Source organism: Oratosquilla oratoria, chromosome 16, assembly GCF_046742065.1.
Source record: "Oratosquilla oratoria isolate Oo_2021 chromosome 16, ASM4674206v1, whole genome shotgun sequence".
In the NCBI taxonomy this organism is placed as follows: Eukaryota; Metazoa; Arthropoda; class Malacostraca; order Stomatopoda; family Squillidae; genus Oratosquilla; species Oratosquilla oratoria.
Window position 1 is genome coordinate 30,519,375 of NC_134792.1, and position 72,089 is coordinate 30,591,463.

General features: G+C 39.7%; 2 protein-coding genes across 10 annotated transcripts in view; both read right to left on the reverse strand.

The window, feature by feature from the left end:
* Positions 1 to 6,559: 6,559 nt before the first annotated feature.
* Positions 6,560 to 38,421, reverse strand: LOC143033867 (UDP-glucosyltransferase 2-like). The gene is made up of 8 exons (XM_076199433.1): positions 38,353 to 38,421; positions 24,011 to 24,239; positions 18,402 to 18,656; positions 17,838 to 18,071; positions 13,249 to 13,413; positions 11,836 to 12,058; positions 11,353 to 11,572; positions 6,560 to 6,867 (listed from the first exon to the last, which is right to left on the reverse strand). Exons 2-8 carry the CDS (start codon positions 24,233 to 24,235, stop codon positions 6,591 to 6,593), a joined length of 1,599 nt encoding a protein of 532 aa, XP_076055548.1. The 5' UTR covers positions 24,236 to 24,239; positions 38,353 to 38,421; the 3' UTR covers positions 6,560 to 6,590.
* An 8,305-nt stretch (positions 38,422 to 46,726) lies between these two features.
* LOC143033868 (DDB1- and CUL4-associated factor 6-like) overlaps positions 46,727 to 72,089 on the reverse strand; it is a 60,977-nt gene continuing 35,614 nt past the window's right edge. For 4 of the 9 annotated variants that reach the window (XM_076199444.1, XM_076199440.1, XM_076199437.1 and 1 more), the window contains exons 13-15: positions 68,982 to 69,087; positions 50,056 to 50,125; positions 46,727 to 48,610 (exon numbers count right to left, since the gene is read on the reverse strand). In XM_076199444.1, coding sequence (XP_076055559.1) covers positions 50,073 to 50,125; positions 68,982 to 69,087 — 159 coding nt within the window. In that variant the 3' untranslated portion in view covers positions 46,727 to 48,610; positions 50,056 to 50,072. Of the gene's footprint in view, positions 48,611 to 48,683; positions 49,076 to 50,028; positions 50,126 to 68,981; positions 69,088 to 72,089 lie in introns of those variants that run through there. The other 5 variants (XM_076199436.1, XM_076199435.1, XM_076199441.1 and 2 more) reach the window with 5 other exon arrangements.

Consider the following 72,089-nt stretch of genomic DNA (forward strand, 5'->3'; position numbering starts at 1 on the left):
CGTGGGCGTTGAAATCCAGATTTCGAAAATACAAATATAATTCTGCTACTGTATGCACGCTTACTAACTGGAATCCCGTGGTCACCCGACGACTGTACTGACTAGGAATAGGCTGGCATCAGTTGGTAATCCTGTTTTTTTTCTTCTTTGCCTTCTTCTTCGGTTGGTACCCCTGTTTTTGTGATTATTTTTTTCCTCTTCCTTTCTTCAGCTGGCATCTGTTTTTATGATATTCTTCTTCTTCTTCTTCTTCTTCTTCGTCCCTCAACAAACTCTTCTTCTTCTTCTTCAGTTGGCATCCCTGTTTTTTGTGATTTTTTTTCTTCTTCTTCTTTCTCCGACAAACCCCTGCCTTGCCTGTGGAAGGAGAATGACATGCGGTTCCCCCACTGTCGCGACGTTGCGGCGTTTGTTCCCGTCCGGCGCGAAGCAGCACCATAACCTCCAATCAGGTTGGGGCAAATGGCCCCGGAATCAAATTTCCCGCCAATTCTCCTGCAACATCAAAGAAAACGGGGCAGGGGGTCCAAACGAGACCCGCGTTGCCCATACGCGGACCCCGCCACACGCGACCAGCCCTCCCAGGGGACATTTGGACCCTCCCTAACCAGGTTGCCTAGCTTCCTTGTCTAACTTTTAATCTTAGGGAAGAAAATTAAGTCCGAGTTAGAGTTAAGGCGTGAGTGGTGGAGGCATTGCGACGAGACCTAATCCAAGGATAATCAGATTTCCTCCGGTTCTTCTCTGCCTCCGAAAACCCACCCACCCCCACCCACCCCCTCCCTCCTCCCTCTAATCTTGCGACACGCTCCGTAGAGGGAGTGGGAGTCGGGGAAGGAGGGAGACAGGAGAAGGGGGGGGGAGAAAGGGGAGATGAGGGAGGGAGGGAAGGGGGAGCTGGGGAAGGAGGGAGGCAGGAGAAGGGGGGAGAAAAGGGAGATGAGGGAGGGAGGGAAGGGGGAGTGGGAAGGGAGGGAGAGGGAGGGAATAGAGAGTGTGGTGAGAGAGGGAGGTGGGGAGGGGGAGGGAGGAAGAGGGAGTATGTGTGGTGAGGGAGAGAGGGAGAGGGGAGGAGGGAGGGAGAGGAAGGTGTCATAAGGAGAGAGGAAGATATAGGGAAGGAGTGACAATGTGTGGTCAGGAAGGGAAGGGGAAAGGGAGAAGGGAGGAAAAGGGGAGAAGGTATGGTGAGGGAGGGAAGGAGAGAGAGGGTATGGTGGGAGAGGGAAGGAGGGAGAGGGTATGGTGGGAGAGGGAAGGAGGGAGAGGGTATGGTGGGGGAGGGAGGGAAGGTGTTGGTGGATGGAGAAATGGTGGAGGGAGAGGGTTGAAGGGACAAAACATAACTGTAGAAAGAGTATTGAGGGAGGGAGGGAGGAAAGGGGAGAGAAAGGGAAGAAGGGAGGGAGGTATGGTGGGGAGGGTTAGAGAGGAAAGGAGGGAAGAGGTAAAGCATCACTGTGGGAGGAGGGAAAGAGGAGGGAGGGATGGGGGATAGAAGGAATGAAGGAAGAAGGTTCAAGGAGTGAAAAAAGAACTATTGGAAGAGAAGGGAATGAGGGAGGGAAGGAGGGAGGGAGGGAAAGAAGGAGGGAAGGAGGGAGGGAAGGAAGGAGGGAGGGAAGGAAGGAGGGAAGGAAGGAGGGAAGGAAGGAGGGAAAGAAGTAGGGAAGGAAGGAGGGAGGGAAGGAAGTAGGGAAGGAGGGAGGGAAAGAGGGAGGGAAGAAAGTAAGGAAGGAAGGAGGGAAGGAAGGAGGGAAGGCAGTAGGGAAGGAGGGAGGGAAGGAAGGAGGGAAGGAGGGAGGGAAGGGTGGAGGGAAGGAAGTAGGGAGGGAAGGAGGGAAGTAAGGAGGGAGGGAGGGAGGGAGGGATGGCGATGAAATGTGGAGGGAGAAGATGGGAGGGAGGAATGGAGGGAGGATGATGAGATGTGGAGGGAGAAGATGGGAGGGAGGGGAGAGAGGAATGGGGGGAGAGATGGTGAGCGATGAGGTGTGGAGAGAGATGTGAGGGAGGGACGGGAGGAAGGGATGGAGGGCGATGAAGTATGGAGGAAGAAGGTGGGAGGAACGGACAGGGGGAGGAATGGAGGGCGATGAGGTGTGGAGGGAGAATATAGGAGGTGGTGGAGTAGGACAGGTGGAGTAGGTCAGGTGGTGGAGGGCAGGTGGTGGAAGACAGGTGGTTGGAAAGAGGCAGAAAGTAGGTGTGGCTGTGATGACGTGGAGCAGGTGGAGAGAACAGGAGGGAAGGAAGGACCGGAAGAAAAGACAATCGAAGTAAGGAGATACGGAAGGACAAAAGGAAGGAGGGGATGGAAGGAAGGACAGAAGAAGGAGGGGATGGGAGGGAAGGACATAAGGAAAGGTGTGGCAGGAAAAGGAAGAAAAGGGGAAGGAAGGAAGGAAGGAAGGAAGGGAGGAGGGGAAAATGATGGGAGGGGAGGACAGAAAGAAAGAGAGGGAGGAAAGGGAAAGGGAACATGAGGAAGAGAAGAAGGCAAAAGGGACGAAGGGAAAAAAAAAGGTAAAGGAAGGGAAGACATACATACTTATACCAAAGGCTTTTTTCCCCCTACACGGGGGGTAGCCAAAAAGAAAAAGGCATAGAAACCTCTCCCACCCATTCCATTTCCTATATATTCCACTCCCCTCCACCCTCCTTCCTCCCTCCCATCTTGGCACCTCCTGGATGACGGGTCATCCCTGCATCCTGTCCACTGCCCTGGGTCAGAAGCAGTGTCGCAAGGAAGGGAAGACGGAGATGGAAATTGAAGAGGAGACGATGGAAAGGGAGAGAGAGAAAGAAAAGAAAGGCAACAAGATCTTCAACTGACAGAGTTTTTCGATTTGACCGACACTCCCTCTCTCATCTATTTACTCTTTCCCTCCCTCCCTTCACTCCTCTGCTCCCAATTTCCCTCCCTTCCTATCTTCCTTCCTCCATCCTTCTCTATCTCCTTCCTTCCCTCCCTTCCTCCTCTCCTTCCCAGCTTTCCTCCCGAAATGATTATGGTCTTGAGGTACTTCTGCAACACACTGTGGGTACTCATACGTCACATCACGTCCGTACTTAGTGACACTTTTCCTTTTAATCTGCCTCCATTACTCATTCATTCACTTACTCATTTATTTCCTTACTTTCATATACATATCTATTTATCAGTAACGTGCACAGACACTGCAAGGGGCAGGTGCTTTGGGCAGGAAATTGGAGCACTTCACTCTTTTGTATTATTCATATTTGGCAACTATCCAGTAGGGTGCAACACCATTTTCCACATTATAATTTCTGAATGGTAAGAAAATGGAAAAAGCCTGTGAGAAATCATTTTTCATTCATTTTTATATATTTTTGTGAAGGGCACTTTTGGGGTACAGGGCAAAGGGGCAGGTGCTCGGGCAACCCCAGCCCCACCCCCCCCCCCCCTCTGCACGGGCTTGGTATTTACCGACTTGTGTAAGAAATGTCAATAATGAACACGTCTTCCAGCATTAGCTCTAATCCTCCCAAACAAGTGGGTGAATGTTTTGGATAGAACATCCATCTTTATATGGGGAAAAGGGCCTTTTGGTATTTGTATGTCAGAAATTAAATTGAATCTGAACCACTAACGTTTTTTATGGAACGACATTAATTAGTTTGTAGAAAACGAAATATGAGCAGGGACAGACCTTACCAATACGACTGTGTACTTTTTTTTCTTCTATTTTCATTTCTGCAGCGAGGGATTTTTTCAAATTGCTGTTAAGAATATTTCATAAATAAAAAAGTGGTAATTCTTGCGATAATACGATTAATATGTTATTTTTTTTCTCCATAAATAGAATTATTTCTTAATTTCTGATCTACTGTATACCCCGACTTGGAACCATTGTCCAAACTGTCTTTTAGACCACTTTGCCCAAAGTCATAACATTCAATTATAGAATATGACTGAAAGAATTTAAACTTCTAAATACACTTTTGTAATAATTACAAGATTAATATTAATAGGAGGGGGAACATTAATGCTTTAGGATACAAGATAAAAAAAGGAAATGTCAACATGACTAACAAAACCAATTATCGTAGTTATCTGTATTTCATGTCAAAATATTATTTATAAAAAATACCAAAAGACTTTTACCCCATAAATATAAGATTACCAGGTGAAAGGTCACCCACGACGAAAAAGTAATGTTCGCATAACCAAACATTAGAAATGAAGGACATTATAAGTACACTAATTTGTACGAAGTGGTCAGATATACAAATAGCTCTGCTTCTCTGCACCACATCAAGACAGAAAAAATAACTATAAACATTCAAATATCATTCCCTCATGCCCCATAAAGAAATATATTTAAGATTAAAAAATGTTGTGAAAGTTCTTGTCAAGATGTTTATGCCACAAACTTGGCACATTTCATTGTTCCACTGCTGTACAGGTAGTTCTTAATTTATTTGGGTTTATCTCAACTGATAAAATATTAGATTTTATTTGAACCATGCAATTTGTTTAAACTAACAAAGTTGGTTCAAGATTTTTATTTACATATTTTTTACATCTTCCTGTCCCCCCCCCCTTTTATTAACGAGCGATTTTTGTTATTTAAACTACGCATCTCAGTCCCTATATATCACATAAATTAAGAAATACCTATACCAGTTACAAGTGTTATCCACCTTTTACTTCAGGTATGTATTTTTCACTTCTAATGAAACCGACAACAAGCAAATACATGTATTTCATAAGTTACAACGCAAACAAAACCAAGTTGTATCCTCACCTTGATTGCCAAACTCTTTGGCCCAGTCAGAGTAAACAAAGTCTTTCTTTCCGCCATCTTCAGACTTAACTTCATAAATTAATTGCCAAACCACACTGCACCGTGGCCACTTCAGGAATACGGCCCAATGTATGAGATGTGAATTATGCAATTACACGTTCACAGCACTGGTTCAGTGCAGTTCGTTTACTTCGTCTGCCACGTTCCGACGTTCAAACGTTGACCTTAGCCTGGGTACTCTCACATAATTTAATTGTATGGCATTATTGTATACCTAGGGATATTTATTTATATATGTATATTCTTTATTCGTCTTTTTATTTATTTATTTGTTTATTCATTTATTTTTGTCTCGCCCCAAGAAAGGAGGACAAATGCACGTCCGGCGTGAGGTTGCGCCGGATGGAGGACAAAGTGCTCAAAAGAACTGTTCGGCCTAAAGGAGGACGTCTGGCCACCCTATCTAAGCCAACCAAGCCATGCACCTATCCCACTCCCATCTGTTTCCCTTTCATCTTAGGTTCTTGGGGATGAAGTGTCATCCCTGTCTTCCGACCACTGCAGGGATGACCCTTCATTACCGAGTATGAGTATTGTTAGTAATAAAATACATGTATATATATATATTCTGGTATGAACACGATTCTCCAATATCCCTTTTTTTTTTTTTTTTTTTTTAGACAATTCCTTCCAAAAATTTAATTTGTAAGTGAATTCCTTTTCTTTGTGTTAAATTATTCCTACAGAGAAGAACCCATCAATGATTATTGTCAAACAGGCCATTTGTACAGATGATACAATAAGTCTATCTGTAATTATACATTGCACTATTTAATCTTGTACACTCCCTAATTCCATACATCTCCCTGGGAACGGCTGTATATTCTTTGGATTTTACGTCAGGATAGTTCTTGATTGGATTAAATCCCAAAGGCTACAAATGCTCATACTGAATTCACTAGAAAAGACTTCCTTTGTACACCTAGCATATACTGGCACTACATGAGCCTTGACTGAGAGCATAAGTGCTCATCCTCCTTGATTTACATTTACTATTGAGAACTTGTCTCCTCTTTACTTGGGTCAGGTTTATTACACATACTAGAATGAATGGAAGAGTTGTTGGATTCAGACCACTGTGCAGACCCCATTACAGATGGGCAGACAATATCAGGAAAGATGATCGAGAACTAGGACCATATATCATTGATTGAGAAGATACTGTACAAGACCAGAGACTGGAGAGGTTTGGTTATGGCACCAATGGGACAGCAGACCCAAGAACAACTGGAGTATCTTTTCATACATATTATGTTTCTATCAATTCATCTTTTAGTGCACAGGGCTTGAATACCTTCTTCGATGTTGTAGCCTCATTCAATTCTGTGCAAATTCATTTCAACTTTGTATTCATGCATACTCATTGCTTTTCTGCACTCAAGCATTTCCCATATGTTTTAGTACAACTACCTGCAAGTGCTCATCCTGAATGATCACTTACTTTGTACAATATTTTAATATGTAAGTTTCTATTTATATGTTTATTATTTGTTTTCTTTTGTCTATGATTTAGTATATTTTTATTTAGAAAAAAAAAAGATATTCTTTCATTTGCATGTGTGGTTATCCTTTGTCATTGGTAAGTTCATTGGAAGTATATCTTGATGTCAAATACAAGAACTCGGACAACTCAAGAGTAAAGTTCCAACACATGAAGCCATGAAAACATGCACTTGCACAATTGTCTCCATTTTATTCTTCATTTTGGTTTATTCTATCTCCTCTCCTTTTTTTTATATTTCATTTCATATTTTATCTTTACTCAGTCTTTGCTTTTTTCTTGCTGGAGAGCCAAACAGCAATCTTTCCCTTGAGTTTGTACATCAGCCATACCACAAGAAATAGAATCACTTCAAGTACAAAAAGGACATCAAGAAGGAGGTACTCTGTCCATGAGAGATCGGCCCCTGGAGAGGCCAAAGCAGGCGCACCCTGGTGCCGAATGACATACTCTGTCCACCAGAGAGCACGCTCCAGAGGCATCTCTGGCTGGTCCTGCAAGCAGGAGGAAACCTCTGCTGTCTTTTCCTTGTACCTGCAAAGGATGAGAGAGAACCAACCTAAGGTCAGCATATATGTGTGATGACATTTCTTACATAATTCTAGTCATGAAATGCATGTATACATGCACACACACACACACTTGATGGCACAGTTTGTAGAGTTCCCGGCTGCCACTACGGAGGTCCAGGTTCAAATCCCGCCCATGGCTGAAATAATTTCAGTATCGCTGTGCTGTGAGTCATTACTCCAACTCTCATGGACAGGGAGTTGAGTGTGTGTATTTACCTAGTTGTATTTTACGGGAAGGGGAGCTATGCTCGTGGTGTCCCGTTTTCATATCTCATTTTATCTAAACTATTTTTAAATTCATGTATTGTTTTTGCACACACCACTTTCTCATCTAACTTGTTCCAACTGTCTATTACTCTGTGAGGAAAGCTGTTCTTTATCACATCTCTTCTATAGCTGTCTTTTTTTATTTTCTTTCCATGTCCTCTTGTATTTCTGTCATCCCATTTTATCAGATTCTCTCTATCAGTAATTTCTATGCCTTTCATGATTCTGTAAATAGCTATCAAATCTCCTCTCTCTCTTCTTTGCTCTAGTGTCTGTAGTTCAAGTTTTGCTAGTGTCTCTTCATATGATAGTTTTGAGAGTGTTGGTGCCAATTTTGTAATTGCTCTTTGTATTCTTTCAAGTTTTTTTATGCATTTTTTTGCACTTGGCGACCATATCGTTGCTGCATATTCCATCTTGGTCTTATCAGGGTGATTAGAACTTTCTTCACCATTTCTTCATCCAGGTATGTAAATGCCACTTTGATTGTTCTTATTAAATTATAGGTTTCTCCAAAAATCTTATTTATATGTTTTTCAGGTGACATATTATTCATAACAATGACTCCCAGGTCCTTTTCATTTTCTACTTTTTTTATTCCTTCTCCCAATTTATATGATCCTGTTATTCTGTTTTTACTTTTTCCAAATTCCATTATACTACACTTCTTTGTATTGAACTCCATCTCCCACTTCCTACTCCATTCCTGTACTATATTTAGATCTCTTTGTAGTGATTCACAATCTTCTTCCGTGTTCACTTTTTTCAATAGTTTTGCATCATCTGCAAAAAAGCTCATATAGCTTTCAATTCCTTCATCCATATCATTAATATATATAGCAAACATTATTGGGGCCAGAACTGTTCCTTGTGGAACACCGCTTATTACTTCATCCCATTTTGAGTGTTGATCTCTTATCACTACTCTCATTTTTCTTTCTTGCAAAATGTCTTCCATCCAATTTAGCAGTTTGCCCTGTATTCCTCCTTCAGTTTCTAATTTCTTAAGCAACTTCTTATGTGGTACTTTGTCAAAAGCTTTTTTTAGGTCTAGAAATGCACAATCTGCCCATCCATCTCTTTCTTGTATTATATCTATTAGTCTTGAATAGAAACATATTAAATTGGTGACGCATGATCGTCCTTGTCTGAATCCAAATTGCCTTGGATTGAGCACGTTGTTTTTTTCTAAATATTTTACCCATCTATTTTTGACAATTCTTTCACAAATTTTTGCTATTGTACTTGTTAGAGAGACTGGCCTATAGTTGTTAGGGTCTTCTTTATTTCCTCCTTTATATATAGGTACTATATTTGCTTTTTTCCAATCTTCTGGAACTTTACCTTCTTTCAAGGAACTGTTTATTATGCTATGTATTATGTCTGCTAGTTCATTCCTGCATTCTTTCAAAATCCAGTTTGCTATTTCATCTGGTCCATGTGATTTTCTGACATCAAGATTACTCAAGTGGTTCAATATTTCATTCTTTGTTACTTCTATTTCTTTCATAGGGGGGACTTTCTCTTTCCATTCGATCTCTTCAGGTTGTATGTTCTCCCTTGTAAACACTGATTTAAAATGTTTGTTCATAATTTCTGCCATTTCAATTTCCTCTGTGTATTCAACTCCTCCTTGTCTTAATTTCTCCAAATCTTGTTTGTTTTTCAGTTTGTTGTTTACAAATCTGTAGAATAGTTTTGGTTGATCTTTACATTTTTCTATGACATCTTTTTCATATTTTCTCTTTTCCTCTCTGCATGCTTGTACATATTCATTTCTATAGCAAGTATATATTTTCCATTTTTCTGGTCTTTTGTTTTTCTTCAATTTGGTCCAAGCTTTGTCTCTTTTGTCTTTTATCTCCCTACAACTTTTGTTGTACCAGCATTTTACATATTCTTTTTCTTGTTTTTGTCTTGGGACATACTTTTCTACTCCTTTATAGATTTTTGTCAAAATATTCCATTTCTCTTCTACTGTTGTATCTTCTTTGTGTATTCTTTCCCAGTTTTCATTTTGGAAGAATTCTCTTATTTTATCAAAATTTGTTTTTTCATACATCAATCTTCCTTTTCTATATTGTTCATTTCTTTTCTTGTATTTTTTCTCATTTAGTTCTAGTTCTATCAATATGTGGTCACTTTTGCATATTGGTGCCTGGTATTCTATCTTTTCCACTATTTTAGGTTCTGATGTGATTATTAGGTCTAATCTCAATGGTTCTTCTTCATTTCTATACCTAGTGTTCTCTTGGATCCATTGTGTCATTGTGTGGTCAATAATCATCTCAAGTAGAACACTTCCCCATGAGTCTTCTCCACCCTTTACGGTCATCTCTTCCCAGCATATTTCTTTGCAATTATAGTCGCCCATCATAACTATTCTTCCTCCATCTTCCATTATCTCGTTTAGTGTTACTCTTGTCTCTTCTAACATGCTTTTATGTTCATTCTCTTCCCATGAGGCTGTTTGTGGGGGCACGTAGTTTATTACAAACTTTCTGCTCTTCTTATCTCTATCTTCTACTTCTATCATAATCATCTCTACTCTATTCTTCCCATATGTGACTCTCTTCACGTCAGGAACATAACTCCACCCCCTTGTTTTATCTTTCTGTTTCTAATCCAATAATTATATGCATTGTGTCCTATGCTGTTGGGTGGTAGTGGGCCTTTTAATTTTGTCTCAACAATTCCCATTATGTCCAGATCTTTTTCTTTCAGATATTTGTTCAGTTCATTCAGTCCTGTTATTAATCCATCTATATTTGTGTAGGATACTCTTAACTTTCTGTTATTTCCATTGTATTCTCTGTTTCTTTTGTGTTTCTCTCTTTTATGTTCCATTTCTTCAATTTCATATTCACTACTCTCCAGTAGAATTCTTGTTTTTCTGTCTCTGTTCTGGCCTCGTTTTTTGTCTTAGCTTCATGTCTATTCCTTATTTCCTCCTCTCTTTCCTCTTTATTCATTTCCCTTTTTATCCATACCTTTTTATATTGTTCACTTGTTGCTAGTTTCCCTGTTTTGGATAAGATATTCTCTGCCGTCGTTTGTGACCTGAATTTAATCTTAATTGGTCTGGTCTTGTCTGTACTATATTTCCCAAGCCTGAATTTCTCTTTGATTTGTTTCATTATTTCTGGCTCATCTTCCTGAACTAATTCTAGTAAATTTCTTACTTTTTCATTTTCCTCTTTGGTTCTTGTGGTTCTATCTGGGTTATGTTTCTCTTCCATTCCTAATATAATTATACATTTCTTTCTATCTGCTAAGTCTCTTACTATATTCTCCTTCTGTCTCATCATTTTAATAACTGAGTCTTCAGTTTGTTCATTCATTTGCTGTTTGATTATGTCAGTGAATGCAACTTTGCTATTTTCTTTGATTTTTTTCCAACCCTCCTTGTTCTCCTTATTATTCTCCTTTAAGACTTTATTCTCTTCTTTTACTTCTTTTAACTGTTTTCTTAATTCTTCAATTTCCTTAGTTAAGTTTTTGTTTGCCTTCTCTAGTTCTTCCAATTTTTCAACCCTCTGCACAATGTTGTTAACGTGACCGAACCTAAGTTCCCAGTGCTCCATCATCTTATCGAGTTTCTCTTCTAGTCTTGTTAATCGGGGGGGGTTTGTGTCCCCCCCCCACCCTCTTTAAATCCCTGGGAAATATTCTCATCATTTTCTACTGTATTGCTCTTATCTATACTTCTAATCTTTACATTTTTGTTAGACATTTCGTCATCGCTAAATTGGTCCGGACCTCGTTTGTTTAGATTTCGTCTGCCTGCCTGGGCCAAGTCCTCACCTTCCTCATTTCCTTCCATTTCCCTCAGTAATCCCTCCCCTTCTCCTTTTTCTTTACTTTCCCTACACCACGAGCAATTTCCCCCTCACCCTGTAAATACAATAGGTACTTCCTTTGCTTTGGGATCCACGAAATTTCACTTTTTCTTCAGAACGTCTTCTAAGCCGTCCGTTCGTTGAAGTGTGTGTGTGTGTGTGTCTGTAAGGTCACAGCATTACCCATAGATTGGTCATATATGAGCTCTGAGCTCTCTTCTTTCTGACATTCACCTTGCAGGACCCAAGGGTACTTGGTCGATCAAGGCTGTTTAATCTATAGATCAGTGTGGCAGGGTAAATGAAATAAAATCAATTATGGGAAACAAGTTAAACCCCACCTTGAATTGTTCATTATCTCCGTCACAGCATCAACGACCTGTTTTGCTGTCAGGTCCTTCCAGTTGAGGGCAAGGCCAAAGCCCTTCTCAAGGATGACTTTGGAATTCCGTGGTTGGTCCGAAGTGACAGGAAGGGCAAGGAGGGGGGTGGCATGGTAGAGCCCCTCCATAAGGCTTAGGTACCCTCCGTGGGTGATAAACACTTTCACATTTTCATGAGCTGAGAGAGAAACAAAGAACACTCTTACTTTATATACTATATACAAGAACCACACTGAGATGCCTATGTTAATGACACCTTCCAGCATAAAGACAAATTTCATCATCCCAAGAGCCATTATTGCAACTATTTGTTAGTCCATCATTACTTTGTCATAGTATTTCATTTTGCAACATAAAAGGAATTAGCTTGATTTTGTGTACATAATTTTATCAGAACAGATCTTTGGCCACAGAATTATCCTTGTCAACCATTCCACCTACCCAGAATGTCCTGCTGGGGGAGCCACTTCCCAAGCAAGATGTTGTCCGGAACACCCTCCATCTCCCCATCATGCTTCCAGATGACTCGATAGGGGAGCATGGCAAAGGCAGCAAGAAAGATATCTAGGAACTTCTTTGGCATGAAATGGACCCGAACCAATGACCCAAGACTGAAGTAAATTACCCCTGTATTTCCTGCTCCCTCAATCCATTGCAACAATTCCTGCAATCAAGGGCAAGCCTTGTTATGGACTGAAAAGCCTCATGTTGGCATTTATGTCTTGTTATTATAACTCATTTTCTTTGAGACACTGTGTTCTACATTCCTGCAAATTATACCAAAACAATTTCCAAATACAAAGCAGTATGCCAACAAGAGACCATTTTTTGCTCTAGCAAAAAAAAAGAAATAATAAAAAAAAATTACAAATACACACACACACCAGAATTCACTAGGAGGAAGAAAGGAACTTCGAAAGAACTGTAGTAGAAAAAGGCAAAGATGAACCAAAACTATTTTACTGGTTCATAAATGGTAAATTGAGACACAGGGGAGAAATCACCAAGTTAATAGTAAACAGTGAAGTCTTTGAAGAGGCCTCAGCTCAAGCAGAAATAATGAATGAAGACTTCAACTTTTTGAGGATAAGTAGGGGGAGCAAAAACCAGGTTTAACAGATATAAATGTGATGGAAGTAATCAATGTAATGAATAATAATAAATAAATAATAATAATAATAATAATAATAATAAATAGATAAATAATAAATAAATAATAATATATTAAATAAAATTATAATAATAAATAGTAATAAATGTAATATAGATAGTGAGGGAAGTACTCAATCTCTTGGGATCATTGGGAAGACAATAGAATCACAAAAGCAAAGGACAAAACAGATTTGGTCATTTCAATATATCATCAGAAAATCATATAAATAGAATAACTGTAGAGCTACATAAATTTTTAATGAACACAAGTAACATTTCATTATACCAATGAGGATATAATAAAAAAAAAAAAAAAAACTGATCCACCCCAGATTGCAATATGCAGCAATGGTATGGTAACCACATAAAAAGAAAAATATATATAAGAAAATAGAGAATACAAAGGGCAGTAACTAGAGTGACCCCCCCCAGTCTCCCTAACAAGATGCATGAAGAGGGACTGAAGAAATTGAAACTATCCATATTGGAGGAGTGAAAAGATAGAGGTGATATGATAGTAAAAATTAGAATAGAAATAGGAACAGAAAAAAAAGAGAGTATCTGTTAGGACAGAATGAAGGAGCAATAAGAGGTCAGGGCAAAAAAATGAAAACAAGAGCAACAGGCAGAGCAAAACAAAAGAGAGGGAGAGAGAGAGAGGGGGGGGTGATAAAAATCAGGTTTGTTTTGTTCACTTTGTACCTGTGGCAGTGGCCTCCCTGAGTGGCACTGGAGACATCCAATCTGAATCTGCGAGGGCAGGAGGGGAACTGCCCCCTCCAGGCAGTAGTCTGTGTTCAGCAGGGCAAGACTTACATTCCTCCGCATTTCCTCAATAGCCGGAAGTGAAGGAAATATCTTGGATAGCTAATGTATAAAACAAGGATTATACAATGGTCTCTCAAAAATGAGGAAATCTTCAATATGTGGAACAGTTCCAAAATCTATAAAAACCCAAATACTATCAGTACTTTCTAGTATTTTGATGTAGTAGGTCTCTCTAAAATGAGGAGCTCTCAAACAATCACCACAAAAAACTACAAAATCTATACATACACCAAAGGCTTTTCCCCCTTATAAGGGAGGTAGCCAAAAAAAAAGCATAAAACCCACTCCCACCCATTCCATCCCCACATACTCCATTCCCATCCACCCCCCTCCCTCCCTCTTCTCTTGGCTCCTCTTGGATGATGGATCATCCCTGCATCTCACCCACTGCCCTGGGTCAGAAGCAGTGTTGTAAGACACTGCACATCCACAGCAAGGCCACTTGATTAAATCGGTGACACCCCCCCCCCTCCATCCCCTCATGCAGAAATGGAGAAGACAGGGAGAAATCCCTTTGGGCTGCATCAATTCATTTTTCACAGATACTCCCTCACCCACCCCCCATTCCCCCCCCACTCCCTTTCATGCATCACAGCATCATCCATACACAACCATTCTTCTATCTTCTGTCTTCTCCCTTCCTTCTTTAACAGACATTCCCCTCTTTCCCAATGTCCCTTTTGCCCCATCCATCTATCTCATCCTTGGTCACCCCCTCATGTTCCTTCCTTCCACCTCTGCCTTCCACACCTCTTTTACCAATCTTTCTTCACTAATTCTTTCCATGTGTCCAAATCATCCCAATACTCTTTCATCAGCCCTATCTCCCAATTCCCTTTCCACCCCTTTCTCCTCCTCACCTCCTCATTTCTTACTCTATCCAACCAAGTAACCTCTATCATAATTCTCAGGCACCTCATCTCAAACACATTCAAACTCCTCCTCTCTTATGTTCCATGTTTCTTTCCCATACAGTGCTGTCGGCACAATCACTCCTTCATACAATCTCCTCTTAGCATCCATTCCCAAATGTCTATTTCTCATTACACTTTTTAATCCACCAAGGCATTTACTTGTTTCTTTTAATCTACATTCTACCTCCACCTCCACTCCTCCCTTTAATGCCACATTCATACCCAAGTATCTAAAGTCTCTCTCCCTTAATGCTCACTTCCAGTTGGCTGCCACTTTCTCCCCTTTTACATGTCATCACCTTACTTTTACCCACATTTATCTTCAACTTCCTTCTTTTACATACCTTCCCAAACACTGTCACTTACTTCTTCAATCCCTCCTCTGATCCTGCTACAAGCACAGTGTTATCAGCAAACAACAACTGGGTTATCTCCCACTTTTCTCCATTTTCTTTAACCATCTCCAATCCCTGACCCACTACCCTTGCATTTACCTCTTGCACCACACCATCCATGTATAAATTGAACAACCAAGGTGACATAACACATCCCTGGCAAAGTCCCACCATGAGCATAGCTCCCCTTCCCATAAAATACAACTAGGTAAATACACCATATTGTGATTATTGTTGCATATATATATAAATACAATCAACTCTCAATTAACACAAGTTTAACACATTTTTTATTTAACACAAGTTAATTTTGAAGGAAAAATTTTTAATAACACGACAATTTCGATTTAACACGCTTTGAATTTGGTGGTAAGAGCACTGAGAGAGAGAGGACCTCCGTGCGGTCAGTCTCCCACACTGTTTTGATCTCAGTCTAAAGCTGGCCCACACTGTGATTGGAAGTGTTTGTATACAAGTTTACTCTACTATGGCACCCAAGTGTCCTTCCACCTCACAGTAAAGTGCTCCTAAGAAATCATAAAAGCTTGAAAAATTGTTACAGAGAAATGAATAATCTAGAGATTGTAAACTTTCGTTTTCTGTTCTACACCAAATCAAAAAAGAAAATGGTGTCACCAACCCACAATTATTGGTAAACTAGTTTTTAAATGTATGGACTGTGATTATAAGTCATAAAGGCTTGAATTTTTTTTACAGAGAAATGAATAATTTAGTTAGAGATTGTAAACTCTCCTTTTCTGTTCTACACGAAAACAAAAAAGAAAATAGTGTAACCAACCCACGATTAATGGTAAACTAATTTTTAAGTATATGGACCATGATTATAAGTCATAAAAGCTTGAAAAATTGTTACAGAGAAATTAATAATGTATAGATTGTAAACTCTCGTTTTCTGTTCCACACCAAAACAAAAAAGAAAACGGTGTCATGGCTAACGTAAACTGCTACAAAATCATGCTAGCTCAAAAGAAAAAAGTGACAACGCAGACAAAACTACGTCAGTTCTTCAAAATAAAGCCAGTGAAGGAAGAGGAAGGAGAGCGGGTTGAGGAAGGACAGTGGGGTGAGGAAGGACAGTGGGAGTCTGAGGAAGAGGCAAGTGAGCTGGAGAGTGGCTGGGGACAAGAGCAGCTAGTGATGAGTGCCCGGGAGTTGGAGGAAGAGGCAAGTGAGGCTTGTGACAAGTGCGCACATAGAATAAATAACTGTGTACTACAAAAAAATACAAAGAATGTATGTTTTTGTTGTTTCTGTAACCTACAAATGTTTCAATAATGTGCTATTTAAAGTTCAGAGTAACAAAATCCCAAAATAGACAAGGCTTTCCCAGTGTCCAGGAACCTACCCCCCTATTACCATTATTTCCTATGGGAAAAATATGTTTAACTAATGCAGTTTTGAATAACACAATGTCTCCAGCAACATAACCCTTGCAATAATTGAGAGTTGATTGTATATATATATATATATATATATATATATATATATATATCTATATATATATATATATATATATATCAGGGCTGTAGCCTCTAGGGGAGCAGGGGGGCAAGTGCCCCCTTGGAATTTAATTTTTTTTAACCACATTTTCTTGTAACTACCCTACTAATACCCTCCTCCCACAAACTACAGGTTCCTTCACTGGGTACTGCTAGATTAATGTATTTTGAGGAAAATAATGTACCTCAAGAGGGATTACAAATGTGTAATGTATGAGACATATCACAATATAGTGTAGGATAGGACTTTCCTCTGTTTACTGTCACCACTCACTACTCTTCCTTCTATTTCCTCCCATTCTCCCTGTTCCACACACCATCTTTGCACACCTTAAGACTCCCTCCTTGAAACATTTCCATTCCTCCTCCACTCCTAGTTCTACTCTATCCTTCACTCCCTCCCACTCTTCTCTCAGCTTCTTCTTGTACTCCTCCTATTCTTTCTCATTTAAGCAGCTTACTCCAAACACCTCTTTACCTTCTGTCCTTTTCCTCTTTCTCCATCTATCCTCCACTCTCAAGTTAACTTCCACCAAAAAGTTATCTGATTTTCCCCAACTCTCTCCCCTAAGAACATGTATATCCAAAACTCTTCCTACTCTTCTCTTGGTTACCACTCTATAGTCCATTAGAGTCCTATCTACCACCCTTTCATCCACCACCCTCTCCCATGTGTACTTATGCTTGACTTTCTTCCTAAACACTGTGTCTGCTATCATCAATTCTCTTTCTAGACAATCTCCACCATCAACTCTCCACTATCATTTTTTCCTGGCACTCTACACTTCCCAATCACTTTGTCTATTGGTTCATCTCCTACCCTAGCACTGATATCTCCCAATACCACTACACTGACATTCTTCTTATATCCTCTATGAACTCATTTAAATCTATCCAAAAAGCCTCCCTTTCCTCTACACTCATCTCACTACCAGGCCCATATACACTTACAAAGTCCCACATCTCCTTTCCCAGTTTCACCTTATCCACATTAACCTTGAAGAAACCTCCTTCCACTCCATCACACACTTACCTATCTCTTCACTTACTAGTATAGCCACCCCTTCTCTCCCTTGTCCTCTCTTCACTCCTGACACCCTCCCAACTACACTCCCAAACTCAAACTCACTCCTCCCTTTTAACTGAATGTGAGCACATCCATTTTTCTTCTCAAAAACATACTACCTATCTCTTCCCTTTTACTCTCATCTGTACCACATCCACGCACATGAAAAGACCCAAACCTTAGGGTTCTGGTTGGAAAACTCCTCCCAGACCCTTTTATGCCTTTGTTTATTTTTGGGAATGTCCCCTTTGGGGCTACAGAGAGTAGGATGCCTAGTCCTATCCTCTTCCCATTTTTGTTACTGTTTACAACTTACAAGGGAGGTAGCCAATATTAAAGGCATAAATCAATTCCCACTCATTTCATCCCCATATACTACACTCCCATTCACCACCCTTCCCTCCCTTTTTCTTGGCTCCTCCTGAATAACCACCACATCAGGTATATAGAATAAATTAATAAGAAAAAATTAAAATGTTATATATAGATTACAGATAATCACAAAATCTAATTTTTGCATAGTTCTGAAACATTTTAGATCAGATCTGAGTGTCTGCAACAATAGTACCTCCTCTTGTGCAGCTGGAATAACAGACAGTATGGAGTTCATATAAGGTGAGCTGATGTGGGAGAAGATGTTTTTCATCCTTCCCAGCAGGTTCAATGACAGTTGGAACTGGCTTTTGGGTGGAATGACATATGCTGGATTGAGAACATTGCCCATTAAGGCTGAGAGTCTGTGGTCCAATCCTTGGGGAACCAAGATGATGAGGGGGTTTCCCTCCACAAATGGGAACATCACCTGGAAAGAAATAATTTACTGAGTAATCTATTCTATATACCAAAAGTCTTCTCCACCTCTTATAAGAAAGCCAGCCAAGGCATGCACCTGCCCTTCCCTCTCCTTGTTAACTTTTTCATCTTTACTCCATATGGATGCCCACTAAAAGGATCAGAGGCAATGCACCAAGAGACAGTGCCTTCACAGCAGAACCCAAGAGCCAAAGCTGATTTACCCTTACTGCTTCATTTACAATGAGAAATGCATGACAAATCCATCACCAATATGGTCATAAATCACAACCCAGTTACCAATCAGACATTAAAGAAAAAGTTTCACACATTGACGTACGTCATTAAGGTAGGCACTAAGAATGACGACGTTGAACTCGTGCCTTCTCTCGTAGACCTCGAGAATTTCTGGAATTGTGTATATGTACTTTGTGAAATTCCTCACAACATCCACAGGGTCCTCTATGATGAATGGGGTCCCATTCAGCGTAATAAATGGATTGAAGTTTCTGTCATTTAAGGGTTCGAATTTGTGGTAAATCTCATGCACATTAGCATGGCTGGAGGCTGGAGGATGATTGCTAAGCATCGTCACCTGTGGAGTTGTCTAGGTATTAGTTCAAAATAACTTTCATTATAGCATCCAAATATGGTTGATATCTTACAACAATAATAATATTGTCATATCTTTTTTCTAAATTGACAACCATGACCTCTCCCATGCATGTCAACTAAAAAAATATGTAAATGTTTTTCTAGAATACTTGGTATCAACCTGACATGGCCAGTATTAATGAAATTACAGTTCTTCATAATTTCTAACAAACATACTAAGTATGAATCCCATAACCCAGAAATCCCTAGCTTGTTGCCTGCAAATAACACAGTGATTTTTCAGTAGTTAAAATACCCATATGGGGCATTGGCCTTATGTTATTGTGGCAAAATAGCATGCAGTTGATACTTTAGGGTCTATATGGGGTGCCCCTATAGACCAGAGCCACACATCATTTTGTCTGTGATAGAGGAAGACTCTGTTCATAGAGAAATTATGACACGTATTATACTGTGACTGTCCCTCCATTATGCTGTCTCCAAACCCCTTGTTATTGTCCTGTATCATTTCTCTGCGTTTTTTTATTTTTTTTTTTTTTTTTTTTTTTTTTTTTTTTTTTTTTTTTGCCTCTCCTGTGGTGGGGGATAGAATGCTGCCACCAAGTCTTCCCACTTGAGTCGAACAAGGTGACAAAAAATGGGACGGGGGATAGGGCTAGGAATCCTGCTACCTGTAGCCCCACAGGGGACATCCATAAAAAAAAGTAAAGGCATAAGAGGGTCTAGGATTTTTCCAACCAGTACCCTAAGGTTTGGGTCTTTTAATGTGCGTGGATGAGGTACAGATGAGAGGAAAAGGGAAAAGATAGGCAGTATATTTGTGTAAAGAAAGATGGATGTGTTGGCATTGAGTGAAACTAAGTTGAAAGGGAGGGGTGAGTGTGAGTTTGGGAGTGTAGTTGGGAGGTTCTCAGGAGTGAAGAGAGAACAATGGAGAGAAGGGATGGCTATATTAGTAAGTGAAGAGATAGGTAAGCATGTAGTGGAGTGGAAGGAGGTTTCTTCAAGGTTAATGTGGATGAAGGTGAAGCTGGGGAGATGTGGGTTTTTATAAGTGTGTATGGGCCTGGTAGTGAGAAGAGCGTAGAAGAAAGGGAGGCATTTTGGATGGATTTAAATGAGTGCATACAGGAATTAGGAAGAAATACCAATGTAGTTGTATTGGGAGACCTTAATCCTAGGGTAGGAAATGAACCATTAGACAGAAATTGGGAAGTATGGAGTTCCAGGAAAAAATTGTAGTGGAGAGCTGATGGTGGAGATGTGTCTCGAAAGAGAATTGATGATAGCAAATACAGTGTTTAGGAAGAAAGTCAAGCATAAGTACACATGGGAGAGGGTGGTGGATGGAAGGGTGGTGGATAGACTGTTAATGGACTACATAGTGGTAACCAGGAGTACAGTAGGAAGAGTTAAGGATGTACATGTGCTAAGGGGAGAGAGTGGGGGAATATCAGATCATTTTTTGGTGGAAGGTAAGTTCAAAGTGGAAAATAGGTGGAGAAAGAGGAAAAGGGCAGAAGGTAGGGAGGTACTTAGAGTGAACTGCTTAAATGAGAGAGAAAAGGAGAATGAGTATAAGAAGAAGCTGAGAGAGGAGTGGGAGGGAGTGAAGGATAGAGTAGAACTAGTAGTGAATGGAGAATGGGGATGGTTCAAGGAGGGAGTCATAAGGTGTGGAAAGATGGTGTGTCGAATAAGGAGGATGGGAGGAAATAGAAGAAAGAGTAGTGAATGGTGGGATGAGGAAACAAAGAAGGGTGTAGAAGAGAAGAAGCAGGCTTTAATAGATTGGTTACAAATTAGGACGAGGAAATCATATGAGAGGTACAAAGTAAAGAGAAGTAAAACATAAGATACAGGAGACAAAGAGGAGAGCAGATGTGAAATGGGGTAAGCATATGACAGAAAATTTTGAAAGTAATAAAAACAAATTTTTGGAAAGAAATTAAGAGAGAAAGAGGAGGTGAATCAAGTAGAGAAGAAAAGGTAAAAGGTGCAGATGGAGAGATGATAATGGAAGAGAAGGCACTGAGAGGAAGGTGGGCAGAGTATTTTAGGGAGTTGCTAAATGTGAAGGAGGATAGAGAGGGAATGGTAGTTGCATTGGGAAGCGCTAAGAAAATGACTGTGATGAGTGAGGAAAATGGAGGAGAAATAAGGAAAGATGAAGTGAAAGCAGCTGTTAAGATGATGAGAGCAGGTAAGGCACCTGGGTTGGATGGATGCCATGCAGAGTGTTTGAAGAAAGGAGGTACAGTGATGGTGGACTGGCTGGTGAGGTTATTTAATGTTTGTTTAAGAGAGAGTAGAGTGCCGGAGGACTGGAGGAGTGTCTGTATAGTTCCACTTTACAAGGGAAAGGGGGACAAGTGTGAGTGTAGTTGTTTCAGAGGGATCAGCTTGTTAAGTGTAGTTAGGAAGGCTTATGGGAGGGTCTTGATTGAGAGGATTAGGAGAGGAACAGAGGGAGTAATTGGTGAGGAACAGTGTGATTTCAGGATAGGTAGGAGATGTGTAGATCAGATTTTTGTGGTAAGATATATGAAAAAGCTATAAGAAAAGGTGAGGATGTTTTTTGGGCCTTTATGGATCTGGAAAAGGCTTATGACAGGGTAGACAGGAAGGCACTGTGGGAGGTACTGCAGATATATGGGATAGGAGGAAAGCTGTTAAGAGCAGTCAAGAGTTTTTACATGAGTACTAGAGCTTGTGTTAGGATCAGAAATGGAGAGAGTGAGTGGTTTGAGATAAAGGTGGGACTTTGTCAGGGATGTGTTATGTCGCCCTGGCTGTTCAATTCATACATGGATGGGGTGGTGCAAGAGGTGAAAACAAGGGTAGTGGGTCAGGGATTGAAGATGGTTAAAGAAAATGGAGAAAAGTGGGAGATGAGCCAGTTGTTGATTGCTGACAACACTGCGCTTGTAGCAGAATCAGAGGAGGGATTGAGGAAGTTAGTGACAGAGTTTGGGAAGGTGTGCCAAAGAAGGAAGTTGAAGATAAATGTGGACAAAAGTAAGGTGATGAGATGTACAAGGGGTGAAAGTGGCAGCAGGCTGGAAGTGAGTATTAAGGGAGAGAAACTGGAGGAAGTGGATAGTTTTAGATACTTGGGTACGAATATGGCAGGATAGGGAAGAGTGGTGGTGGAAGTAGAATGTAGATTGAGAGAAGCCAGTAAATACCTTGGTGGATTTAAAAGTGTAATGAGAATTAGACATTTGGGAATGGGTGCTAAGAGGAGATTGTATGAAGGAGTGATTGTGCTGACAGCACTGTATGGGGCAGAAACATGGAACATAAAAGAGGAAGAGAGAAGGAGTTTGAATGTGTTTGAGATGAAATGTCTGAGAAGTATGATAGGGGTTACTAGGTTGGATAGAGTGAGAAATGAGGAGGTGAGGAGGAGAACAGGGGTGGAAAGGGAGTTGGGAGATAAGGTTGATGAGAGTATTGGGATGGTTTAGACACAAGGAAAGGAATGAAGAAAGATTAGTAAAAGAGTTGTGAAAGGCAGAGGTGGAAAGAGTGAATATGAGGGGGTGACCTAGGATGAGATGGAAGTCTGGGGTAAAAGGGGCATTGGGAAAGAGGGAAATGTCTGTTGAGGAAGGACAGGAAAAGACAGAAGATAGGGGTGAATGGAGAAAGGTGGTGTATGGATGATGCTGTGATGCATGAGGGGGAGTGGGTGGGGGATGGGGGGTGAGAGAGTATGCATGGGAAATAAATTGACACAGCCCAAAGGAATTTCTCCCCATCTCCTTTTCTGCATGAGGGGACGGAGAGGGGGGGTTGCCGAATTAATGAAGCTGCCTTGCTGTGGATGTACTGTGTCTTGCAACACTGCTTCTGACCCAGGGCAGTGGACAAGATGCAGGGATGACCTGTCATCCAGGAGGTGCCAAGATAAGAAGGAGGGAAGAGGGTAGAAAGGAGTGGAGTATGTAGGGGATGGAATGGGTGGGAGTGGTTTCTATGCCTTTGTCTTTTGGCTACCTCCCATGTAAGGGGGAAAAGAGCCTTTGGTATATGTTTGTATGTATGTAAAATCATGTTTGTAAACAAACTCTGCATGAGCTTGAACCTGGGCTCGAGCATGATTGTACAAGTAGTGCTTTGCCAGGCCTTGTTATCAGCTGCTCCTATATATACAGTGACAGTGGGGGGCCAAGGAGGGGTGGCATTAACCAATTTAAAGGACCATATACAATGAGCCTTGTGCAGCGCCAACATGTTACCAAATGTGTTGTTTTGTGGGCTTTTGCAACACAGTGCAATTCATGGAGGGGGAAGGAACATCACACCTGATATATAATATATGCATTTTAGCAAAGCTTATACAAGAAATACACCCTGCCAAAATCAAGTATCTATAGATTTACTACAGCAGCATCCTTGCCTTTGGAATGTGAAGTGCAAGGAGTACAAGTGGAAGAACTTAAGGATATAAACAAACTATAAATAAAAATAAGAAGTGCAAGTTTGGAAGTAATTACAGCAGAAATGTCTTGCATTATGAACTGTGAACTGGACAATGAAGACATATATCCTCCCCTCAACAACATTCAAAGGTGACTGACACAATGCAGCATGCTGGGTAGTCACAGACAATATGGACACTCAGCACTGCATTATTCACTGCCAACTGCCTCATGCAGCACTACACAAGGCTCAGTGTGTACTAGGCTTAACAGAAAAGCTGATGCCTGTGATGTAAGACTTCTCATCTGTCAGTAACTTGTATAACACCTGTGTTATACTAGTCTTATAAATAAATATCCTGTGTAAGCTACTAAATATTTTCATAGGTTTTTAAATTAGTTTTACTCAGTGTAATGTTTCTTAGTGTCCAAAATCATTATAGTGTTCCCATAATATATCAGAAAGCAACCAAGTCCTCATTAGTTTAAAATAAATAAATTAAAGTAAAACAAAAGGTTAATATACATAAAAATTGGGATAGTCAACTTTCTTCATATGTAGACAGTTTCCAGAACAGATATGATTAATATCCTAATATTATTTGTAGATTGTGCACAAATACAAACTGATAAAGAATCAGGTGACATACTGAATAAGGATGACCGTTTTTGAATGCATCAGACTGCCTGGAGTACCCCCTATGCTACAGGTTATCTTTATTACATTTACCTCTAGCCATCAATGAACAGTTTGGGAAAAATGTACAAGTCTAAAAAAGATGTTCTCCTAATATGACCTGACCTGACCTGACCCAATTAATGAAGTTAGGTTAGGAATGTCAACATTGTGCAGACTATATCTCCCATGCCAAAAGATTCACAACACTTGAATCACAATACACAGTACCTTATGCCCCCTCTCAGCCAAACCTTCTGCTATAGGCATGAAGAGATTCCTGTGGCTTTTAGAAGATATTGGCAGGAGCATCAAGATCTTATAGGACTCCCCTTCTTCTGGTGAGGGCGTGACATCACCACGACAGGGGTGGAGAGTCCCAGTCATCCCAAAGAGGAGCACCAGAGAGCCCAGTGACACCACTTTTGAGATCAGCCACATCTCCTTCAGGTTCATTGACCTGAAAAAGATCCATTCATATAAAGTCAAATAACAAAGCAAGCAATTTTTGAGGACCACAATGGAAATAATCTTACATGCTTTTTTGTGTTATCCTCGGCAATTGTAAATGTTATTTTGAAATATGTGTTCTTTTCATTATCTGCACTTCATGTATATTGATTCATTGCCAAATGGCTGAGTGGGTTAGGGGATCGATACTTGCGGCAAAGGTCGAGGTGAGGGCGGTTCGAATCCTGCCACCGGCGAAGTTGAACCAAGGGCATGGTTCATTAAATCCCATGCTACAAAGCCCTCTGTGAGGGGCACCGTCCAGCCTCCCGATAGGGGGGAGTGTGTGACGTTAAACCATATCATATTGTTATTATTAACATTATTATTACCATTATTATTATTACTATTATTGTTATTACTAGCAGGACCCGTGGAAATTCCACGGGATTTACGAAGGAGTCTTCAAAATCTCCCGAAGGAGTCTTCAGCTTCCAAAAGGAGTCAAAGTCTCCTGACGTTGTCGTCAAATTCTCCCGTCTCTCTCTTTCTCGTTAGGTCAATCATAGAGGCAATAAAAAAAATTGAGTCGTTTATGCCATGTCACATAGGACCCGCGGAAATTCCACGGTTATTCAACTTTGAAGTATTACGAAGGAGTCTTCAAAATCTCCCGAAGGAGTCTTCAGTCTCCAAAATGAGTCGTCAAAGTCTCCCGACGTTGTCGTCAAATTCTCCCGTCGTCTTTCTCTCTCATTCTCGTTAGGTTGTCGTGGGTTTGGTTCGGTATGGACAAGCCAGGGAAAATGAGACTCCGGAGTGACACTAAAACAATTAACATGATTTGTCGTCCATATTTTGGGTCTTCGAGCAAAGAACTCGATTCTCCTCTTTAAGGCCCTCAACAGTCTTCTCTAAGACAATAATTCTATTACGTAGAGATTGTACCTCTTCGGCGCTGATCACTGAAACACCACTCGTCATCTTACTGTTTGAAGCAGCTACCCCAGGGACCTGACTTGAGTGACGCCTACAAGAGCTAACACTTTCTCCACTGCTGTTTGCTTTATTAGAGCTTAGGGATTCTGCGCAAGAAAATTATAAGAGAGATCCAATGGACAGCGAATAGTGTAGTGTAAAGAATTTAGCTGAAGTAGAAGGTCTACGTTATGTGGATGGGAACATTACCTACAAATTCTCCCAGTAGCTGTTTCTAGGATCTAATGTACCTTGCAGTGACAACACTTGGATAGGTTTAGCTGGCCAAGAAAATGGAAAGTTGATGACACAGAGTGAATATTTTTTGGAAAAAATAAAAAGGATGGAAAGTCTATTCAATTGTCACCATGGTGAGAATGAGCTACAGCCTGGGAAGTGTGTAGTTCATTATCTAGCAACACGTATGGCCATGTATGTAATTGCCATTTGATGTAATATTTCTTTGTTCGTTACCGCATGTTTTTCAGAATGCGTGATTTAAATGGGACTATCACTTCGATAAGTAAGCAAAGTTAGAAAATTATGAAAATTGCAAAATGAGCCAAACAGAACTCTGAAACACCGTACGGTCTAACATCACGCCCTCATTTGTTCTTTCAGTCTCAAGATAACAATTGTTTATTAGTGTTTTCAATGGGCTTAGAAAAGCTTCTGTAGGTGTGATGTCTGTTCATGTCTCTAGTATAAAGTTGGTGTGTGGGTGGGTGGCTGACCTCCGGTGCCCTCGACGTGACGTCACGGCCGCACGGCCATAGTGAGGTTGGTGGTATCTGGTAGTCAGTCTATCTTAAGCGGGCCCTACACGATCAATATTATTGCGCAATATTCTGTATTGTACAATATTATTGAATGTGCAGAGATGGTATTGAAGAGGTACACGTGTTGTACTGTGTATTTGATGTCTTCAAGTATATTGTCATTCTTCAGTACCATCCCTAAAGCGGGCCCTAAACGATCAATATTATTGCGCAATATTCCGTATTGTACAGTATTATTGACGGTGTAGGGATGATATTGAAGAATGACAAAATATATTGAAGACCTCAAATGTGCATCTTCTATACCATCCCTACATTCTCAATAATACTGTAAAATACGGAATATTGCTCAATAATATTGATCGTGTAGGGCATGCTAAACACCGTCAAAAATATTGTACAATAAGAAATATTGCGCAATAATATTGATCGTGTAGGGCCCGCGTTTGACATACTCGTACACACATATTCTACACTGTCAAAGCATACCGTCAAGAGACCCCTTGACCCATTGCTCTCAGCATGATTTGTCGACTTTGTGGAAATCGTCTTGCGAGTGGAATCAACACCAGGGCTATGTAGCTGATGTTCACAACTTGTTAACAGGTCTTAACCCCTTCCATACGGTGCCGCACACGTAGGCGTCTTGAGGAGCAAGTGGATTCGCGACGCTGCCATATCGGCGTCTTGATTATATTTATTGTAGTCGCCCCTGTGTTTTTACATTCTCCCAAATGCGCCCTGAATCCCATTCTCTGTGGTTTTCAAAATTCGCGGGTGAAAGAGAGAACGATCGATATAAGCGGTACTGAGTCTGACGCAAGGTATATTCTTAGATCTTGGTCTGACGGAGCAGTCGCTGATTTGATATATGTCGTAAACTTGTAAGCTCTCATTTATCTTATTCATTAAATTTATGTATTTCTGTTGTATTTATTTGCTATTTTAATTATATATATATATATATATATATATATATATATATATATATATATATATATATATATATATATATATATATCAGTATTTCACAAATGACACTTGAATATTATTTGCAGAAAAAAACTGGTATATAAGATACGTCTTAAATAGACGAAAACATACGGACTGTTTCTTATTTATCAGTGCTTTTTCTGCAATATATATATATATATATATATATATATATATATATATATATATATATATATATATTCATTTATGAGTTTGTTTTTTTCTCGTTAGTGTTTTTATTTATTTATTTATTTCTCTCCTGCACAAGCATTAAGATGGATAAACTACCCTGTGGCTATATCTTGATGCACAATTTCCCGTTTTGAGCCTACCGGAAAAAAATTGTAAGATAACATACACCTATTCTCAATCGATTTAGAGTGAAATCACGAAAGCAATATCTTACTTAAAAAGTCATTGATAATCGCCAGTGGCGCAGCCGGAGAGTGGGGGTAAGAACGTCATTCATCTATTTTCTGTTTATTTATTTATTAATTTCCGAATAATAAAACGTCAGAAAAGATATATGGCTTAATCGCCCATATGGCTGACGACGTTTTTACCTAAAATAGTAAATAGGCAAAAGACAAAGACAAATTAGATAAGAGTATAATAGGAATAAAATAGTAATGAAAAATAAACAAATGAATTATTAGTACAAATTCAATGTGCCCCCGCCCCCTAGGCTGCGCCGCTGGCAATCGCACACACTAATATATATATATATATATATATATATATATATATCATATATATTATTTACATACATATATACATATATACATATATATATATATATATTTATTAAAATCAACTGCGCTAATAGATTTAACTATTTTTAGTTGTATCTTCTTAAGTTTAAGGAAGGACTTCCTATCAACTTCATTCAGCTTATGAACGAAATCATCGACTGAACCGTTCGACCGAGTATAAAAAGTCTCCCGCTTAGCCACCTTCTTAACTTGCCTCTAGACCTTCAAGACTAGAACATCGCCTCTACACCAATGAAGTCCTTCTCACCCTGAGGAAGCCTCTTATCGAGGTGAAAAAACTCCGAAGTTTTAGGTGTCGTTGTCAACAGTTTTTTACATGCTGTTACATATCCAATAGAAACCATCGGCATTCACCAGCGCCTTTCTTTTCACATTCACCATGGATGATTTCGTTCATAAGCTGAATGAAGTTGACAGGAAGTCCTTCCTTAAACTTAAGATACAACTGAAAATAGTTAAATCTATTAGCGCAGTTGATTTTAATCAAAATTGTCTCCGTGAGAACCTGTGCCCTAGAAATATATATATATATATATATAATATATATACATATATATATATATATATTTATATATATATATATATACACCAATATATATATACATATATATACACATATATACATATATGTATACACACACACACACACACGTATATATATATATATATTTATATATATATATATATATATATATATATATATATATATACATATATATGGGTGTCATTTTGACAAATGGCAATAAACTCCACCGCAAGGACTCGAACCTTTGCCGTGACGACTGCTTATTCTGAAACAAAAGGGACAGCATCGAGCCACCCAGGCCGGGTGGTGCCTTTTGTACGGCCTGGGTGGCTCAATGCTAACGCCTTTGTTTCGGAATAAGCAGTCGCTACGGCAAAGGTTCGAGTCCTTGCGGTGGAGTTTATTTCCATATATATATATATATATATACATATATATATATATATATATATATATATATATATATATATATATAGTATGCTCTGCCGGATCACGAAGCAGAGACGGTAGCGGAGGTGCTCGTCAGTCAGTTCTTCACTCGCTTCGGTGTGCCGGGTGAACTGCACTCTGACCAAGGGAGAGAGTTCGACTCGAAGGTCTTCCGAGAATACTGCGCACTCCTGGGTGTGCACAAGATCCGCATCACACCCTCCCAGAGTGATGGCATGGTGGAGCGGTTCAACCTCACACTGGCTGACGAGCTAACCAAGAATTGCGAGGAGAGCCAACAGGACTGGGACGAATGGCTTCCTTACTTGGTGATGGCTTATCAGTCTGCTGAACTTGAGCCTACAGGTTATAATCCCGCTCGCCTCGTGTTTGGGAGAAAGCTCCACCTTCCGGTTGACTTGGCCACGAGGAGGCCCCCGGATGTATACCTCCCTACGCGACGAAATTTCAACGACTGAATGACACCAGCAGGAGAATGTGTCAACGTCTTCGTGTTTCCGGCCAGGCGATGGCACAACGTCATCTACAGCGCTCCAGGCCAGCCATGTACTCTCCTGGCGACCAAGTGTGGCTGCACAACCCTCGTAGGAAACGAGGACTGTCACCAAAGTCACAGTGCCTGGGAAGGACCGTATACCGTCCGGGAAACTGTGTCGGAGGTCACGTGTCACATTTCCCCAGGAGCAGGAAAGCGAAGTAAGGTGGTTTACGTGGATCACCAATGGAAGTACACGGGAACAGATAATTTCACGTGGAATGCGGAAGAAGGGGCCGTTCTTGCGAGTGACAGTGACGGTGACAGTGAGGACAAAGTTGTTGTTAGTGAAAGTGAAATGAAAGTGAAAGCGAGACATGAGATGTGGAGGAAAAAGGTACGGTTGCGTTAGAACCAGCATCACTGCGACGCAAGAGATCAAGAAAGAAGCCAGAGTGGGTAGTATATTATGTACTGGACGAAGAAGTCAGTAAAGAGGTGTTGTATTATACTGTAAATTTTCTTTTCATTTTTTAAGAGTGTCCGTGCAGTTGTTTAGATTAGGTTAGGTTTGACGATAATCTTTGTGAGTTCTTTAGTTTGTAAACCAGTTGGGTCGACTATTTAGAAGGATGGGTTAATGTTACGAAGGTGATTGTAAGTTAAGAAGAAATGTAGTGTGTATTAGTTTCATATAGGTATACAGACTCGTCTGTGTGGAGAGGGCATGAATTGTATGTTTGGCAACGCGGGATACCCGATCTGAGGGTAAGCAGGTTAGAAGTACGGAGTTCCAAAGTAAGGCATGCTCAAGGATAGTCGTTTTTCCCCTCGTTGATTTGTGTATTATTTCTACCTCAGAATTACCTCGAACTGGTGTGATGTGAACAGTAAAAGATCCATGTTTAAAATAAAGTGAGGGAAAATAACAAATAGACGAATTTTGAATAAGAGGAATGATATGGTGATCGTTTTCGTGACTGGTTATGGTGTATTATGGCGACCATCTCCTCTGTGATCTGATGTGGTTTGTACTATAACATGCTAGTACTATTACTGTAAGAAATTGTGTATTTCCACAGTGTACGAAGAGTGGTGAAATATACGTGGAAAAGGGAGGTTAGTATTTCGTTTCGTATTCCTCTGAGTAATTGTCCGCGACGGAAGCCTGTCAGATCCCTTCCCTCATCACTGCAACAAATGTCTAGGTTCGTTGCAATATATATATATATATATATATATATATATATATATATATATATATATATATATATATATATATATATATATATATATATATATATATATATATACTGTACATATAATTATTATAACAAACACCACACAGTAAAGTGTCACTTGGTAACCTCCACCATTTACCAAAATACATTTCTTGAAAGTTAGGAAGTTTTAAGTAGCGTTTGGTGTAATTTAGAAATACTGCGTTGTACAACAGAGCTAACACCACAGTCCGACTGTGGTGTTAGTTGTGATTCACAAATGTGTTACTACATTTCTCACCAGTGACTGCATTGTATGTTTTCAGCCAAAGTTCGACGCATGCGCAGAAGGGTGGGAACACAGTGAAAAGGGTTTGAATATTTTGATTGACGATGGTGGACCAGACCATATGTCTAAAATTGAATATTTTCTTGGCTAAATTATCAACCCCGTGGAAGGATTGTTTTCAGGACGATACAGTAAACACCAGCTAAACACTCCCGAGGTATAGATTTCATGTGCTAAGTACCTTGTGTTATCACTTGCTGAAATGCACCTGAATAAATAATAATTATAAACATATTTACAACAATAATAATAATAATGATAATAATAATAATAACTAATAATAATAATAGAAAATGATAATAATAATAATAATAATAATAACCACATTACATCATGACACTTTTCCAACAGAACCCACCTGTCCTAGAATAATCGATCACTCAAAGGCAGGTGGTCTGACCCAGATTTCCCTAATCCTAACCCACAGACCGATTCCTGAACTTCAATAGAAATCACACAGACTGTCACAAGAGATGTGCGTTACGAACACTATGGAACAGAATTTCAAAGACCTGTTCCCGTTGTCTCGTACTGATATGAAGATGGTCCTTGGGCGCATATTATATTTGTCTTCGAGTAGTTTGTCGGTTGTTCTCCCCAGTGTTTTCACGCACATTTTGTAATGTGAAATAAAGAACGGGATAGTCGTCTGTTTTATGCAGTGTGGTTGAAGCATCAAAGGGGTGCCCAGTGCCTGTGACATCCAGAGTCGGGTGGGAGGGGGGGGGGGTGAAAGTGCGATGGTCCAGGTCATCCAAATAGGGAGGGTTATCCAATTAGGTCATTTTGGGAAAATATCCTGATGATTTTTATTTTATTTAAATTTCAACCAAATAAAATTTTCACCTTATGTTTCATTTGTGTTTACACATTCAAAATATCTTCCTTTCTCATATTTCTCAATACTAGTCCATACTTGAATCTTGGGGTATTCAATCAAGGAGTTGGCTCCGGGCTTCTCCAGACCTCTGCACACCACTGATGATGTCACATCTTGGGCTGCTTTTGTCGGACCGTACGTTGGCAGGGGTGCCAACACAAGACCAAGCCCGTGCAGATAGGGGGGGGGGGGGTTGCTGCCCAAGCACCTGCCCCTTTGCCCTGTGCCCCAAAAGTGCCCTTCACAAAAATATATAAAAATGAATGAAAAATGATTTCTCACAGGCCTTTTCCATTTTTTTACCATTCAGAAATTCTAATGTGGAAAATGGTGTCACACCCTACCGGACAGTTGCCAAATACGAATAATGCAAAAGAGTGAAGTGCCCAATTTCCTGCCCAAAGCACCTGCCCCTTGCAATGTCTGTGCACATTTCTGCACAAGACAGTACCCAGCCAAATGATACTGTACTGGTTTAAAGTGGAAGAAGGCACAAAAGTGGATACTGTAAATCAATAGGTGGATAGAGTGGAGGGGAGATAGTGTTTATAGGGTGCTTTGCGAGTCAGAGATGATTAAATAGGATTAGGAGGAAGAGCTGTAGATATGTAAGTTAACCAGAATAAAAAAATACTATAATAAAATGGCAGTATATATTTGGGGAATCCTAATGCTGTGTGTGTGTGTGTGTGTGTCAGGGCTCCGATCTTGCGCCAATTCTATTCATTGTATACGAGCATATAGATTATATAGACCACCGACTAAATATATTGTCTTCAAATTTGCTGATGATACAAAACTGTGCGGAATGGCAAATGATCACTTAAACCAATTAGATATTCAAGAAGATTTAGATAAACTACAGCATTGGTCTGAAAAGTGGCTAATGAAATTTAACATAAGTAAATGCAAGGTTATGCACATAAAAATAACACTAAGTACGATTACAAGTTATTTGGAAATTCGCTAACAAAAGTGGATAATGGAAAGGATCTCGGCGTAATTTTCAGTATCTCAAATGATCTACGCACTGTATTTCAGCCCCTGAGAAAGCAAATGAGATTCTAGGACCGATTGCGCGATCTTTTGACTTCAAAACTCCATCTCTCATTAACAAGCTTTATAAATTGTCAGTTCGTCCACATTTGGAATATGTTGTTAAAGACAATGACAGATTGGAAAAAGTACAACGGCAAGCCACAACACTTATTCCAAATATCAAAAATAAATCATACGAAAATCGACTAAAACATATGAATCTGTTTTCCCTAAAAAAGGCGTAGACTCAGTGGTGACTTGATACAGATCTTTATGATTCTAAAGGGAATTGACATCAAAGGTGACAACATTTTCACACTGAATGAGAATCTGACAAGAAATAATGGTCTCAAACTGTCAGGATATAAATTTAATTTGGAAGTGGGTAGAAACAACTTCGCCAACCGTGTATGGAATAAACTTCCTGCAGAGCCAGTGCAATGTAGTTCAGTTCGAAGCAGATTCATATTGATAAACACAAACAAAATGCTGTAATGCCTGCCATTTATTTTATATTATTTATTTGTTTGTTATTGTCTGTTTGTTTATCATTACCGTGATTACCATTTATTATTATTTACTATTTACCTGTTTAACTTTACCTATTTATCTACTTATTATTTATATTATTATAATTTTCGTTTATTTGTTTATTTATTCATTTATCATTATTATAATTTCTTTTTACATCCGATCTAGTTACGGACCAAAAGGTACCCTGTCGGCATGCTCCTCCTTTGTAATCCTTTACAGATACTTACAGAAGGCTTCTGGAAGAGGCTAATGCGACTGTGGCTCCAGCTCTTAATAACTATCCTCTTATATCATAGTCTAGTGGTCACCATGGTCGAGGCGGATATAACAATTAACGCTTCAAAATCATATTTCTGCTCCTGGTTCTTCCACACTCGATCAAGCTTCCTCTCAAAATCCACCACTGTGTGTGAATATGTTAATATAGGAAGAATGGGAGGATAGAGATTATTGTCATTTTATATTCTTTCTTCTGTCTGGCTGGGCACATGAAGGAATTAACTAGGTGTGCTTGGTTAAGTGTGATTGGAAGGATGTTGTAAATTATTTCATCTGGATACAAGCTTTTAACTTGGGTACTGCAGAAGGCATCTGTGATGAGGTATAGGTTAGGAGAGCATATTGGGGTTAATATTTGAAGGACTGTAGTTTGGGCAGAGGCTAAGTTTCAGTATCCATAACCAAACGCGATACTTTACCAACACACCCAAACATGAGCCTCACAGAAAAATTATCCTCAAGAGAAGTAAAAAACCACACTAGCACACTTGTGTTCAGGACACCATCCAGCTATAAGACATTAATCAACACAGAATCAAACTGCCCAAGATGCAACCACCGCACAGAAAACACTGAACAACTTATCCTACAATGCCCCATGTAATCCATGGCTGTATGACTCATTCCTTGGTTCTAGTACCTCATCTTCAAGATAGAATTCAAGTGGTATATGGTCATTCTTTTCATAAAGGACAAAGCCATTTCAGGGAACTAGTAATGTCTGGTTCCTTGGTAAGTACAAAGTCCATTCTTGTTAGATTGTCATCTCCTCTTGAATTATGTTTCTTACCCACTGGGTCATCTTGTTTTCCACTGGAATATCTGATAGTGTATTTCCTTAGAAATTTTCATTACCTTTGATAACTATAATGTCACTTATTATTATTATTTTTTTTAATTTAGAAGGAAAGATGTGTCTGATACAGTAACTAACTTCATTCCAAGCCCTTGGCTTGGGTGCCTGTATGTTATCGAGATATCCTTTCTGTCTGACCCTCTGATTCTAATATTCAGATGAACTGCTTTATCCTTGTCCTCAATTACTTTTGCTTTTTACACCATTATGTCATTTTTCCCAATAAATATCTCAACAGTCCTCTGACCCTTCTATATATATCTCTCTGGAAACTAATAATTTTGGACTGTTGTCTATGTTGTTTTAGTGTGGACCTGTATCTTTGTCACAAGCTGAAAGTAGTTGGAGGGGAACATTCACCAGTTCTCAGCTCTTCATATCAGACAAGATGGAATAACTACAGCTGACACTACAAAGTAATCTTGGGCCTGGTTTGGAGATCAAGTGACAGCCCCTTGGGGCTGTACTTCCAGATGGATGTGAGCCAATCAACAGATTTTGAAAGTAGAAAGCAGACAAGAATCCATCATTGATGCCTGAGTTGTTTTACAGTAACAAGTGTTTCTGTGGTCCAAATCCTGTTCTTGTTATATTTCTATGTTCATTTTTTATTTGTTTTCACTATGAGATCTTTAATGTGTGGGGTGAAGGTCATGTATGTATTGAATGTGAGGCAAATTATTCTAAGGTTTCTTGTCAAGTGGGAGACGTTGACCATTAAACCTGACTGGTAGGTGCTTCTTAGGTTCACAATAGTTAGGGGTAACCAGCATTACTGAAAACTTCTGAGGAGATACATTTTGTTTAGTGTTAGCCATAGTTCCAATTTACTGAGGTAGATTTGTGTGTGCTTTGGCTATTTTGTAGTTAAATCATCTGCACCTGTGACATTTTTTATATTGTGCTCTCTGTCTGGTGTGAGGAGGCTATGTATGAATAGTTTAATTAGTGTTAGTGATGGTATTTTTCTTTGAAGATCCCCCACTGTACAATCTCTTGGTCCCCAATAGATAGTTGTTCTGTGATGGTCTACAAATAAGGAGGTTTGTCAACAATTTCCTCTCAGTAATTTGCATATCACTATGATTTCTTTTCTTTGGCAAGTTTTATTCAAGGATTGTGTTAAAAGCTGTGATTATAACTACTGTGTGTAGCGAAGTGGCATTGTTCACCCAGTTCTCCACATAGTATGTGATTAAGTCAACAAGTGGTTGCAATTTGGGCGTCTCATTGGGGTAATGATGTGGTAAATATGTAATTTCTTTTTTTAGTGCCTTATTAGTATCCTTTTAGTTGGAGAATAGTATGCTTTTGTGCATAAGAGTCTGTCTCAATCATTTTCATTTTATTTTTTACATCTTGTCACACATGGAGAGCTGACAACCACCACTGGTCCTCTCCTATACCTGGTGAAACTGAAACAGTCCCACAACAACTTAGACAACATTCTAAAGTTTCTTCTCAGAAAGATCTGTGGGAGGGACCAAGGACTGTTGCCAGCTACTCTGAGGCTGCAGGTTTTCCACTTTGTTAAACTTGAGGCAACAAGTATTGTGATTTAGTATTCCAAGTGGATACTCAAAAAATGCAGAGAACAAGTGGCTAATAAAACACTGAAATAATTGCATATTCTCTTGAGGAACTAAGAGTCCTCTAAGACAAGAAAAAGTCAAGTAAACTCCCAATCTAAGGGGGAGGAAGTAGGTAGCAACCTCTGAATTATAGACCAACATCTTTAATCCATGCAACAGCCAAAATGTGTGGAAGAAAAGGTAGACAAAATACTTGGAGGAGACTGGGGTTTTAACATACAACAAATTCAAAGGAAGGTTCTGTATATGTACTAAGTTTTTATGCAAGAACAGTTGGTGTACTACATGAGAGAGATTGTTAGGTGAACTATGTGTATTTGGATCTAGAAAACTCTTTTAACAACATGGCAAAGATTACTATGAGTTGGAAAGTGCTGGAGAACTCAAAGGTAGCATCCTGGAATAAGTTATTTCCTGAAAGGTAGCTTTATGTGATCAGTAGTGAAACATGTCAGATTGGAGAGAAGGAACTAGTTGGGTACTACAGGGCTTGATGCTAGCACCTGTGATGTTCTATAAACAATGACACAATAGATAGAATAATCAGGCTCATGCAGTAACCTATTTTTTGACAATGTCAAGATCACATGAAGTGTGAGATGCAAGGAGGATTGCAAACAATGGTTATAGGAAGATCTAGATAAGGCTTAAATAAGGAGCCTGGAGAAGAACATGACATTTAATGCAAAGAAAAAAATATAAAGTAAAAATTTGAAAATGGACAAAAGTAAGAGTTAGGAGACCATCAATGAGAAATAAAGCAAGAGGAAAAGGATCTAGGACCTAAACAAATGTTTCTTGCCTGCAAAAACAAATAATAATAAATAAATAAACATGTATACTAATTAAAAAACAGGGCCAGGGGAGACATGCAAGCTGCTGACAAATATTAGAAAATGGGAGGAAAAAAATATTAAAAATCTTAACCCCCCCTCCCGCAAGACTAGATTACACAGTAGTGTTGTAGTCTCCACATGATAAGAAAGACAAAGTAAAAACAGAAAGGATACAGTGCGTGTCAACTGAAACTATCCTATACTTGTAGATTACTGAGAACGAGAATGAGTTTAAAGTTATGAAAGAACATCAAGTGGCAAATAAAAATATTAATTTGAAAGATGCGGTCTCACTAAACGCCGACCAAAGCCGACCAAAACCACACAATGACGGTTTTTGCTCAAATGCATAATTTATATATTTTAAATAGCATATGGTTGCATTATTTGACCTATTTTCTTTAAAATGTGTGATTTCCATGTAAAATGATCGAAGAGAAGTTACGTTTTTATCCTCTGCAAAATTACCAACCGGCAACCAACGCCGACCAAACCCAATCAATGACGGTTTTTGCTCAAATGTATAATTTTAAATAAAAATTAGCATATGGTTGCATTATTTGACCTATTTTCTTTAAAATGTGTGATTTCCATGTAAAATCATCAGAGAAGTTACGTTTTTATCCTCTGCAAAATTACCAACCGCCGACCAAAACCACATAATTACGGTTTTTGCCCAAATGCATAATTTATATATAAAAAATAGCATATGGTTGCATTATTTGACCTATTTTCTTTAAAATGTGTGACTTCCATGTAAAATCATCAAAGATAATACGTTTTTGTCATTTGAGCCAAAGCCGTCACTGTTTGGGTTTAGTCGGCGTTGGTTGCCGGTTGGTAATTTTACAGAGGATAAAAACGTAACTTCTCTTTGATGATTTTACATGGAAATCACACATTTTGAAGAAAATAGGTCAAATAATGCAACCATATGCTATTTTTTATATATAAATTATGCATTTGATAAAAAACCATCATTGGTTGGCTTTGGTCGGCGTTTAGTGAGACCCTGAAAGATGTAAGAAATAATTTTCTCCTCCGAAGATGCCCATTTGTGGAATATGTTAATAGAAACAACCCAGCCGAGCAATATAAATTGATTTAAATAATATTTTGATCACTGGGGATAGATACGGGATCCTGTTGGTACATCTCCAATCCTGTATGCTTGCATTACAACGTAAATACGTAGCGACAGCTGTATCGTCTTATCCCACTGTATTTCACGTGGATTTAGTTGATACAAAATAAAACACAATAAAAAACATCGTAAAGTTGGTGCGATATTGTCAATCCATGGGCGATGTGTTTAGAATTAATCCAATTCGAACACTGTTGCCATAGGAAAACACACCCAAAAAGTTCTCTGCATCACTGTTGAATATATATGGCAACATGACAAAGGCGCTACGAAGTAAGAATATCAGGAACTTGTTTAGTGCATTAATAAACAGTATATGCTTGTGATTTTCATCAGCATTATTATATTTGATAATTACTTTAAAGTGGAACATCGTCCGACCACTGAACTTTGTTGATTACCAAGTATCAAGAACACTCACCAGAGAGCAGCACTGTATCACCGTCACTTTGAAGGCCAACAAACTTCAATGAGTGCATAATGATTCACCAAAACCCGTGCCTGTGCTTCTTGCAAGCAGTCGCTGGTTACATGCTATACTTTGAAAATGCATGGTTTAAATTATAATTTGTAGTATTTATTGACGCTTGATCTAACAGTGGTAGGTGCATATAGTGATGATTAATTGCATTTCTTCATTAATAATTCATTTATCAGTATTTTAATTAATAACGTGGGTGCAACTAGTTGCAGACGTTGGGAAAATATGTCTAGACTTATTATGGCGTATAGTGGGCAATCAGATAATATTTGTTTTAATCTGCTGGGAATATTCAAAGCTGCCGATAATCGTACAGTATAATTGCTGTGAGAGTTTTGTTGTCGCCTTGAAATATTTTTTTCTCGGACAGCCCTTTGTATTTTTATATATTTATCTATTTATTTATTCTAGTGGGTATCCAGGCCATAGTTCATGAAAGGCGTTATCATAATTGGCTATTTTTCCTCCGAATGGTGGAGCAGCTTTCTGGAAGGAATCTGGAGGAAAATATAAAATAAGACAAAAAAAAAATGCTAGTCATCTATCTACTTATCAAGGGCTTTACCATCTTACCAGGGAGGTAGCCTAAGTCAAAAAGCATATGTCCATTCCCGCAGGACCTTCACATGAGGGAGGGGGGGGGGTCACATGCCCTGGGGCGGCACACTTAGGACATCCCGCCCACTGGGTTGACAAAATAATTATAATAAAATAAGGTCAAAGAAGCCCTGAATATTTTGCCGTAATCGACGAATTTTGCGTTAGAATCAACAGAATATGAAATATTTTTCCCATATCCTTTCTGCAATAGGGACATTAACATTTTAAAAATATGTTTAATTATTTCGCAAGCCAATAGCTCTAATAAGCAGTAAGGGATGGTGGAGATGGGAAGTGCTGATGGAGGAAGGGGGCGTCACTGAGAACTTTGCCCCCACCCATTTCATCCTCACCCATTCCACTCTCATCCACCACCCCTTCCTCCCTCTCATCTATTCTGGAGGAAAATAATTTTCCTCCAGTATATCAAATGACATTCTATGTATATATTATTAATTTACTATTATTATTATTGTTATTATTATTATCATTATTTTGAGAAAAATAGTTTGCCATAGTGATTTTATGACGGAGAAAGTTCTGGAGGTGGGCGGTACACTTTCGCCCGAGCGTTGAAAGTCATCATTCTCCTGAAAAAAGCTGAGGGCCGGTCATCTCCGAGTTGGGTTTGCTGGATTTCCTAGTAGAGTCCCTCGTCAGATCTGGCGTAGTGGTTCCTCAAGGCCGTCTTGAACGGCGTCGCACTTGTTTTGCTCTGGTGGTGCGAGAATGACGCTCTGGACGAGGGAAATAGCTTCCGTCGGGAGTGCGGCGATATACGCCCCAAAGGCTTGTTGATCGGTCACCCCTTGCCGATTGTCCAAATACTATTGAGTGTGGACGAGTCAGTTATCCACATCATGAGAAAAGCTGGAAAGCTTGAGCTTTGAGTCTGCCATCTTCCTGGTTGCCACACTCCGGGTCACAAATCTGTTGTGTTTTTAGGATAAACAACCTTGCTCGGGAAGATGAATCTCTTTTTTATAACACCTAGAAAGGTGTGAGTACAATAGGATGGACGGGAGTCCATAGGTCCTCGATCTGGTGTTAGGAGAGAGAGAAGGTCTGGGAGCTTGTAGATCCCCGATCCAGTGCTAAGAGAGAGAAGGTCTTGGAGCTTGTAGATCCTCGATCCGATGCTAGGAGAGAAAAGGTCTTGGAGCTTGTAGATCCTCGATCCGATGCTAGGAGAGAGAAGGTCTGGGAGCTTGTAGATCCCCGATCCAGTGCTAAGAGAGAGAAGGTCTTGGAGCTTGTAGTTGTTGCTGTTGCGATCGAGGAGGCTGTTTTGAATTCTGAATTCCTAGGAAAGACCATCCGCTTGCGCGGGATCGGTTTTTGTGGGAGGGGAAGAATGTCTGTAAGAAAATGAAAAGACAGTTGTGTAATAAAAGTGGGCTTTTGCCACCGGGCGATTAGGGATATTTCATTCGTGGCGCCGTGGCTTTGGAGGTGTGGGCAGGAAACTTGGGGTCGGAGACTGCGATTGATGTGTAACCGTGAGGTTACGTGGAACATCTATTCTTCTTATCCTTATCCAAAAAAGTTAGAAAATGAGTAGGAGGCTTAGTCTTAGGGAAAGATAGAGAATTTGGAAATCATTTTAGTGGTTGGTAAACTAAAATGAGAAGATGTAGTAGGAGAGAAAGTTGGAAATGAAAATAATTTCAGTAAAAGAAAAAGTTGATGTAGTTGTTTGTGCATGTAGTTGTGTTAGTTTTGTTTGCAGTATGGTTTTATGTGTATTCTACACATAGAGGGTTGATGCCTCCAACGTGTATGCTTATAGCCTGACAATTAATGGGCTACATGCAATATTATCATTATTATTATTGTTATCACCAGTCAAAGCTGGTGAAGGGGTGCATTATTGATAAGTACGGCTATAGGCCGTATTTTAAATCCTGATAGCGGCTCACAGTCAGGCCCCGGTTTCTGACAAGTCTTCTGATTGGCCGCCTCCCCTTTGGCTATGGGCCAATTGCGATCCCTGATGAGTGTGCGCGCTTCCACTCGCATTAGTGACGTCATCAGTCCCGGCTCGGTCTGCATGGGAGACGGGTGTTGGCGGGTGGAGTACCACAACTACAAGGTTTCCCAGTCAACTGACACAATATACATCGCTTAATCATCTTCTTAACATCTCCCGACAAACGTGGCCAATAAAAATGGTTAAGTACTAACTGTTTAGTCTTGGTGATTCCAGGGTGGGCGCAGGTAGTCTCATGAGCCAGCTTCACGATCTTCTCCCTAATCTTCTGTGGAACTACGATTTGTGTGATGACATCATCTACCTTTTCTGATGTCTTATATTTCCTCAGAAGTACACCACCTTCCACGATGAACTTGGTCTTGCTATAATCCTCTTCTTTCTACTCCTCCTCAGCTGTTTGGCGCATCTCCTTCAGCTCTGGGTTCTCCTGTTGTAATCGGATGAGTTCCTCCCTGTCTATGGTTTTCTCAAATATAATTTCTTCTGTTTGGGCGTCGCCTCCCTGGTCTCCTCTTATATCTTCAGCTGCTACCCTCTTCTCTTCCACGCTAAGTTCATCTTGTGATTCTTCTGGAATCTCGTCTGCAACATCTGCTTCAAACAGGAAATTGCGGTTGCCTCCATCTTGTTCATTTTCCTCTCGTGCTTTCTTGGGTATGAGACTTGGTAATGACTGCTACTAGATCCTCCATGTCAAATTCGTCATCGTTTGTCTGGTCATAGGGCCATTTACTGTCTTTAGTCTTATCTGGACTATCTCACCTACATCATTCCTGAGGACGTCTATTCCCTTCACAGGAAGTTCTGCTACTTCTACTTCAACGCCCTCTGTCTGACCATCTATTTCAAGAAATATCTTAGCTGTGGATCCTAGTGTCGTCAATTGGGCTAATTCCATGGTAAACTGACCTATGAGTCTATTTTCTAATGCTGGTATCACATTTGGCCTCACAATGGCGCGGGATGCGCCTGTATCTCGCAGAGCCTTGACTGCATTATTTCCTCTCACTCTCCTCTACTCCTATCTTGGCATCTTTCACATGAGGCAACCACTCTTGGCTTACCCCTGCGTCTCCCATCTTGTCTGACCTACCTTCACCTACACAACAATAGCTATAATCTTTATTCCTTGCTACTTCATTCTCCTTTGTCTTGTTAGAGCCCTTTCCTTGTCTCCAGTCTTGTGTGTCCCTCTCATTTCAATTTCCTTTGGGGGATAATTTTCCATCCCATTACCGTATTTACAGCAGGCATAGCATCTACTATCCTGATTCACTTCCCTCCTGTCTCCTTCTACACACATTAGCTCCTGCCTGTTTTGCTTGTTTCCCATTTCCTGCCTGTACCTTTGTCCATTTGGCCTAGCATAACAATCCTGAGTTCTATGCCCAAATCTACCACAGTTAAAGCACTGGACTTGTCTCCTCCAACCATCTCCTACGTGTGGCCTTACATGTCTCTGACTCGGAATCACCTACACGCCTCTGTTCTCACCCCTCGGAGTTTGTATCATGTTTCTTCTCCTAGATTCGCTTGTCCTTAGTGCAAAAAAATCCGCAAAACTTGCCATCTGTAACAAAGTCTCACAGTTCTGCGTGGTCACATATAGCCTAGCCTCATTTTTCAATAAGTTAAGGAATTGTTCAATTGCAATTACCTCTGTGATTTTCTCAACAGTTACCGCATTCTCCGCACATATCCATTTGCCTAGGTTACTCCTTACATTCCTGGGTAGATCCATATATCCATAACCAATATCCCTCCTAACCTCTCTGAATTTCCTTCTGAAAAGTTCTGGGGGTAATTTCGTACGCCTTTAGTATTTCATCCTTAATTTGATCATAACGATATATACTTTGTCAAATACCGCGTATACACGGCTTTCTATGGGGGTAGATTAGGTTTTATCATTGCTGATCAAAGGTCCCTTTTCAATCCCATTTGTCTCGCCATGCCTTCGAATGTTGAAAAGAAAAATTCTGGTTCCCTCTCATCAACTTTTGGGGTAAGTTGACTTGCCTTTGTGACAACATCCTCGATACTTCTCTCCCTACTCACCCAAGTTAATCATTGCTCGCGCTGTTCTCCTTCAGCTTTATTTATTTCCCTTTGAAAATCTGTATCTCGTCTAAGATCGTCTTTCATTTCTACTTCCCTCACCTATCCAGCTTTCACTTCTATTTTCCTCCATATCATATTTTTCTCTTACCTGTGAAAAATCCCTCGAAGATATAATTACTGTACTGTCAATACGATTTAAACTTCTTGAACGTAACATTTTTTTCTCTACTTGTATTCCTATTGTATGTAAACAAACAAACGCTACAGACGCGCTTCTCCTTTTATATCCGATCACGGTTTGAATTCACTCAATGTGACCTAAATTTTCTACCTTTTTAAATCTCTTATGTATTTTGCACACATCAATTATTTCATCCAGTGAAGAAGGAAATTAATCCCAGACAGCAGGCCCCCATTTATATGTCATGATTATAACAACTATAGACCAATTTCATTATAACCACAGTTTTCTAAACTGCTGGAGAAGTTATTCACAACTTGCCTAGACTTGTTCCTAAATAAAAATGATGTCCTTTACCATAGTCGGTATGGATTTCAAAGAAATCTTTCAACGTCATTTGCAGTAGTGGAATTAATTGAAGAAATAACTAACAATATCGAACAAAAGAAAAAAACAGCTGGAATCTTTTTTGGCCTTAAAAAGGCGTTTGATACAGTAAATCACGAGATGTCAATACGAAAGGCCGAACACTATGTTGCAGTTTTGAAGCGTCTTGACTACTCTTAACAGCTTTCCTCCTATCCCATATATCTGCAATACCTCCCACAGTGGCTTCCTGTCTACCCTGACATAAGCCTTTTCTAAATCCATAAAGACCCAAAAAACATCCTTACCTTTTACCAAAGCTTTCTCACATATCTGCCTTACCACAAAAATCTGGTCTACGCAACTCCTACCTTTCCTAAACCCACACTGATCCTAAGTACTCCTTCTGTTCCTGTCCTAATCTTCTCAATCAAAACCCTCCCATACTCCTTTTTCTACACTCAACAAACTGATCCCTCTGAAACTCTACTCACACTAGTCCTCTTTTCCCTTGTAAAGTGGAACTATACAGGAACTCCGCTAGTCCTCTTGCACTCTACTCTCTTTTAGACAAACATTAAACAACTTAACCAGCCTGTCCACTATCACTGTACCTCCCTTTTTTACACTCCACATGACACCTGTCCAACCCAAGTGCCCTACCTGCTCTCATCATTTTAATAACTTTCACCTCATCTTTCCTTATTTTTCCTCATTCATCACTTTTATTTTCTTAGCACTTCCCACTGCAACTACCTTTCCTTCCCTATCCTCCTTCACATTTAGTGACTCCCTAAAATACTCTGCCCATCTTCCTTTTACTGGTGTCTCTTCCATTATCATCTCTATCTGCACCTTTTACCTTTTCTTCTCTACTTGATTTGCCTCGTCCCTCTTACTTTCCCTCCAAAGCATCTTTTTATTACTTTAAAAAATTTTGGTAGGATACTTTTGAAATTCCCTTGTGAAATCACAGTATCTTTGTATAGATCACTGCTATGAATTAAATAAAAACTAACATAATAGATAAGTAAAATAAAAATTTCCTTGTAAAGCAAAAAAATATAGAGGCTATGAATTAAATACAAATTAACTTATGATAAATTGAATAGAGCAAAGTTGTATCATATCACATATTTGACTGTGAAGATGTGATAAATTAAGTTGAAATAGACATCACTTAAAAGGGATATACATGAATGGGTCTGAAACATCTGGGGTTGGCAATTTCATGAGGCAGAAACGTCCACGCTCAAACAATTGCAACTCTTGAGAGACAAAACCTCCCCTGTCATTGGACAATAGTTGATGCAGGCAGCTTCAACATTTTTTTCATTTTCTTATCTAAATTTCTATACAAAATCCTTCCTTTTTTCAACAGGGCAAATGTCCATTTTTGTCCATGTAGCCTCATTTAAATGGGGGTAAATTGAGAGGCAAGTCAAATGTGCAAGTTACTTGAATTGGAGAGGAAAGCAAGTATATATTCACACAGGACAAGTCAGACAAGTGGCCAGTGTGAATGTGTGTTTGCTCACTTTCCTCTCCAGTTCAAGTAACTTGCACACTTGACTTGCCCTGTGTAAACAAGGTTCATGCTGCACCAGGGAGTTTGAGGTTCTATGTAGCATGCAACACAGCACTTATGGACACAGATATAAATTTATAGCCAAGTATACATCAGTGCATATCCAGTTTATCTTGTATGTATGAAAGGTTCCTCTATGCCAGGGAAAATCTAAATTCAGACAATAAAATCTTTTGAGTTGCCAGTTTCTTTATAATAGGCATTGAAAAGTTAATCACGAGTGTTTGATTGATTTTTCTAACACTTTTTGGAAGAGAAGTTCCTCTAAGCTGAATAAAGTTGTCTGGAGTTTGAACAAAATCCTTAAATATGTCAAATTCTCCCTAACTGTCCTTCACCCCTTCAATAGGGGCTAACTGAGGTGGCCCTCTGCCCCTCAGTATGAAACCCAACCCTAAGTTTAATCAAATGGTCTGTGAATGACCAGAACAACCAATCAACCAGTTCATTATCCTAAGTCTTCTGTGGAGGAGATCCATGACTCCAGGTAACCAGTAACAGCCACTGGATAGGTCCATAGGTTACTCATGGAAGAAATTCTGTATTGTTGTTGTCGTTCCCTAGACTGTCTGTCCGAGCAGTCCTGTCTCCCCAAGGAATGCCACAGCCGAAACTGGGTTTTCCCACAAATCCTTTATAGAGTGTATGTTGTGTTGTTTGCGTGCATGATTGTGTATAATGCAGTCTTCCATTGGTCCTGGAGCTGCAGCGTCTACGTCGTGGGACCACCCCCCAACCCCAAGAGTTGGGGGCCAAACGGCGGCAACCAGCCCTGGCCACTGGCTCTATGCAGGTGGCACCGATCCCCAAGAGGAGCTACGTCTGCCTTGGGGAGTACCACAATTCTGTATTGTTGTCTAGGGTTGGTGTGGGACAGTGTAGGATGAAGTAATCAATGTCTTCTGTGTGAATATTGCATCCAGGGTAGTTTAATTTTTGTGGTCAGGCTTATTCCATGTTGATACGGTCTTAGAGCCGGATGATGTGAATGAAAGCATGCTAGTGATTTTTGTTTTACTTCACTTGAGAAGGGGCTGATGTTGGGAGTACATGTTTGACTAGGTAGAAAACTGTATTTATAATTTTCATACTCTTATGCAGAATATTTTGGCTTCTGAGTGCAAGTATTCTAATTGGGGTGGTTTTGGTGATCTATCATTCTCAATGTTTTGTATAGTTTGCAAAGTGTCTATGTTTTGCTGATAGTTGGGAACCAAGCTGTGGAAGCATATTTGAGTATGGTTTTTGTGAATTGTTTGTACATCGATTATATGTCCAAAGCCTGTCATGTTTATTTTTTTGTTGATCTTTGACATGTGGGCTGAAGATCAAGCGAATATCAAAAGTAAAGTTTAGGATTTTAATTGTTGTTTTTTTCCAGTGGAAAGTTTGGCCAATCAATTTAATTTTTTTCTTATTTCTTTCTATGTATACTAATGTTAAAAGAAAAAATAACTTGATCATTTCAGGTGTACAATCAGGCATTTTTTGTCTCTATATACAGTTGGATAAATCATAAACTCGATGACAATAATAAATTTATTGGCAAATGAAATGTATGCTGGCTGACAGGGATTTTTCAAAAACATTGAAGGAAACCAATATATGTATTTCTTCTATGCAAGGTACACCAAGAAGCCTGGTGCATCACATTTTTTTTATGCACTAAACTGCATTTGTACTAAAATAATCGAACCATGGAACCATTTAGCTCCAACAAGTTTCTTTATCAATTAGAGAGATCAATTTTGGCCATGACTTTCTTTATTTTTATCATTACGCTGTATCAAACAAGTTTTATGTCTCACTTACCTATGCTCTACCATAACTGCAAATAAATGACTTTTAAGAATAAACACGTACTGGCCACATAATTTACCCACAAAGTTTACGGTCTTCAGCAACAAAATTTCAACAATTATTTCAAGCTATAAGCATTGAGCACTTCATGGTTAAAGTCCAAAGTATTATTAACATATAAAATTCATTAATGCTGGAACCAACTATGGGTACCTGCAAGTGGTCCTACAAGATGGATGTAGGAGAGTATCAGCATACTATCACCTTTCCTCAAAACCTGTCAACACCCTGAACTCCATCTGGAGGTGCATCTCCAAGGGGCCAACACTCAGTCTCTGAACTAGGCCTAAGATATCTAATTAATATGACTGTATTTCCTCAAACATTTCATACAAGGAGAGCTGACAACCTGTGACTGCTCCCTTCTTGCTGTTTTTTTTAGCTTCTGAATGGGAAACAGTCCAAACGTATACAACATAGTCAACAGTCCCAACTTTCTTCACATAAGAGATCTAAGGGAAAATCCATGGACTGATGTCAGCTACTGTGGGGTTGCACATTTTCAGTGAGTGAAACTTGAGGCAACAATTATTATTATTCATTAATGCTTAATTTGTCTTGCCACACAAGCATAAAACATGTAAAAACAAATCACAGTCAGAAAGTTCAAAGAACTTCAATGACTAGATTTACATCACAAAAATGATGGTAGCATATCAATGTAAACATATATCAGAACTTCAACAATGAACACCCATAAACCAAACAAGAGCAATATATGACTCTTAAAAGATGCAAGTGAGTTCTACAGAAATGTTATCCCCTTGATTTACAAACAGTCATCTAATTAAACATATTGGAAGCCAAGGAATATTGGCTAAATCAAATTACTGGCCATACAATAAAACTCATACATCAAAATCTTAGGAACTTGAAATCATACATACAATAATATTATCTCACATCTACATTTTCATCTGGTATTATATCAATACATCTTTGAAAAAAAAATCACATTACTGTAAAATTAAGTCAGATCAATCTATCACTAGTGGCCAACAGCAAAGAGAAGAAAGTTGGGACAATACATATACACGGAAAAAGAAAGAAAGAAAGAGAAAATATATATATATATACATATATATATATATTTTAATAATAATAATAATGATAATATGAAAAACTCACCAACATTATTAAGAGACCTCAACAATCCAATTTCTTCAAGAATATAAGATTTATGATAAAAGATATACGAGATTCTTAACAGTACCTTGGTGGGGCTGGGTTAAATGAAATAATTCTTCTTTATATAATAAAATAAAGATAGAAATAAAAAATCAACCTATGTTACTATCCACTAAACAGACAGAATAGCAAATCCTGAAAGCTAATACATTCTATCTAATGACAATAATGTCATCCAAAGGCAGCCTGAGGTGATATACATACTTGTGACTAAGACATTTCTGTCAACTAGGATGTGCTTTCCTTCTCAGTACAAACTTCATTATCCAATCTAAGTGACAGTACACCATATATGCCACATATAGGCTACAACACCCATCTTGTAAATCCTATTTGAGTAGGAAGCTGTAAAATCCTCCATCTGTAAATATAAAAATGATACAATGAGATATGGAGTTGAGAGAGAGGAGGAGGAGGAGGAGGAGGAGGAGGAGGAGGAGGAGGAGGAGGAGGAGGAGGAGGAGGAGGAGAAGATGGAGGAGAGAGGAAAAAAAATATATATATGCATGAGAAAACAATTCTAGAGATTATTTCTAGTATTTCTGGTGCTTTGATTTCCTTTTGGTCAAGCACAGATTTAGTTTCAGTCATCACATTTAATTTTATTTTATGTTTACATACTACAACCTTTCTTTTTATACAACATGACAATACACTACAATACATCCTGAGAGATTTCCCATAAACTTTCCTTGGATGTACTTTCCTGAAATCTTACATACAATAAGAAATAATATTTTTTCTCTGAGAAGCAGAGAAAATGGAGAAGGTTGATCAAAGTCGAGGAGCAGAGAAAATGGAGAAGGTTGATCAAAGTCTTGTACACCTGAGAAGAGAAGAGACATTTTGAAGCAAAGGAGAGTGAAAGGAAGAGAAGAAATCTATTTAAGAGTAAAAAATAAATGTACATACATATACCAAAGGCTTTCTTCCCCCTCACAAGGGAAGTAGCCAAAAAACAAAGCCATAAAAACCAGTCCCGCCCATTCCATCCCTATCATACTCCACTCCCCTCCACCCTCTTCCCTCCCTCTCGTCTTGGCACCTCCTGGATGACTGGTCATCCCTGCATCTCGCCCACTGCCCTGGGTCAGAAGCAATGTCACAAGACAGCACATCTACAGCAAGGCTGCTTCATTAAATTAGTGACCCCCCCCTCTCCATCCCCTCATGCAGAAAAGGAGAAGACGGGGAGAAATCCCTTCAGGCTGCGTCAAATTTTTTCTCACACATACTCCCTCACCCCCATCCCCCACCTATTCCACCTCATGCATCACAGCATCATCCACATAAAACCATTCTCCAATCACCCCTATCTACTGTCCTCTCCTGTCCTTCCTCAACAGACATTCTCCTCTTTCCCAAAGCCCCTTTTACCCTATCCATCCATCTCATCCTAGGTCGGCCCCTCATGTTCACTCCTTCCACCTATGCCTTCCACATCTGTAATAACATCATATATCTTTGGATCACAAAGTTCAGGTGATCCAATTACTTGTCACCAATTTTGAGAATATACAGGTCAGACTTAATCACATGCCTGATCACACTGTCATGTCCTGTTGAGAGACATGTTATCTATCTTTCCCCCAAAATAATGTGGCAGGGTAACCACTTTCCACCCTATTTTGATTCCCCAATAGATCTTGGTACTCATTCATAGCTGAGCTGACTGGTCAGGTGAGGCCAGGCATGAACCTTGAATTCTGCAATACAAAGCCAGTGGTCTACCACAAAGCAAATACAAATAAAATTGCAAATTGAAAAATCTTCACTTACCTACGTAAAAACTAAAATTTTGCTTACTTGCTTAACTCACTGAGCTACTGTTCCCTCTCCTCTGTGTCACTGGCCTGACTCCTACTCCTCCAACGACCTGTAATTCCAGAAATCATGTGAGCTATTATGAAATTAATAATAATAAAGAAAAAGACATTACTCTCAAATGCATTAATGTAGTTCAAGAAATCATGTGAGGTATTATGAAATTAATAATAACAAATATTATGTTCATCAAAGAAAAAGGCATTACTCACAAATGCATTAATTACGATTATTGCCTTTATATTTTTAGGACAGCATACTTTGGCAAAATGTACAAATGTAAACAGATCCCTTTTCTGACAAGACATGAAACCTGATTATGGTGAATAAGGTTCACCAAAATCACACTGATTCTAAGTTATGCTAGTGTTATATATGCTACTGTGTGACTGCATTGTAGGAAGCAACAATAGAAAATGTACTGACATTAAATCAAATATAATCGGAGTGAAACTAAGTTGAAAGGGAGGGGCGAGTTTGAGTTTGGGAGTGTAGTTGGGAGGGTCTCAGGAGTGATGAGAGGATGAGGGAAAGAAGGGGTGGCTATACTAGTAAGTAAATAAATAGGTAAATGTGTGGTGGGGTGGAAGAAGGTTTCTTTAAGGTTAATATGGATGAATGTAAAACTGGGAAGGGAGATGTGGGTTTTTGTAAGTGCATATGGGCCTGGTAGTGGGAAGAGTGTAGAGGAAAGGGAGGCTTTTTGGATAGATTTAAATGAGTGCATAGAGGGTTTAGGGAGAAATGTCAATAAAATGGTATTGGGAGATCTTAATGCTAGGGTAGGAAATGAACCAATAGATGGAGTGGTTGGGAAGTGTGAATCTCCAGGAAAAAATTGTAGTGGAGAGTTGATGGTGATGTATCTAGAGAGTTGATGATAGCAAATATAGTGTTTAGGAGGAAAGTCAAGCATAAGTACACATGGGAGAGGGTGATGGATGGAAAGGTGGTAGATAGTGCTTTAATGGACTACATAGTAGTAACCAGCAGAAAAGTACAGGGTGTTTGGGTTAAATTTGAGATTTTTTTTTATCTTCTGTCATTTAAAGTGCAATGGATGGCTGATTCTGTGTACTTTTGATGGGTTTGAGAGCTTGGGAGCATGGACTGGAAAGTACTAGAATATTGGAAGAGAGTGACCTACATCATGATGATTCGTGCCAGATAAAAAAATTCAGTGCTCCTTGAATACTATGAAGGCTGTGAGATGTGAGCTGTAGAATTGTGATGGAGATGTGGAAGCAGTGGCTGGAAGGAAGGATCATTGTGGGAGTTCCAACTCTGTCCGCACAATGAAGTTCGTTGAGAAGTTGCAAAAAAAGGTGTGGCAAGATCCAGGCAAGGCAATGCGGACCTTGGCGAGAGAGATGGGTGTCAGAGTGGTGACTATGAAGACACCACTGAACGAGGATCTTCACTACTCCTCATACAAGAGGCGCAAGGGCCAACTACTCACTGCCAAGGCCCAAGAGAACTGCCTTGGGAAAGCCAACAAACTCCTCAACAAGGTCAAACACCCAGTCAAGCTGGGGATAGTCTGGTTCTTCTCAGATGATAAAAACTTGTGCCAGGACCAGTTGCATAATGCGCAGAACAACAGATGGTTAGTCTACAGTCTGCACAAAGTCCCATGTTTCATGAAGACCATGTTCCTTCAAATTGTGAGGGTTTTTGGGTGTATTTCCAGTGAAGACCAAATCATGCCACCACACATCTTTGAAGAGGGATTCAGACTCATTCCAGATGGCTATATTGAGTTGCTGTCCACTGTTGTCAAGTGCTGGGTGGAGAGGGTGGCTGCGGGAAGACCATATGTGTGGCAGCAGGAATCAGCTCCATGTCATACCTCTGGGAAAACTCAGAATTGGCTGTCTGAGAACTTCTACAACTTCAGTCACAACATCTGGCCCCCCAACTCGCCTGATTGCAATCCCATGGGCTATTATGTGTGGGGAGCAGATGAAAACAACACTAATTGTACCGCCTGCAACATGGATGAGCTGATTGCCAAGATCAAACTGGTGTTCAGGCATCTCTTGAAGGACACCATGAAGGCCATGTGCCGCAGGTTCAGGTCCCGCCTGGAGGCCGTGGAGGCTCAGGGTGGCTTCTTTGCATGAATTGTATTTGTCAAAAGATCCTCTAAGAGATGAACTTTAAATTTTGAGAATACATAAATTTTTTGCCAAGATATGACGTTTTTCTTTCCTTTCCAAAAAAGTGACAAATTTATCACAAACACCCTGTAGGAAGAGTTTTGGATGTATATGTTTTAATGGGAGAGAGTGGGGAAAAATCAGATAATCTTTTGGAAGAAGGTAGTTAAAAGTGGAGGAGAAATGGGGAAAGAGAAAAAGGACAGAAGGTACAGAGGTGCTTAGAGTGAACTGCTTAAATGAGAAAGAAAAGGAGGAGTACAAGAAGCTGAGCGAGGAGTGGGAGGGAGTGAAGGATTGAGTAGAATGGGAATGGTTCAAGGAGGGAGTCACAAGGTGTGCAAAGTTGGTGTGTGGAACAAGGAGGATGGGAGGAAATAGAAGGAAGGGTAGTGAGTGGTGGGATGATGAAGCAAAGATGGTTGTAGAAGAGAAGAAATGAGCATTTACAGATTGGTTACAAAATAGGATGAGAGAAACATACGAGAGGTACAAAGAAAAGAGAAGAGAAGTAACACATAAGATAAAGGAGGCAAAGAAGAGAGCAGATGTGAAATGGGGTAAGAGGATGACAAAAATTTCAAAAGTAACAAAAAGAGGTTTTTGATGGAAATTAAGAGAGGAAGAGGAGGTGAATCAAGTAGAGAAGAAAAGGTAAAAGGTGCAAATGCAGAAATGATAGTGGAAGACAAGGCAGTAAAAGGAAATGGGCAGAATATTTTAGGGAGTTGCTAAATGTGAAAGAGGATAGGGAGGGAAAGTGTAGTTGCAGTGGGAAGCGCTTAGAAAATGTCAGTGATGAGTGAGGAAAATGGAGGAGAAATAAAGAGAGATGAGGTGAATGCAGTTATTAAAAGGATGAGAGCAGGTAAGGCACCTGGGTTGGATGGGTGTCATGTGGAGTGTCTAAAAAAGGGAGGCACAGTGATGGTGCACTGGCTGATGAGGTCGTTTAACATTTGTCTAAAGGAGGGTAGAGTACCAGAAGACTAGAGGAGTGCCTGTATCATTTAAACTTTACAAGGGAAAAGGGGACAAGTGTGAGTGTAGTAGTTTCAGAGGGATCACCTTGTTAAGTGTAGTTTCGGAGGCTTATGGGAGGGTTTTGATTGAAAGGATTAGGAGAGGAACAGAGGGAGTAATTGGTGAGGAACAGTGTGGGTTTAGGAGAGGTAGTTGTGTGGATCAGACTTTTGTGGTAAGGCAGATATGTGAGAAAGCTTTAGGAAGAGGTAAGGATGCTTTTTGAGACTTTATGGATTTGGAAAAGGCTTATGACAGGGTGGACAGGAAGGCATTGTGGGAGGCATTGCAGATATATGGGATAGGAGGAAAGCTTTTAAAAGCAGTCAAGTTTTATGAGAGTAGTAAACCCTGTGTTAGAATTAGAAATGGAGAGAGTGGTTTGAGGTAAAGGTGGGACTTTGCCAGGGATGTGTTATGTCACCTTGGCTGTTCAATTTATACATGGATGGGGTGGTGTGAGAGAGATAAACACAAGGGATATGAGATGGTTAAAGAAAATGGAGTAAAATGGGAGATAAGCCAGTTGTTTCCTGACGACATTGCACTTGTGGCAGGATCAGAGATGGGATTAAGGAAGTTAGTGACAGTTTGGGAAGGTGTGCAAAAGAAGGAAGTTGAAGATAAATGTGGGTAAAAGTAAGGTGATTAGATGTACAAGGGGAGCATGTGGCAGCAAACTGGAAGAGAGTATTAAGGGAGAGACTGGAGGAAGTGGATAGTTTTAGATACTTGGGTGCAAATGTTGGGGAAAGGAAGGAGTGGAGGAGGTAGAATGTGGATTGAGAGAAGCAAGTAAATGCCTTGGGGGGGTTAAAGAGTGTAATGAGAAATAGATATTTTGGAATGGATGCTAAGAGAAGATTGTATGAAGGAGTGATTGTCCCAACAGCACTGTATGGGGCAGAAACATAAGAGAGGAAGAGAAAAGGAGTTTGGATGTGTCTGAGATGAAATGCCTGAGAAGTATGATACAGGTTACTTGGCTGGACAGAGTGAGAAATGAGGAGGTGAGGAGAACAGGGGTGGAAAGGGAGTTGGGAGATAGGGTTCATGAAAGTACTGGGATGGTTTGGACACATGGTATTTATATAATTGTAGTTTACAGGAAAGGAGCAATGCTCATTGGTTCCCATCTCCTACCCTCCAATTAGTTATACCTAGCCTCAAATTCATGTACAGTTCCAACTTAGTCTATATCCTTGATATCCAATTACAGATTTGAATTCATATATTGTTCTAGTTTGAGCTATGTCACCTATACTATTCCAAGTATTTATGCATCTATATGGCGAAATTTCTATCTTCATATCCTTTAGACATGCAGATTTCCTTCATTTATTCTCATGACCTCTTAAAGCCCTTCATCAAGAGATCTCTTCTGTCAATATAATCTATCCCCTTTTGTGACCTGAATACTTTAATCATATTACCTTTCTCTACTTTTTTTTAGGAATGTCCCCTTTGGGGCTACAGGTAGCAGGACTCCTAATCCCATCCCCCGTCCCGTTTTTTGTCGCCTTTTATGACTCAAGTGGAAAGACTTGGTGGTAGCATTCTTTTCCCTCACCACAGGGTAGGCAAAAAAAAAAAGGAAATGAATATTCAGAGAAATGGTACAGGACAGTAAAAAGGGGTTGGGGGACAACATAATGGAGGGACAGTTGTAGTATAAAAGTGTCATAATTTCTCTATGAACAGTTTTCCTCTATCATAGACAAAATGATGTGTGGGTCTGGTCCATAGGGGCACCCCATATAGACCCTAAAGTATCAACTGCATGCTACTTTGCCACAATAACATACAGCCAATACCCCAGGAGGTGCCAAGATGAGAGGGAGGGAGGAGGGTGGAGGGGAGTGGAATATGTAGGGGATGGAATAGTTGGGAGTGGTTTCTATGCCTTTTTCTTTTTGGCTACCCCCCATGTAAGGGGACAAAAGCCTTTGGTATATGTTTGTATGTACCTTTCTCTTTAATCTTTCAAAGTTGGTAGACCCAGTGCTTTTAGTCTATCCTCATATGGTTTATCTGCCGGGCTAAGGACCAGTTTGGTTGCTGGTCTTTGTATGCTCTTGATTTTGCTTAAATTCTTCAATATCTGTAAGGACCATACCACTGATGCATATTCTATTCCAGTCTTCAGGTTTTCAGTGAGTTTTTTCATCATCTCTTCACCCATACAGTGAAAAACCACTTAAATCTTCTACAGCAGCGCATATGTCTACCAAAATCCTGCTATGTCTGTCAGGAGACAGGTTGTTTTTTAACAAGACTCAATTTTTTTTTTTTCTTTTCTTTTGTAATGGATGCACTTCCCAAAGAGTAGTTTAAACATAGCCTTTTAAACTGTGTGTGTATTTACCTAATTGTATTTAGATAATATGGTTACACATGGAAAGAGAAGGTTGTATGAAGGCATGATTCTTACCTATGCCAATGTATGGAGCAGACTTGGAATTCAAGGGTGGCTGAGAGGAGGAATATAATTGTTTGAGACAAAGCATTTGAGAAATATGGTAGGTATTACAAGCCATACTATACATCTCAGACATTTAAACTCAAACACATTTGAAATTTCCTCTCTTATGTTCCACATCTCTGCATCATACAGTGCTGTCAGCATAATCACCCCTTCATACAATCTCCTCTTAGCATCCATTCCCATATGTCTATTTCTTATTACACTTTTTAATTTCCCAAGGCACTTACTTGCTTCTTTTTGTCAACAATCTACCTCCACCTCTTCCACCCCTCCCTTTCCTGCCCTATGCAACCTCAAGTACTTAACCACTTCGGTACAATGACGCCTACATAGGCATCTTGAGGCATGACTGTGAGTGGGTACACAAGGATGCTATCATCAGTGTCTTGATTATATATTTTTTTGTAGTTGTACATGAGTTACCCCCAGATTCTGTAAACTGGTTTGATCACATTTTGTGTGTTTATTATTACAAAGAGTAAGAGAGGAGTAATACAGCAGCGACATTATATTCTATAATGCAAGTAGTGTGGTGTAAATTACATATGGCAGCCGATGCTGTGTGCGAGAACTTGAGTCGTACTATAGTGGATATAGCTATCCAATTTCTCCAGCCTCTCTCCTTTAAAGACTCATTTCCAAATTACTGCCATCCTCTCCCCTCATACATCTTATCACCTCACTTTTAGCCACATTTACCTTCAACATTCTCCTGTCACACACCCTCCCAAACTCTGTCACTAACTCCCTTAATCCCTCCTCTGATCCTGCCACAAGTGCAGTGTTGTCAGCAAACAACAACTGGCTTACCTCCCACTTTCCTCCATTTTCTTTAACCATATCCAATCCCCTGCCTATTATCCTCACATTTAGTGAACAAAGATTGTACATTAATAGCAGTGGTCTCTCTAATGTAAAGGGCTTATAAGATGGGACAGTGGGTGTCATAACATCTTGACTGCTTTAGCTTTTACATTTCTTAAGAAACCAATAACTTATTTTATTCTTTCCACTAATTCTTGCCACATGCTCATTTACATCTAAGTTGTAGAAGTTAGAAAAATTTTCCCATTTGTCTCAGTTTCACTAATGTTCATACATATACCAAGGGTTTTTTCCCCCTTACAAGGGAGGTAGCCAAAGTCAAAGGCATAAATCCACTCCCACCCATTTCATCCATACTCCACTCCCATTCACCACCCCTCCCTCTCTTTTTCTTGGCTCTGCCTGGATGATGGGTCATCCTTGCATCTCACCCACTGCCCTAGGTCAGAAGCAATGCAGCAAGACACAGCACATCCACAGCAAAGCCACTTCATTTAATTGGCGACCCCCCTTCTCTGTTCCCTCAGGAAGAAAAAGAGAAGATGGGGAGAAACCCCTTTGGGTTGCATCAGAATATCATTCACACATACTCCCTAACCCCCTCCCACTCCCTTCCATGCATCACAGCATCATCCATACACAACCATTCTCTACTCACTCCTATCTCCTGTTTTCTCCTTTCCTTCCTCAACAGACGTCCCCCTCTTTCCCAATGCCCCTTTTACCCCATCCATCCATCTCATCCTTGGTTGCTCCTTCATGTTCACTCCATCCATCTCTAATGTTTATAAATTCCTTCTATTTTTTCAATGCTGTAACACCAAAGGTCCTTTCTCCCTTGTAATGTGAATAGTGAAGTTAAAGCACACACCCATATCATTCCCATAACCATTCCATCTCATAAGCCTCACACAAAAGTGCTTCAATTTCAATTAATACCGGTAACCCTCCAAAATGCAGATTCTAGGTGCATGTTTTCAGTTTAATACAGCCAATTTTTAAGCAAGCACTGGGTTCCACATGAATAGTAAGTTCATATACATCACATTCAAGCAGCACATTCAGTTGCCTAGCATGACTCCTACACTATGGTGTATATATTTTGAAATCATGTCCAATATACCAATGCCACTACATGGACAGGCAGTGTGCCCAGTTTCAAATGTAATTCAAGCACTGTATAATCACTTTCCTATAGGGCATATGAATTTATAAAAACAATTGTTACATTGAGTTTCACCAATTGAAAACCTATGGCCCCTCTGCAGTTGGCGACAGTCCTTGAGTAATCCCAATCTGGGAAGAAACTGTGACTTGACGTCTGTAATGAATTAATGTGGGACTGTTTCTATGTCACCAACTTGCAGTAGTAGTAGTAGAAGGGAAGCAGTTGCCATGTGCCAGCTCTCTTTGTGTGCAAAGATGGAGGAAATACACTTAAAGTTGAGAAAGGATCTCAGGACCCGCCCAGAAACCGAGTGTCAACCTCTTGGGACTACAACCTCCAGAGGTGAGGATGCTGATGGGTTTTGAAGATGGGCATCAGGGAGACAATTCTCTATGATGTCCATCTTGCAGAACCACAACATGCAGGTATCTGTTGTTGGTCCTTGACAGGTACTTAACCAAATCAATAACATCAGGTTCCTTTAGTAAGCACCAAGTCCAACCTCACTGGAGTGTCATGTCTCTTCTACCCACTGAATAATCAAGTCATCCACTGCAATATTAAACAGTGTAATCCCAGAAGCTTCTATCACTACATGCTTCTTATTCCTCCCAATTCACCTACTTATAATTAAAGTTTCCTACAAGGATTATATAATGATATTTTCACTTCATTCCATCATTTCCTTTATGGGATAGGGGTCTGACAAAATTTCTTGACATTCAACTTCATTTCAAGCCCTCATCTTGGGGTGGGTGAGAGCATAACCTATTATGAAATCCTTTATGTCTAGTCCTCTGGCTCTAATTCTCACACTCTCAGCCTTACCTTCACTCTCTATGATTTTATCTATAATGTTATTAACCCCTACACTCCGGGCCAAAATCTCGCGGGCAGCATTAGCTGCCAGACGTACGATGTTGCGTCATAATACTCGCATTATAAAAAATAAAGTTACCACTGTATTGCTCGTTCTCTTTCACCCATGAATTTTGATAACCATAGAAAATTTGATGAAGCCAGTTTACAGAGTATGGGGGTCACGCAGGTACAACTACAATATATATAATCAAAACGCCGACATCGGTATCCTCGCGTACCCACTTGCTCCTCATGACGCCTACGTAGGCGTCATCGTATCGAAGGGTTTAACCACTTCAGTACAAGTAAAGTTCTCGTGTGCACCATTGGCTGCCATGTGTACGCTACATCACATTACTCGTATTATAAAATATAAAGTCACTGCTGTATTACTTGTTCTTTTTTACTCCGAGTAATAATAAACACAGAAAACGTAATTAAACCAGGTCATATAATCTGGGGAACTCGTGTACAACTACAAAAAAATATATATTATTAAGATGCTGACACTGACATCCTTGCGTACCCACTCGCTCCTCATGACACGGTTGGTAATAATACGATTTGGTGGCGCGGTTGGTAGAGTCTCCGACTGTCACTATGGTGGGCCGGGGTTCGAATCCTGCCCAGGGCTGAAATAATTTCAGTATCGCTGCGCTTCGAGTCGTTACTCCAACTCTCATAGGTGGGGAGTTGGGGGTGTGTGTGTGTGTAAGGTCACAGCATTACCCATAGATCAGTCATATGAGCTCTGAGCTTTCTTCCGGGAGGGAAACAGCTGCTGATCACGAGTCCAACACTTGATCCGAAGACCAAGGTGAATCACATAGGCGTCATCGTACCGAAGTGGTTAATCATGATCAATATCACCTCACCATTTCATCTTGTCTGTCATATTTCCTGAGTGCATTTCCACTGTTTCCCAGTTGGAGATAAATATTTCTTGAGTTAAATTATTATTGAGTAATTACCAATTTCTAGACTGGTCAGTAGATCATCCACATTAGCATATGCTCTTTTTTAGTTTCCTTGTGCCGTTTCCTGCACTGCTTTGCTCTTTTATATATATATATATATATATACATATATGTATGTATATATATATATATTGCTCCTGTTTCATACTATTCATGTTTCTTTTGGAGGGCCATGAAGCAGGCCAGTGGATGCCATGTCCAACTCATGAGCAGGTGGTCATGAGGTAAATTCCCAAGACCCATTGTGTACTTCTTGCAATGGTTCCTGATAGCCCTGGCCAGGCAGGGAGGCATCCCAAACATTGGCCTAAAGAACCCAGCAGCTTACTGCAACTGACAGTACTTACCCAACCACAGGTTTCTCACTTTCCACTTTGTGGAAGAGGGATGATGATTTTTTTTTTTTTTTTTTAAGCTCCATAACAAATTCCTTGATTTTGGTCTTTCTTCCACAGTAACATCTTTTCTACCCAAGTATTCTTAAATTTGGATTTTTCTACTAATGTCCATGACCTGTTGAATATTTTGTTGGTTGAGCCTTGTGACTTGAACTTGAGTGTTAACAGTCAAGCACTTTTTTTTTTTTTTTGGTAAGAACCAAGCTAAAACACTTGCTTAATCTGGTTAAGCATGTTTGAGTAATTTCTGATGATTGTGGATGTCATTTCTCTAACGTAATGCATTGTCTTCTTTCCCTATACAAAATAATGTAATCTTTCCATCCTGTGATGATGACACATTCATTTTTATCTACTACATCCTTGAGAAGTGATTTTTATTTTTATTTTCACTACCTCTTTTACAACTTTGTTTTTCTTTTTCTCTATTGTTCCATGATTTTCTAAAATTAAGTCCTTGTAGTTCCACTTTAAAGGGGAAAAGGGGACACGTGTGAGTGTAGTTGTTGTTGTTGTTCCCTAGACTGTCTGTCCGAGCAGTCCCATCTCCCCAAGGAATGCCACGGCCGAAATGGGGTTTTCCCACAAATCCTTTATGGAGTGTATGTTGTGTTGTTTGCATGCGTGATTGTGTATAATGCAGTCTTCCATGACATGTTGAATAGTATGGGGTGAAGTGTTACATCCTGGGCATTTGTCCACAATGTGGTCATCCAGTCTCTTCTGGTAGCTTAGAAGGGCTGGGTGGTGGCCACATTACAGTCTGGCCAGGTGGATTCTGTCCTTTCGTGGGAGAGAGGATTCAGAGGGATGGATATCAGGGGGTCTGGCATGCAGCAATGTGTTGTCTTTTAGTGTGTTAATGGAGCAGTGAGTGATGTGATTATGAATACGTTTCCGGAGGCTGGTATTTGGTGGTTTTGGAGGAAGAGAAGAGAGTATTTGTGTGTGATATAGTTTTTTTTTTTCCTTTCTTTTTTTTCTTGGTGTGTGTGGGTGTTCTGCTTTGTAGTGTAGCAGGTGTGCTGTGTTTGTGGAGGCTGCAGCAATTGTTTGTGTGCCTCTCATGTCAAGGTGATCTTTGACTTTGAGGAGTTTTGTTTCATAGTGTAGATGGTCTGCAAGTGTTGTATATGTGCAGCCTGTAATTGTTTTTAAGGTTTTATTTGTATGGTCTGAAGGGTGCTGAGGTGTGTCTCACTGAGATTAGGTGTCCATGCTGGACTTGCATAATTCATCACTGAGAGTATGCATTGTTTGTATATTGTAGTGTTAGTTTCTTTGTTTTGCTGGTGCCGCAGCGTCTTCATCATGGGACCACCTCCCAACCCCAAGAGTTGGGGGCCAAACAGCGGCAAACATCCCTGGCCACCAGCGCTATGCAGGTGGCACCTATCCCCAGGAGGGGCTTTGGTCGCCTGGGCGAGTACCACAATCCTTTCACGACATGTGAGTGTAGTAGTTTCAGAGGGATCAATTTGTTAAGTGTAGTTGTGAAGGCTTACGGGAGGGTTTTGATTGAGAGGATTAGGACAGGAACAAAGTGAGTAATTGGTGAGGAACAGTGTGGGTTTAGGACAGGTGGGGGTTGCATGGATCGGATTTTTGTGATAAGGCAGATATGTGAGAAAGCTTTAGGAAAAGGTAAGGATGTGTTTTGGGCTTTTATGGATTTGGAAAAGGTTTATGGCAGTGTAGACAGGAAGGCACTATGGGAGGTATTGCAGATATATGGGATAGGAGGAAAGATGTTAAGTGCAGTCAAGAGTTTTTATGACAGTAGAGCTTGTGTTAAAATCAGAAATGGAGAGAGTGAGTGGTTTGAGGTAAAGGTGGGACTTTGCCAGGGATGTGTTTTGTCGTCTTGGCTGTTCAATTTATACATGGATGGGGAGGTATGAGAGGTAAATGCAAGGGTAATGGGTCGGGGATTGGAGAAATGGAGAAAAGTGGGAGAAAAACCTATCCACAATTTCAGGTTCTGACATAATAAATCTAGTCTCCACTGTTCTTCATAATTTCTATATCTGGTATTTTCTTTTATCCATTGTGTCATTGCATGCATCACAGCATCATCCATACACAACCCTTCTCCATTCACCCCTATCTTCTGTCCTTTCCCGTCCTTCCTCAACATACATTCTTCTCTTTTGTAATGCCCCTTTTACCCCATCCAGCCATCTCATCCTCGGATGCCCCCTCATATTCACTCCTTCCACCTCTGCCTTCCACACCTCTTTTACTAATCTTTCTTTGCTCATTCTTTCCATGTATCCAAACCATCCCAATACTTTTTCATCAACCCTATCTCCCAACTCCCTTTCCACCCCTGTTCTCCTCCTCACCTCCTCATTTCTCACTCTATCCAGCCTAGTAACCCCTATTATACTTCTTAGACATTTCAGGAGGTGTCAAGATGAGAGGGAGGGAGGAAAGTGGAGGGGAGTGAAATATATAGGGGATGGAATGGGTGGGAGTGGTTTCTATGCCTTTTTCTTTTTGGCTAACCCCTGTGTATGGGGGAAAAAAGCCTTTGGTATATGTATGTCATTGCATGTTCTATAGTCATGTCAAATAATACATTTCCCTATTGATCCTCTCCACCTTTCACTGTCATCTCTTCCCAACAGATTTCTTTGCAGTTAAAACCTCCCATAAGTACCACATTACCTCAATCCTTCAGCCTCTCATTTAATGAAAGCCTTGTATCTTCTAACATTTTAGAATAATCTCTCTTATCTAATATCAATCACTCGAGTAAAAGATTAAAAGATTAACACACGACCTTCCAGATCTGAAACCAAACTGTCAAAATGTTCATCTTTTCAAGATATGGTCCATCAGTCTTTCACAATCCTTTCACATAATTTCATTATTGTGCTGGTCAGTGATACCAGCCTATAATCTAGTGGTATCTCCTTATTTCCACATTTGTGAACTGGTACCAGAGCTGACTTTTCCAATTAGGTGGCACAATGCCCTCTTTCAATAATCATGTAATAAGACTGAATCTTGTCTGCTGGTTGTTCCCTACATCCTTTGAGATCCCATCAGATCCTGAAGCTATTATCACATCCAATGATCCCAAGAGACTGACCATTTCCCTCACTTTCATTCTTATATCTTCTAAACCTGACTTTTCTGCTCCCCCCTCTTTCATCCAAAAAATCACTCTCTTTTGTGAAGACCTATTACATACAAACATACATACATACATACATATACCAAGGCTTTTCCCCCCTTACAAGGGAGGTAGCCAAAAAGGAAAAGGCATAAAATCATTCCCACCCATTCCATCCCTGAATACACTCCACACCCCTCCACCCTCCCTCTCATCTTAGCACCTCCTGGATGACGGGTCATCCCTGCACCTTGTCCACTGCCCTGGGTCAGAAGCAGTGTCGCAAGACACAGCACATCCACAGCAAGGCCGCTTCATTAAATCGGCGACCCCCCCTCTCCGTCCCCCCATGCATAAAGGAGAAGACGGGGAGAAATCCCTTCGGGCTGCTTCAAAAATTGCTCACACATACTACCTCATCCCCCATCCCCTCGCCCATTCCACCTATTGGAAAATTTATTTATTATTTCTGCCTGAGCTGAGGCTTCTTTAAAGATTTCACCACACACTATTATCTTGGTGATTATTTCCCCGTGTCTCAATTTACCATTTAACCTTTTCAGTACGGTTCAAAATCTCGCGGGCAGCATTAGCTGCCAGACGTACGATGTGTCGTAATAATACTCGCATCATAAAATATAGTCACCGCTTATATCAATCGTTCTCTCTTTCACCTGTGAATTTTGATAACAATAGAAAATGTGATGAAGACAGTTTAGAGAGTATGTCATTACGCAGGGGCAACTACAATAAATATAATCAAGACGCCGATATGGCAGCCTCGCGTATCCACTTGCTCCTCATGCCGCCTACGTATGCGGCACGATATGGAAGGGGTTAAAAACCTGATAGTTTTGATAGTGTTGGGGTCATTTTTGTAGTTGCTCTCCAGATTCTCTCAATTTTCCTTACATTCTTTTTAGTACTAGGTGACCATAGTCTCACTGTGTACTCCAATTTTGGCCTTATCAATGTGACTAGTATTTTCTTAAAATTTCTTCATCGAAGTAAAAGCCACTTTTATTGATCTTAGCAAGTTATAGGTTTCACCAAAAATTTTGTTAATCTGTTTGTCAGGGGACATATCCTTTGTGATGATTACTCTCAAGTCTTTTTCAGATCCAACTTTCTTTACTTCCTTTGCATCAATTTTATATTGTCCTCATATCCTCTTTTTACTTTTTCCAAATTCCATTATGCTACAAGTCCACTTCCCACTTCTGATTCCATTCCCAAGCCCTGTTCAGATCTCTCTGCAGTGAGTCATAGTTTGTTTCAATATTCACCTTCTTTAACATTTTTGCATCATCTGCACAGAAGCTCATGTAACATTCCATACCCTCATCCATGTCATTCACATAAATAGCAAACATTACTGGAGCCAATACTGATCCTTGTGGAACTCCACTAATCACCTCCTCCCAAGCAGAACTCTTATCTCTGAGCACTACTCTCATTTTTCTTCCATGCAAAAAATCATCCATCCACTTCAGTAGTTTACCTTATATCCCTTCTACGGTTTCCAGTTTTCTCAACAATTTTTTGTGTGGAACTTTGTCAAAAGCTTTTTGTATATCTAGGAAAGCACAATCAGCCTATGTCCCTTTCCTGTATTAAATCTGTCTTGAGTAAAAACAGATCAAATTTGTGGCACATGATCTCTCTCTAAATCCAAATAGTCTCGGATTTAATATATTGTTCACCACATGTTTTATCCATCCATTTTTATAACTTTTTCACAAATTTAGGTTACCATGCTTGTAAGGGAAACTTGTCTGTAATTTGTTAGGTCTTCCTTATTTCCTCCTTAATAAATTGGTACAATATCAGCATTTTTCCAGTCTTCTGGTATTTATCTTTTTTTTGTGTGAACAACTTATGCTATATATTTGGTCTATTAGTTTTTCTTTACATTCTTTTAATATCCTGATTGTGATCCATCTGGACTGTGTGATTTCCTGACATCGAGGTTCATTATCTAGTCCATTATTTCTGTCCGTGTTACTATTATTTCTCTCATGGGGGGATTTCATCCTGATGTTGAACATCTCTTGTGAAAACTGACTCGAAGCATTTGCTCATGACTTCAGCCATTTCAGTATCTTCTGTGTATTCCATATTCCTTTAACAGTTACACTATTTCCAGTTTGTTTTTTAGTTTACCATTCACATATCTATAGAATAGTTTTAGCTGATCCTTACATTTTTCTATTATGTTTTTCAGTTTCTTTTTTTCCCTGCATATTTTTACAGATTCATTCCTTAGATTAACATATATTTGCCATTTTCTAGGTTTTTCATCTTTTCTCCATCTTTTCCAAGTTTTATCTCTTCTATCTTTTGCTTCATTGCACCTTCTGTTAAACCAGCACTAAATATACACCTTGTCCTGTTTTTGCTTATGGACATATTTATCCACTCCTTTATAGATTTTCATCAGATTCATCCATTTTTCTTCCACTTGTGTTTCTTCATCGAAGAATTTTTCCCAGCTCACTTTAAGAAAAAATTCCCCAAGTTTAGTCCCTTTTACTATACATCAGTCTTCCTTTTCTATATTTCTCATTTCTCTCTATATTTCCTCCTTTAGTTCCAACTCGAGTATTATGTGGTCACTCTTCCCAATTGGTGTCTTGTATTCAATTTTGTCCACAATTTCAATTTTTGATGTAATAATAAGTCTAATCTCGACAGTTCTTATTTCTAAATTTATTTTTTTCTTTTACCCATTGTGTCATTGTATGTTCTATAATCATGTCAAGTAATACATTTCCGCATTGATCTTCTCCACCTTTCACTGGCATCTCTTCCCAACAGCTTTCTTTGCAGTTAAAATCTCCCATAAATACTACATTGCCTTCATCCTTCGGCATGTCGCACATCATCTAACATTTTAGAATAATCTCTCTCCAAGACCCCATTTTGGGGGGCACATAAATCACTGCAAACTTTCTGTTTTCCATGTCACTATCTTCAACTCTTATTGTGATCATTTCCACCCTGTTCTCTCCATATATAACTTTTGTCACATTTAAGTTTTCTTAGCCAAGAACATGACTCCACCATGTTTCTCCTCTCTATTTCTAAGTCAGTGATTATATAATCCATGTCCAACACTGTTTGGTAATAGTGGACCCCTTAATTTTGTCTCCATGATTCCCTTTATGTCTAGTCCTTCTTCTGACAGGTAATCCTTTAGTTCATTTAATCCCGAGATTAATCCATTTATATTGGTATAAGCTAGTTTTAATTTTCTACTTTTTCCATCTTGTTCTCTGAACCTTTGATTTCTTTTTCTTGAATGTACCATTTTTTCAGTCTCATGTTTAACACTCTTCAATAGAACTGCATTTTCTTGGTCTCTGTTATTTTCTTGTTTTTTTTTTTTTCTTAGGTTCCAGGGGTGGACAATTTGGTCACCCGCATGCCCAGGACACCCAGATTTTGTCTATGGGCAACCATGAGTTGCTCCAAAAGATCCCACTGGGCAATTACTGTAAAACTGGAACCATTCACCCGTGATATATATGTAAAATATATAAAACATACTCATGTTGAGGCTAATACAGCTACAAGGAAAATTCTTAGCCATTTTTTTTAACATCTCAGGTGGATTTCATCTGTGGGTAACCATGAGTTGCTCCAAAGGATCCCACTGGGCGACTACTGTAAAACTGGAATTGTCTACCCCTAGCTTCACTTCTTAATGTCTTATCTCTTTCTCTTACTTTATCATTCATGTCTCTTTTTATCCTTATACTTTTGTAGAGTTCACTTCTTACTGATTTTCCTGTTTTTGCTCAAATTTCTTCCACTTCCATTTGTGACCTTAATTTGATCTTTATGGGTTGACTTTTTCCTTCTGCATATTTACTCATTCTGTGTACTTCCTCTATTTCCTTTTCTATTTCTTGCCCTTCATCTTGTACTATTTTTAGAACTTTTCTTGCCAATACTTTCTCTTCTTTATCTCTCAGGGACCAATTAAGGATATGTTTTTCCTTTCGACCATGTACTACTATATACTCTTTTTTTTTGTCCACTGTATCTCTTCCTAGATTTTCTTTTTTTAATTACCTTTGGAAGCTCGCTGGCTGAACAGGTTAAGGCGTCGTTACTTGTGGCGAAGGTCGAGGGAATGGTGGTTTGAATCCTGCCACCAGTGAAGTTGAACCAAGGGCATGGTACATTAAATTCCATGCTACAAAGTCCTCTGTGAGGGGCACCGGCCTAGCCTTCTGATGGGGGGAGTTTGTGATGTTAAACCATATCTACCTTAATGACTGCATCTTTGGCATTCTCCTGTTTTTGTTAAACTATTCCTTTAACCTCTTCACTCCGGGGCACATCGCACGTCTGGCAGCATTAGCTGCCCGATGTGCGATGTTGCGTCATAATAATCGCATTATAAAAAATAAAGTCAGTGCTCAATCGTTCGTTCTCTTTCACCCGTGTATTTTGATAACCATAGAAAATTGATGAAGCCAGTTTAGAGAGAATGGAAGTTACGTAGGTACGACTACACTAAATATAATCAAGATGCCGACGCCGGCATCATCGAGTACCCACTTGCTCCTCATGCCGCCTACGTAGGCGTCACCGTATGGAAGTTGTTGTAAATTATCTGCTCCTATGTTATTACAATTTTTTTCAGTCATTGCTTTTATTTGTTCATTTACTTTTATTCATTATAGCATTTTAACTAGGCCAGTTCTTTTTTTTTGTGCATTTACCTCTTCATTTATTTCAGTATTTACTTTTTTAAATCATTCACTTCTTTATTTCTTGGTTTGCCCACCATAGATCGTTAATCTCTTGCTTCCATGATTCCCTCAAAAGTCTCATCTCCCTCTCTATAATTCTACTAAAAAGTCTTTTTTCACACCCACTGAATCCAGAAAAATGTCCCTCACTGCCACTATCTAAAAAAAATTCTTTTCATACCCAGAGGTGATACGTTGCTCATATTTTCATTATGCTTCACTCTTGTACCGACACATGGCTCTGGGTACGTGTTTACATTTGACACTGCTGCTATGAGGCTTCTCTGGTCTGTCATCATTATTTTACATTTTACTTCAATAATCACTATTTGCACTGTAATCTAACCATCTCTGGTATCCATGAGCACTCCACTTCCCATTTAATACAATCTAGGTATCCTGCTAATGTAACACTTTTAATGTGTTTCCCGGGAGCTCAAATTTTATGTGTTGTTAGTCTGGAGGTTTGCTTGTGTGTATGTGTGTGTCAGAGAGAAAGAGAAAGAGAGAGAGAGAGCAAGAGCAAGAGAGAGAGAGAGAGCAAGAGAGAGGGAGAGAGCAAGAGAGAGGGAGAGAGGAGAGAGATAGAGAGAGAGGGGGAGAGGGATAGAAGGAGGGGAGGAGGAAAAGGAAAAAGGAGGGAGGAGGAGGAGGGAAAGAGGAAGAGGAGGAAAAGAAGGAGAGGGAAAGGGATAGGGTAAAGGAGGGAGAGAGGAGGGAGGAAACAGTGGGAGAGGAAGGGGGCATAGAAAAGGAAAGAGAAAGATTAGAAAGATGCAATGAAACAGATGGGCTCTTGAGAAAGAATAAGGGATTGCAGAAAATTAAATAAAGTAGCTAGAATATATTGTTCATTAAAAGATAAAAGGGGGGAAAAGACAAGAATTAATGGTAAAATGTTCGGTGTATGCAGCAAAATAAAATAACCCAAGAAGGAATGGGTGGCAAATACTATAGATATATAATGAATACAAAAAATAAAGAAAGAAACTGGAGGATATTACAATTTGTGTACTCAAATTTGGTTATTAAAATCTGAAACTGAACTGTGGGACAGGAAACCTCTAAGAAGCCCAAAGGGTCACAAGAACTTGGACTGACAGTGTCTGAAGGACAAGGAAACACTACCTCTTCTAATTTGGTTGAGAGAGGCAAGCATGCGAATCATGAATGATGCAGGTACTGTGATGGTATCCCTAGTTTCTTCAAGCAAAACTTCATTGCGCCGCATTATCTGTAACCAAAGACAATTGTTTATATATTCATAATAGAAAAACAGGATTGGTAAGATTATTTTTTTTAGTAAGAATATTATGAGGTACAGTAATGTACTGTAAAATAATTTCTATAACTGATTGCATGGTCAAAGAATTATTGTAGGAGACCAATAAAGTCTTACATAAGACTTTGTACAGATTGGAATTTAACAGAATTTCTGGAAAAGTATTAGAATTTAACTATAATATGCATGAATCAAATCTCTTCACACACCTAATTAAGTAAAAATTTAGCCTGGGATCCAGACAGTCTTGCACAAAACATTCATTACTTCAGGAATAGAAAAATTTGAACTCAACATCCAGAAAACTGCATTGTATAAAAATAACAAAAGAAGAAGATAAATTTATCTTGGTATACAAAGCACATTAGCCTTTGATATAAAGTTACCCTAAAACAATAATTGTTTAGTTCTCTTGACTGCCTTTCCAGCTTACTCCTTTTATCGTCTTTTCCAAAGGGGCTCCATGCAGATGACTAAAACCATTTTATATTTGCCACAATAAAACAAGTGCCTCTTGGTAGTGAAGGGGTTTTAATACCAAAGGGATACTACACAACTGAATAAAATTCAATCCCACTAGCCATAATAAAACAATAAATACATCTCTCAATGAAGAGGGTTAATACTTTTGTTCCATGTGCTGTATATACTTGAGTAAAAGTTTATCATGTGTAAGTTGACTCCCTAATTTTGGCCGAAAAACTCTGGAAATTTCCATAGATCATGTACAAAACTTGATTCTTGTATTTCATGGAAAACTGGTCAACATTTCTGGATCAAGGTATGATAATGCATATAAAATAATACTGTTACAATTCTTTTTTATACAAATTCAAGGCAAATCTATATTCCTGCAAATAGTAAAACAGGTATAGAGATTTGGGTTCCAATGCATGCCTATCTTACCATAGTCTGCCCTATAGCTGGAATGCTTGGTTCTTATACTAAAACACCATATAATAGGAAGCACTAACTGTGCTGACAGGTGCTACTTCACAATTATTAAAATGTGTACACAAGACATGCTGCAAGTGCCTGGTCAGAAACATGTTTCAGAAACATTATTGTTTGGGAAAAATAGCAAATGACACTAAATTTGTACTATGGCATGAGTTTGGTAAACCTAAAAATATTCAATTTATATCTAAATTAACAACTCTACACAATATTATTGAACTTTAAACTGTAAATGATTTCCTGCATCTTTTTTTTTCTGTGGGGTGAAGGAGACTTTAGACATTTGCCAAATGTCTGTTGAGGAGGGATGACAACACAAGATACGAGAGTATGAAGAGATCGTGAATTGATGAAAAATTGCTGCTGTCTGATGAGATATTTTCATCTGTTTCACAAATAATTCTGAACGGTTGAGGACGGGTGTTACCATATGACAAAACAGTGAAGGTTAACCAGCTTTAGCTGATGGGCCCTAATGTGGAAAACCTGTGCCTCACTTCACTGTAACAAGAGACAGAGACAACTCTTCATCCCAGATCTGGCAAGATGGATAAGGTGGGTCAAATGGGATATAAATATATAATATTTATGAGCTCTCCCAACTATTTTCAAGTTATCTCCCCTCCATCCTATTTTTTTCAGTGTTCTGATTTTTCTATCTTCTATACTTTCAAAAGGTCTTTGTTGTTACAAAATTAAATCACCCCATATTTTTCTTCAGGTTTCCCTCATCCTCTCTCAAGTTCTCCTATCCTTTTTAATGGCTTTATTCAAGGCAGTATTGTATACATGAGGAGAAGAAGAAGAAGAAAAAGAAGAAGGGGTGAAAGGGGCTTTGAGCAAGAGGGAATGTCTGTTAAGCAGGGAAGGGAGAAGACAAGGGATAGGGTAAATGGAAAATGGTTGTCGCCTGATGGGATTTCTCCCTGTCTTCTTTGTTTTCTGCATGAGGCGATGGAGAAGAAGGGTTGATGTGTAAGTGAAGCGGCCCTGGTGTGGATGTGCTGTCTTGCTGCATTGCTTATGACCTGGGCAGTGGGCAAGAGAAAGGGATGACCCTTCATGCATGAGAGGCTAAGACGAAAGGGAAACAAGGGTGGTAGATAGGGGTGGGAAGAGGCCCTTGGTATATTGAGTGAAAACTCTATTTTAAGAGAAGCAGAAAGGAAAAGTTTAAATGGAGAAAAGTGGGAGATAAGCCAGTTGTTGTTTGCTGACGACACTGCACTTGTGGCAGGATCACAGGAGGGACTGAGGAAATTAGTGACAGAGCTTGGGAAGGTGTGCGAAAGAAGGAAGTTGAAGATAAATGTGGGTAAAAGTAAGGTGAGAATATGTACAAAGGGAGAAAGTGGCAGTAGACTGGAAGTGAGTATTAAGGGAGAGAGACTGGAGGAAGTGGATAGTTTTAGATACTTGGGTGCAAATGAGTTTGAAGGAGTTTGAATGTGTTTCAGATGAAATGTCTGAGAAGTATGATAGGGGTTACTAGGCTAGATAGAGTGAGAAATGAGGAGGTGAGGAGGAGAACAGGGGTGGAAAAGGAGCTGGGAGATAGGGTTGATGAAAGAGTATTAGGATGGTTTGGACACATGGAAAGAATGAGCTAAGAAAGATTAGTAAAAGAAGTGTGGAAGGCGGAGGTGGAAGGAGTGAATATGAGGGGGCGTCCTAGGATGAGATGGATGGATGGGGTGAAAGGGGCTTTACAAAAGAGAAGAATGTCTGTAGAGGAAGGATGGGAGAGGACAGAAGATAGGTGTGAATGGAGAAGGGTTGTGTATAGATGAGGCTGTGATGCATGAGGGGGAGTGGGTGGGGGATGGGGGGTGAGGAAGTATGTATGAGAAAAAATTTGACGCAGCCTGAAGGGATTTCTCCCCGTCTTCTCCTTTCCTGCATGAGGGGACGGAGAGGGGGGGTCGCCGAATTTATGAAGTGGCCTTACTGTGGATGTGCTGTGTCTTGCGACACTGCTTCTGACCCAGGGCAGTGGA

Coding starts and splice junctions, on each gene's coding strand:
- LOC143033867 (XM_076199433.1), bottom strand. CDS start 24,235: ATGAACCTGAAGGAGATGTGGCTGATCTCAAAAGTGGTGTCACTGGGC. Junction 18,072..18,401: donor TTAGTGCCTACCTTAATGAC/GTACGTCAATGT, acceptor ATTTCTTTCCAG/GTGATGTTCCCATTTGTGGA. Junction 12,059..13,248: donor CAGGGAGGCCACTGCCACAG/GTACAAAGTGAA, acceptor CCTTGATTGCAG/GAATTGTTGCAATGGATTGA.